This window comes from Choloepus didactylus, chromosome X (genome assembly GCF_015220235.1).
Source record: "Choloepus didactylus isolate mChoDid1 chromosome X, mChoDid1.pri, whole genome shotgun sequence".
NCBI lineage: Eukaryota > Metazoa > Chordata > Mammalia > Pilosa > Megalonychidae > Choloepus > Choloepus didactylus.
In genome coordinates this window covers 54,011,861-54,083,949 of record NC_051334.1, presented here as the reverse complement: position 1 = coordinate 54,083,949, position 72,089 = coordinate 54,011,861, and the positions used below count along the sequence as shown (strand labels likewise).

The window sequence follows — 72,089 nt, the reverse complement described above, 5'->3', positions numbered from 1 at the left end:
CAAGTTAGAAAAAAATGCTGCCCTGTCCATGATGGATATAGTCCAATGTAATCAAACTGCCACCAGGTAGCAAGTTGGTCACCTTGGGGAATGATACCATATCAGAGACTGAGTGTTGATCTGTGCTGCTGGCAGATTTGGCATTCAGCAATTGATATTGCCAGGTTGGTTTTGGTGAGTGGAAGTCTATATTGCTGAGTTCATGATAACCTCCATCATTATTACCAATATTTCCACTTTGTACATGAGTCCATTGGGCAATGACAGGTGTGGCTGTGGAAAGAGGATATATAATATAGAATGGGTCATCTTATCCACTTGATTATTAAATAATCCTCTGCTGCAGTCACCTTCTAGTGAGCATTTATTTGGGACACAAATATCTTCATGTTTTTTCCCACAGAGAATGGTCTAGCCACATACATCTTCTGCAGACTACTTTGTGACCAATTTTCCAATCATGTACCTTCCAAGTTCCTGACCAACCAGCCAAACCACTGGCAACAGCCCACAAATCATTATACAAATGCATCTCCAGCCATTTCTCTTTTCAACCAAAATGAAAAATCAGGTGACTGCTTGAAGTTCCACTCACTAGGACCATTTTCCCTCACCACTATCCTTCAGGGATGTCCCAGAAAGGGGCTGTCATGCTGGAGCTGTCCACTTTGGGGTAGTACCTGTATATCATGCAGAACCATCTGTAAAGCAGGCCTGAGTTTTCTCTTTTGCCATCAGCTGATCACAGGGGCCTCCCAAGAAGCCACAGCTGTGGACTGTGAAAGAGAAGGGAAAGTGGCAGGAGTGGGAGCCATAGACATTTGGACCACTTCCTAGTGTAAATTATGTGTGCCTTCAGGAATCCCTCAAGCCCTATCTCATATATACCATTTCCATCTTATGAAAGAGTGCTGCTGTACATGCCCAACTTTATGGCTTGGTGGATCACACAACACCCAGTTCATGGTAGGCAACTCAGGCCTCTTAGTTTGTGGCCCATGGTTAAGTATTTGGTCTCTACTAAGGCCCTGCGGCAAGTCAAAAGTTTTTTCTCAAAAGGAGAGTAGTTATCTGCAAAGGATGACAATACTCTGCTCTAAAATCCTAAAGCTTTGAATTGTGATTCTCTTATGGCAGCCTGCCAAAGGCCCCAAACAGCATCTTTATTTGCCACTCATACTTCCAGCATTATATGATCTGCCCATTTGGCAAAGTGGCTTGCCCAGTAGCCTGTACCTGTTGCAGGGCCTTCACTTGTTCTGGTCCCCACTCAAAACTAACATCTTTTTGGGTCACTCAGTGTGCCAGTTTGAATGTATTAAGTCCCCCAAAATGCCATTATCTTTGATGCAGTCTTGTATGGGCAGACATATTAGTGTTGTTTAGATTATAATTCTTTGATTGAGTGTTTCCATGGAGATGTGACCAACCCAACTGTAGGTGATAACTCTGATTACATAATTTCCATGGAGGTGTGGCCCTGCCCATTCAGCATGGGCCTTGATTAGTTTACTGGAGCACTACATAAGCTCAGACAGAAGGAGCGAGCTTGCTACAGTCAAGAGGGACACTTTGAAGAATGCACAGGAGCTGAGAGAGGTGCTGCAGCTTACAGACACATTTCAGAGATGGCCTTTGAAAGCAGACTTTTGCTCCAGAGAAGCTAAGAGAGGACAAACACCCCAAGAACAACTAAGAATGACATTTTTGAGGAGCTGCAGCCTAGAGAGAAATATGCTGGGAGAAAGCCATTTTGAAACCAGAACTCTGCAGCAGTCACCAACCACATGATCCCCAGCTGACAGAGGTTTTCCAGATGCTATTGGTCATCCCCCAGTGAAGGTACCTGATTGTTGATGACTTAGCTTGAACACTTTATGGCCTTAAGACTGTAACTTTGTAACCAAAAAAAAAAAAAAAACCCTTTATAAAAGTCAATGCATTTCTGGTGTTTTGTGGAAAGGCAGCATTAGCAAACTGGAATACTCGGTAAATTGTTTGGAATAGCACATCCAAATGAAGAATATGCTGTCTCCAAAATCCAAAGAGGCCAACTAGGCATTGTACCACTTTTTTGGTCATGGGGGGGCCAGATGCAATAGCTTATCCTTCACCTTAGAAGGGATATCTTGACATGCCCCACATCAGTGGACACCTAGAAATTTCACTGTATTTTTGTTGGATTTATCTCTCATTCTCTGACACAGAAATGCCTTACCAATAAATCTAGGATAGTTACTACTTCTTGCTCCCTAGGTCCAATCAACATGATATCATCAATATAATGCTCCACTGTGATGTCTTGTGGGAGGGAAAGATGATAAATATTCCTGCTGAGTATATTATGACATAGGACAGGAGAGTTGATATAACCCTGAGTTTGGATAGTGAAAGTGTATTGCTGGCCTTGACAGCTGAAGGCAAACTCTTTCTGGTGATCTTTAGTAGCAGCAATTGAGAATAAAGCATTTTCCAGATCAATACCTGCATACCAGTTACTAGGGGATGTCTTGATTTGCTCAAGCAATGATACCATATCTGGAACAGCAGCTGCAATTGGAGTCACAACCTGGTTAATCCATTGCCATCCACAAGATCCATCTGTTTTTCCCACAAGCCAAATAGGAGAGTTAAATGGGGATGTGGTGGGAATCAACATCCCTGCATCCTTCAAATCCTTTATGGTGGCAGTAATCTCTGAAAATCCTCCAGGAATGCAGTATTGCTTTTAATTTAGAGTTTTTCTAGGTACAAGCAGTTCTGGTAGCTTCCAATTGGCTTTTCCTGCCATAATAGTCCTCACTCCACAAATCAGAAAACCAATGTGGGGATTCTGCCAGATGTTGAGTAAGTCTATTTTGAGTATGCATTCTGTAACTTGGCAAATAACCACAGAATGTGTCCTAGGCAACTCCATTGGTCACCTGACTTCCACAGGCCCTGTGCCAGTTTGGATGTATTATGTCTCCCCAAACACCATGCTCTTTGATGCAATCTTGTGGGGGCAGATGTATTCATGTTGATTAGGGTGGGACTTATTGATTGAGTGTTTCCATGGAGAAGTGACTCAATCAACTGTGGGCAAGACCTTTGTTTGGATAATTTCCATGGAGGTGTTACCCCACCCATTCAGGGTGGCTCTGAATTAAATCACTGGAGCCATATAAAAGAGCTTACAAACAGAAGGAACTCAGAGCAGCTGTGAGTGACATTTTGGAGAGCAGCCAAGATTGCCATTTTGGAGAGAGCTGTAGCTAAGAGAGGACAAAATTCCCCAAAAGCAACATTTTGGAGAGCACCATTTTGAAACACAACCTGGGAGCAAACAGATGCCAGCCACATGCCTTCCCAGCTAGCAGAGGTTTTCCAGACATCATTGGCCATCCTCCAGTGAAGGCACCCAGTTGTTGATGCATTACCTTGGACACTTTATGGCCTTAAGACTATAACTGTGTAACCAGATAAACCCCCTTCTATAAAAGCCAATCCATTTCTGGTGTTTTGCCTTCTGGCAGCATTAGCAAACTAGAACAGATGGATTGCATGGTGTGTGAATATATCTCAATCAAATTTCATTTTAAAAAGTAATGATAAATCTATAGTGTTGTATATATAATATACAATGATATAAGTGATAACCAGTACCAAAATAGGGTTATGGTGGGATATAGGAAAAGTGTATGTGTATGCTATTGAAATTGAGTTGGTATCAAACCAAACATGATTGTTATATATTTAGGATGTTAAAACTTTAACTTCATGGTAACTACAAAGAAAATATTTGAAAATATACCAAGAGAAAAGAGAAGGCACTCAATATGGTACCTCATAAAAAATCAAATAATTATAAAAGTAGGTATTAACAGAAGAATTTAGAGACAAAAAGAGGATGAGTTACAGAAGCTAAATAGCAAAATGGTAGAAGAAAATCTTACATTGACAGTAGTAACTTTAAATGTAAATGGATTAAACACTCCAGTCAAAAGGCAGAGATTGGTAAAATGAATAAAAAAGCAAAAGGACTGAAATATATATATATCTCCTATGCAAGTACTAACCAAAAGAGAACTAGGGTAGTTATACTAATATCAGATAAAATAGACTTCATGTCAAAAATATTTACAAGAAAAGTATGAAAAGATGCTCAACTTCACTAGTTATTAGGGAAACACAAATCAAAACCTCAATGAGGTACCATTTTACACCTACTAGAATGGCCATTTTGAAAAAAATAGAAAACTATAAGTGCTGGAGAGGATGTGGAGAAATAGATACACTTATTCATGTTGATGGGAATATAAAATGATGCAACTGCTCTGGAAGTCAGTTTGGTTGTTCCTCAGGAAGCTAAGTATAGAAATGTCATATGATCCAGCAATCCTGTTACTAGGTATATACTCAGAAGAACTGAAATTAGGGACAAAAATAGACAGTTTCACACCAAGATTTATAGCAGCATTATTTGCAATTGCCAAAAGATGGAAGCAGCCCAAATATCCATCAACTGATGAATTGATAAACACACTGTGGTATACACATAAAATGGAATATTATGTAAGAAAGAATGAAATCATGATGCCTGCAAAATGAGGTTGAATCTTGAGGACATTATGTTGAGTGAAGTAAGCCAGAAACAATAGGACAAATATTGTATGATCTCACTAATAAGAATTACTTATAATGAGCAAACTCTTGGAGTTAAATCCAAGTTCATAGGATATCAGAAGATAGAAAGAGGGTAGATATTGGGCAATTGATGCTTATGAAGTATAGAATATTTAATAAGGTTGATTGTAAAAGTTCAGAAATGGATAGCATACTGTGTGATGGTGGCACAATATTGTAACTATAATGAACAAAGCTGAGTGTGAGTATGGTTGAAAAAGGAAGGCTAAGGTTGTGTATGTTACCAGAAGGAAAACTAGAGGATAAAAACTGGGACTGTATTACTTAGCAAAACCTAGAGTGAACAATGACAGTGGTTAATTGTATAAATATAAGACAGTTTTTACATGAACTGGAACAAATTTACGTCACTATTACATGGTGTTAATTGGGTAGTATATGGGAAATATACAATTAAATAAGGTCTATATTTAATGTTAACATTGTAATATTCTTTCACTAATTGTAGCAAAGGCACTATACCAAAGCTAAATGTCAATAATATGGGGATATAAGGGAAGAGTATGGGATATTTTTTCAGAAGAAATGGGCATGTTCTCATATAGATTGTGGTGGTGAATGAATAACTATGTGATTCTACCAGGAATCTTAAGATGGATTGTATGATGTATGAATAAAACTGTTAAAATATTTATGAAGGACAAAGGTCATTATATACTGATAAAGGGGACAATTCAAGAAGGAAATGTAATAATTATAAATATACATATATCTAACAGCTATATGAACCAAATACTGGCAGATTGTAAGGGGAGAAACTGATGGTTCAAAATTTTTAGTAGGAGAATTTAATATAGCATTTTCAATAATGGATAGAACATCTAATCAGAAGACCAGTAAGGAAATACATGACTTGAACAATGCTCTAAAACCACCAGACCTAATAGACAGATATTGAAAATTTCATGCAAAAACAACAGAATACACATTATTCTCGAGTGTACATAGATCGTTCTACAGGATAGACAATATCTTAGGTCATAGAACAAGTCTCAATAAATTCCAAAAGATTGAAATCATACAATGTATCATCTATGGCCACAGCAGAATGATGCTAGAAAACAATAGCAGAGGGAGGAATGAAAAATCCACAAATATGTGGAAATTAAACAACATACTCTTAAACAACTAATGGGTTAAAGAGGAAATCACAAAGGAAATTAGGAAATATCTTGAGGTGAATGAAAATGAAAATACAACATACCAAAACGTATTGGATACAGCAAAGGCAGTGCAGAGAGACAAATTTATAGCTCTAAATGCTTACATTCAAAAGGAAGAAAGACTTCAAATTAGAGACCTATCCTCAAATCCAGAAGAACTAGAGAAAGAGGAGCAATCTAAACTTGAAGCAGGCAGAAGGATGGAAATAGCAAAGATTAGAGTGCAGCTAAATGAAATAGAGAACAAAAAATCAATAGAGAGAACCAACAAAACAAAAAGGTGTTTCTTTGAAAAGATCAATAAATTTGAATACCCTTTAGCTAAACTGACAAAGAAAAAAAGAGAGAGTACACAAATAACAAAAATCAGAAATGAAAAGGGAACATTATTACTGACCCTGCTGAAATAAAAATTACTATAAGAGGGTACTATAAACAACTGTATGCCAATAAATTAGACAACCTAGATTAAATGGACAAATTCTTACAAACACATAAACTACCTACACTGACTCAAGAAGAAAGAGATATCAACAGAAAACTTTTGAAGAGATTGAATTAGTAATCAAAAATCTCCCAAATAGAAAAGTCCAGGAGCAGATGCCTTCATTGGGGAAAAATACCAAACATTCCAAGAAGACATGATGCCAATCCTGCTCAAATTTTTCCAAAAAATTGAAGAGGAGCACTCATCTATTCATTCTATAAGAGCAACATTACCCCAATACCAAATACAGAGTCAAAATATGGAAGCAACCCAAGTTCCTTCAACTGATGAGTGGATAAATAAAATGTGTATGTACATACAATGAAATATTCAGCTGCAAAAAGGAGTGAAGTCCTGATCCATGCAACAAAATGGGTGAACCTGGAAGACATCATGTTGAGTGAAATAAGACACACACAAAATGACAAATATTGTCTGATCTCACTGATATGAAATAATTAGAATAAGCAAAATCATTGAATCAGTCACTGAACTTGGATATTTAAACACAGTGGGAATGATCAGATGCTGGGTTGGCAAAAGCCAAGTGGCAGCACTTAAATGGACAAAGACAAGTTGGGCATGGCTACCATATTGGACAGCAGATTCAAAGCAGTAATCAAAATAGGCTGACTCACAGAAACCAATGGCAATGGCCAGTATATAGTGAGGTACCTAGAAATAAAATAGTTGGACAATCTACTAAATTCTTACATGATCTCTGGAAGCAGAAGAGTTCTAGGTCTAACTTGAATTACTAAAACAGAGTCATGGCTTCTAAATCAATTCTCAGATTTGAGATAGTTTGAAGACCCAAAGCTCCTTGAATGAAGGGCAGTCCAAAGTCCAAGTCACTTGGGGAAGGACCCTGCTACACTGCCAAAATTTTATTCTGTTATCTTACTCCTAGCCTTCCCCAAATAGACCTATGGCCTTTAACCACAGTAACTGTGCATTGCAGGAAAGGAAATGATCAGATATTTCTGAGATTATTAGACACTGGCTCAGAAGTGACATTAATTCCAGGAGACCAAAAATGTCACTGTGGCCCACAGAGTAGGGGCTTGTTCCAGTTTGTTAATGCTGCCATTTTGCAAAACACCAGAAATGGATTGGCTTTTAGAAAGGGGTTTTATTTGGTTACACAGTTAGTCTTAAGACAATAAAGTGTCCAAGGTAAGACATCAACAATAGGGTACCTTCACTGAAGGATGGCCAATGGCATCTGGAAAACCTCTGTTAGCTGGGAAGGCACATGGCTGGCATCTGCTTGCTCCCAGGTTGCTTTTCATTATTGTGTTCTTTGTTGGTGTTTTCTGGATTTTATCCTCTTCCTGTGGTTTGACTGTTATTTTCAGTTTCTTTGTTTGACTTGTACTCTTTTGTTGCTCACTGTACATTTTAATATTTCAGAAAGTTTAATCTGGGATTTAATCCCTGACATGTCTGTTTCTTGATTTTATTGTCAGCTTGTGATAGGACAGAAATATTCTTGAGCTTCAGTCCTCCTACTAGGAATGACTGCCAAATGCAAATACAATATATGGGTTCTTCACTGTCTTTTCTGGGCTTGTGCTTTTTAGTTGTTTTGGAGTTTCCCTGTTTACAGGGGCTTGAATACTCCATCTATATCCCAGGAGACAGACCTCTTTTCCCTGTTGTTTAAAGCAGACAAGATTTTCTCCAGGTTTTCGCCTCTATCATTCTTTTCATTGTCTCAAGCTGAAGAGCAAATTCTGGGAGGGGGGACACACTAGAAAGAAGTTTCCCAAATTAGTCTTTCCCAGCTGAAACAGGGCATGAAGTGGATGCACACTGTCTCCAAGGTGCCCTGCATTGGGAATTGGGAAGTACAATAGGAGCTTCTCCTACAGCTCCTCAAATCTGAGCTTTCTTGACTGCCAAGCAAATGCAGCCCTGGAACTTGTCCCCTGCATCCATGAAAAAGCATACCATCTGTATGTCTTCTCTTCCACCACCTTTGCATGGGGCAGGTTGGAACAATGGTCACTCTCAGCGTCAGGCCCCCAACTATCTGAAGTCACTAAACAAAAGCCATGATCAGCAATTGGCCAAGTCCACCTCTAGTCTTGGGAAAGAGGATTTTTATTTATCTTTCTGTCACCAGAAAGCTAGGCAGGGGCTGGACCCTATTATGGCCTGCCATGAGAGTGGATGATGGAGTCAATAATAGCCATGTGGTGAGAACAATTTTTTTTGTCTTTAATGTAATTTGCTAGCCTCTTCCTCCAATTCCTCCCAGATGCTGTATAGTGTTTTGCTGGCCCTCAGAGTTTCAAAATAGTGATTTCATACAGTTACTGCCTGTTTAACAATTGTTCTGGTGGAAGTACTGAACACCGGAGTTAGGTACTCTGCATCTGTCCATGACTCTTACTGTTTTTAAAGGTGCATTTTCTTGATTAAGCACCCACCCATTTACCACAAACCTGTTACTCTTTTCTGGAGTTTTGACAAAGATGGCTCTGCCATTTTTTACTAGTTGCTCAAATATTCTATGAGAAAATATCACCCTGGAATGTCTTACAACACCATCTTGATTGGCCAGAAGTGCCAATTGATTTTTCACAAGTAATCAAGTTCATTCAATGAGGGAAAGAACAGTCTCTTCAACAAATGGTGCTGGGAAAATGGATATCCACATGAAAAGAAGAAAATTTGGTCAAAATCTCACACCATATTAAAAATTAGCTAAAAATATATCAACAACAAAAATTATAAAAATTTTGGAAGAAAAATAGGGACCTATCTTCAGTTGCCTTGTATTAGGCAATGGATTCTTTGACTTTATAATAAAAGCAAGTGTAACAACATAAAAAATGGATACATTGGACTACATCAAAATTAAAAACATGTGTGCCTCTATGAACATTATCAAGAAGGTGAAAAGAAAACCAACAAAATGAGAAGAAATATTTGGAAATGAAATATTTGATAGACATTTAATAAAGAAGAGCTACAATTGAACAATAAAAGACAAATAATCCAACTGAAAAATGGGCAAAGGATGTGAATAGACATTACTCCACGAGATATACAAATGGCCAATAAGCACTTGAAAATGTTCACCATTATTAGCCATTAGGGAAATGCAAATGAAAACCACAATGGAATACAACCTCACTCCCACAAGAATGACTACTATTTTTAAAATGAAAAATAAAAATGCTGACAAGGATGCAGAGTTATAGGAATCATGGTTCATTTTTGGTGGAAATATAGAATAGTGCAGACACTTTGGAAAATAGTTTGATAGTTCCTCAGAAAGTTAAACATAGAGCTACTATATGACCTGGACTTTCCACATCTAAGCTATGCAATGGAATTGAAAGCAGAGACTCAAACAGCTATTTGTACACTCAGGTTCATAACAGCATTATTCCCCAAAGTCCAGTGGTGGAAGCAACCCAAATGTCCACCATTTGATTAACGGATAAATAAAATGTGGTATATAGATACAATGGAATATTACATAGCTGTGCCAGTTTGAAGCTGTTATGGACCCCAGAAGACCCATGATCTTTTTTTAATTGAGATTATTCACAAACCATATAAGTATCTAAAGATCCAAAGTGTACAATAAATTGCTCACAGTGCGATCATACAGCAGTGCACCCATCACCACAATTCACTTTTTTTTCAATTTTTAGAACATTTTCATTACTGCATAAAGGAAATAAAGACAAAAGAAGGACACGCAAATCCTCTCATACAGCTAACCACCCCCCCTCCATTATTGATTCATAGTATTGGTAAAGTACATTTGTTACTGTTGAAGAAAGAATGTTAAAATACTACTAACTGTAGTGTATAGTTTGCAATAGGTATATTTTTTCCTATATGTCCCTCTATTATTAACATCTAGTTATAGTGTCTTACATTTGCTCTAGTTCATGAGAAAGAGTTCTAATATTTGTACAGTTAATCATGGACACTGTCCACCACAAGATTCACTGTTTTATACATTCCCATCTTTTAACCTCCAACTTCCCTTCTGTGACATACGTTAGTTTGAGCTTACCCTTTCCACCACATTCACAGACCATTCTGCACTGTTAGTCATTCTCACAGTGTGCTACCATCACCTCTGTGCACTTCCAAACGTTAAAGTTCACCCTAGTTGAACATTCTGATCATAATAAGCAACTGCTCCCCATTCTTTAGCCTCATTCTATATCCTGGTAACTTATATTCCCTGTCTATGAGTTTACATATTATAACTACTTCATATCAGTGAGACCATGAAATATTTGTCTTCATGTGTCTGTCTAATTTCACTCAATATAGGGCTCTCAAGGTTTCTTCATCAATCCATTTTTAAGATGGTTTTGTTCACACATCATATATTCTGTTGTAAGTAAACAATCAATGGTTCCCTCTATAGTCACACATTTATGTATTCACCACCTGTGCCACTGTCTACATAAGGATATCCCCATTTCTTCCACAAAGGCGGAAGAGTCAAAGAATGTAGAGAAAAAAAGAGAAAAAAGAAAGAGAAAAAATAAAAAAACATGACAGCTAGGAAGTGATAAAAGGAAAGAGAGCATTAAACCAAAGTAGAATAAAGAGTCAGACAACATCCCCAATTCCAAGAGTCCCATACCTATCACCTATGTCCCCCCACCATATGCATTTAGCTTTGGTATGTTGCCTTTGTTACATTACAGCAAGCATAGTACAATGTTTCTGTTAATTATAGTATCTAGTTTGCATTGATTGCATTTTCCCCCCAATCCCACCCTATTTTTAACACCTTGCGATGTTGACATTCATTTGTTCTCCCTCATGTTAAAACATATTTGTACCTTTTATCACAATCATTGAGCACCCTAGATTCCACTGAGTTATGCAACCCCCATCTTTATCTTTCATCTTTCATTCTGGTGTCCCACACAGTCTTAACCTTTGTCTTTCTACCATACTCGCAGTCATCTTTGTTCAGTGTACTTACATTTCTGTGCTACTATTTCCCAAAATTGTGTTCTAAACCTCTCACTCCTATCTTTTGCTTTCTGTCTGTAATGCTTCCTTTAGTGTTTCCTGCAGAGCAGGTATTTTGTTCACAAACTCTGTCACTGTCTGTTTGTCAGAGAATATTTTAAGCTCTCCCTCATATTTGAAGGACAGTGTTTCCAGATATAGGATTCTTGGTTGGTGTTTTTTTCTCTTTCAATATCTTAAATATATCACACCACTTCCTTCTTACCTCCATGGTTTCTATTGGGAAATCCACACATAGTCTTATCAAGCTGCCTTTGTATGTAATGGATCGCTTTTCTCTTGCTGCTTTCAGGATTCTCTCTTTATGTTTGAATTTAAAAATCTGATTATTAAGTGTCTTAGTGTAGGCCTATTCAGATCTATTCTTCTGGGGTATGGTGCACTTTTGGATCTATAATTATATGTCTTTCATAAGAGATGGGAAATTTTCATTGATTATTTCCTCTATTATTGCTTCTGCCCCTTTTCCCTTCTCTTCTCCATCTGGGACACCCATGACATGTACATTCCTGCATTTAATGTTATTATTCAATTCCTGGAGATGCTGTTTGTATCTTTCCATTCTTTTCTCTATCTGTTCTTTTGTGTGTAGGCTTTCAGAAATTTCACTCTCCAGTTCCTGAGAGTTTTCTTCTGCCTTTTGAGATATGCTGTTGTATGTTTACATTGTGTCTTTCATCTCTTGTGTTATGCCTTTCATTTCCATAGATTCTGCCGGTTGTTTTATCAAATTTTTGATTTCTACCTCATGTACGCCCAGTGTTTTCATTATACACTTCATCACTTTTGCCTTATCTTCCCTAAGCTTTTTGAATTGATTTAGCATTAGTTGTGTAAATTCTTGTATCTCAGTTGAAGTGTGAGTTTGTTCCTTTGACTGGGCCATAACTTCATTTTTCTTAGTGTAGGTTGTAGTTTTCTGTTGTCTAGGCATCTGATTTCCTTGGTTACCCCAATCAGGTTTTCCCAGACCAGAACAAGCTCATGTCTCAGCAAGAGGCAATAGTATCATGTCTCCCTGAGGGTGAGCCTTAGAAGATTGTTACACCCTTTGAGTCCTCAAGCTACTGTGATTTTCTGCCCAGCAGGTAGTGCCTGTCATCCTGTAGCTCCAGACTGTTGTAAGGAGGTGTGTCCTGTGGCTGTTTTCCCCCAGGCTCTGGGATCTTGTTCTGAATTGAAGGCAGGTACTAGAGCTTGGCACCACCTCTTTCTCTTAGGGAAAATACACCCCCTGGGGAGATACCATTTGCATTCAAATAGTCTCTCTGCCTCTGGTATCTCCACCCTTGTGTGGGTCAGAGTGCTGGGAACTGAAAATGGCTGAGGCTTTCTCCAATGAGCCAAAAAAGGGACAGAAATCCCCCCTTCAGGGCCAGTCCACAACCACCCTCACTTTCACCTGCTGGCCAGAGACAGCACCCAGTCCTCTGGGATCCCCCTCCCTCCCAGAGAGGTCCTCGGGCTCTCCAAGGTCAGTCATCATCAAAAGCCTCTCTCTGCTTGTTGGGGATTCATAGCTTTATTGCACAGTCAACACTTGTTAATTAAAACCTCAGATGGAGCTGGGCTGAGTTATATTCACTTGTGCAAGAGTGCTGCTCTCTCACACAGTGAAGCTTTGCAGTTTGGGCTGCCATGGGGAAGGGGGTCTTGGTTTGGGTCAACAGTTTTTACTTACAGATTTTATGCTGCGATCTCAGGCATTCCTCCCAATCCAGGCTGGTGTATGATGTGTGGACAGTCACGTTTGTACCCCTGCAGTTATTCCAGATTATTTACTTGTTGTTCCTGGTTGTTTATTAGTTGTTCCAGGGGCACAAACTAGCTTCCACTCTTCTCTATGCTGCCAATGTTCATAGCAACATTATTCACCATTGCCAAAAGATGGAAGCACCCCAGGTGTCCATTAACCAATGAATGGATAAACAAAATGTGGTGTATACATATGATGGAATATTACGCAGCTGCAAGAAGAAATGAAGTCCTGATGCATGTGACAACATGGATGAAACTTGAGGACATAATGTTGAGAGAAATAAGTCAGACACAAAAGGACAAATACTGTATGATCTCACTAATATGAACTAAATACAATGAGCAAACTCATGGATTTCATGTCTAGAAAATAGGTTACTAGAAGGTAGAATGAGGGTAGAGAATGGGAAACTGATCCTTAATTTGTGCAGAATTTTTAAGAAGGTGGTTTGTAAACGTTTGGAAATGGATAGAGGTGATGGTAATTAACAGCACTGAATCATGCATGTGACTGTGGTTGAAAGGGGAAGTTTTGGGTCATGTATGTCACTAGAAGGAAAGATAGAGGATGAAACATGGGACTGTATAACATAGTGAACCTTGTGGATGATGAAGGGTTAATAGTACAAATATAAGACTGTTCTTCCATGAACTAGAATAAATGTATGTCACTATTATAAGGTGTTAGTAATAGGGTGGTATATAGGAAAAATATACACCTAAGGCAAACTATGGACTATAGTTATCAATAATGTTATAATATTTTCCATCAGTTGTGTCAAAGTTACCACACCAATGCTAAGTGTTAATAATAGTGCTATAAAAGGTATGGGATTTTTCTTTGTGGAGCAACAAAATGTTATAAAATTGAAAAGAAAGTAGAGGAGAAAGGACAGAAAGGAGAAGGAAAGACTGAGTAGAAAAAAACAAGTTGGAGGACTGAAAAGGGAGGGAAAGGTAGAGAGTTCACAGCATTAGAGTGAGCAGGCAGGGGAGATGTGAAAGAGATGAAAGAGAGACAGGAAGTAGCACTGCTTGGTGACAAGCAGAAAGCCGGGAAGGGGGAGAAAGAAAAGAAACATCTCTCCCCAGTGACACACCTTACTGTACAATGATCAAAATACTGAATTCCAGGAAGTTCCTCTTTTCTTTATATCACCATCAATATCAGCAACAGTGGCCATGAAAAATTACAGCTGTTTGTAAAATTTAAGTCAGCAAAGATCCCACTTTAGCCGTTGCTTTTGTTGAATAGCTAATAGCTGAGAGCTCATCAATGGAAAAGGAAACAATGATGGTGACAAGATGTCACTTCTCAATATGAAACAAGATGCTCTCATGCGGCTGTGTGGGAGACAAATACTGTGAAGGTAATAGACTGATACATGCATTGTTGGTAAAGAAAGGAAAGGAAAATATATTATCAAGTCTTTTGGATAATATGTGATTCATGATATACATTTAAGCTCCCATTATGGGGCACTGGAATGAAATTGAATCCTCTCAGGGGCAAAACAAGAAATTTTAGATGAACGTGGCCCTTCTGCTGGTATAGGGAATTCATTATATTGGACCTATAAATTGATACAAAGAATTTAATATTCCAAGCCACAAAAATGTTGGAACCATGATCATATGATCCCAAGGACATTTTTGAAAGTGGTATTAGAATAGTGAAATTTGGTTGAAAAAAACGGCATTTTAGCATTCACACACTAATGTTTCCCAAGCTCTATGATGTGCTATAGTTCACCATGAGCCTGTATTGTTACCATAATACAGATTATAGGCAACTTTTTGACTATTAATGAACTAAAATGGAGTTCTTCCCATATTGAAACCACTGTAACACAGTGATCCTATAAGCACTTCCCCTTCTCTCTCTTGAACAATAAGGTGGGGAAAAGTTTACCAGGATCCCACCCATGTGGGTAACTTTGAGTAATGGTGATATGTGGTATGGATGTGGCTTCACAGAGGGATTTATTTGGGGATGACAGGAAAGCAAGCCTCATGAGAGATCATGGCAGTGCATCATTGGTTTTCCAATGGTAAGCAACAGCCTTAAGGCAGTTAAAACATGCCTAACCAAGAGACTGATATACTAGCATGCTTGGGAGCCTATTCAGAGAGTGGTCACCAAGTAAAAATTTATCTGCAGAAAAATATTTTTTGCTCAATCCTTGTTTTAGGGATGTGGAGCAGTGATTGGCTAGGTACACGGCAGAGTCAACAAAAATTGTGAAAAATATTTTCAATGTACTTAGTGATAGCTGAAAGGCATGTTTCAAAAAGGCAGTAGAGATATGTCCTTTTAATTTCAAGGCAATTGTGAATTGTGAGGTACATAAAATAACAATGTGTGCAAAGAAAGTCAATAATTCATTGGAAATGTGGGAAAAGTTACTAAAAATTAACTGAAGGGTCCAAGTCTAACTGCAAGAGAGTTCTTTTGGTGGGAGGGTAAATCCAGTTCCTGACATACATTTAAACCCCCATTGTGGGGCACTGTAATGAAATTGAATCCTCTCAGGGGCAAAACAAGAAATTTTAGATGAACGTGGCCCTTCTGCTGGTATAGGGAATTCATTATATTGGAGAAAGAGTACAAGCCAGTGACAGTCCAGGACCTGTTTGCCAATATAGACTGTCTAGATATCAAGGTCAAGCTTCTGAGAGATGAAATGAGGCCAAAATAAGGGCAATTTGCTTACAAGAAGACCAGTTTAATATCCAGAAAACTGGTTTCATGGTACCCAAGGATGGTTCAAGAGCTCTTGAGGGAAAAGACTGATGTAGGGAACCATTAGAATTCAGGTCTTGACCAGTCCTGCCACCAGCAAATAGCCACACCTGCTTGTGTATGAGTATGAAATCATGGAAAGCAGAAGAGTAGGTTGACATCTAACATGAACCCAGAGAATCAGAGCAGGTGACATAAAGGTCAAGAATAGACCACCACCCCCCAAAGAATGAATGTGGAAAAAGCATCTCCATCACCCTGCCAGCCCTTGTACAAGCCAGAATTATTTCTCAGTATGACAGACACAGCATCCTAACTGGTTTCTCTGTTTCTACTCTTACTCTTACTACCATCCTTCACAGAGAGATCCATAAAAAATATTTCTCCAGAGACATCCATTAACAAATGACCATAAAATTGAACGTAACACTCACTAGTTAAAAAAAACTCTGACTTTCTATGTGGCTTTTAAATTGCCACATGGAAAAAGTGTCTATCCTCCCTGGGAATGCAGATAGTTAAAATTTCATGAAATGTGCAAGGGTTACCTGTGCCTAGCTACTTGAACCCATCTTAGATGTGTGCACAGCAATGTAGATACATCTTAAAAGCATAGGGAATCAGTAAAAATTTAGGAAACATGATGGATACTTATTATTTCCAGTCACAATGGATTAACAGGAGCTGGGTTTATCCTCCCACCAAAAGAACTAGTAAACCAGGAAAAAAATATGGGTTTAAGTCATGGCAACACCAGCTATACAAGGCAGTGAACCCTGACAGAAAGGAAACTATGGAGGTGAGATCGCTGATTGCTTGATTGCCCCAGCTTTATGCTGGGGTAGTTTCCAGGCTGAAAAATGGGGAGATGGAACACAGACTCCAATGGACAACCTGAGTGAAGGAGAGAGGGTTGAGAATTCAGGGGGAGGGGGGCAATGTGACTAGAATTCGCAGAGAATACTGGAGAGGAGAGAGCTGCACAGAGTGGTAGCTCTGGATCTCTCCAAAGGTTTACACTGGAGTGCAGAGTATGAGAGAGGGGGAGTGGTAGAAGATGACTTCTAGTTTTTGGAGTAATTGTGTGGATAAGAGTGCCATTTACTGAGATGGTGAAGATGGAAGGAGAGAGTGGGGGAGAGAGAGAGATGTCAGAAGATCATCTTTTTATACTTCAAACCTATGCTCTCCATTAGAAAAGTCCTGATTCATATCAGGTCATGACTCAGTCAGTTTGCGCTTCATCAAGTAGCCTCCCACTTAATTAAGAGTATAGGGACAAGTAAAAAGGCAGCCTACACAATGGGAGACAATATTTGCAAATGACATATCAGATAAGGGTTTAATATCCTGACTATATGAAGCAATCCTACAACTCAACAACAGAAAGACAAACAACCCAATTAAAAAATGGGCAAAAGACATGGACATACACTTTTCTGAAGAAGAAATACAAATGGCTCAAAAACATATGAAAAAATGCTCAACTTCACTGGTTCTTATGGAAATGCAAGTCAAAACCACAATGAGATATCACCTCACACCTACCAGAATAGCCATTATCCTAAAAACAGAATATTACAAGTGCTGAAGAGGATGTGGAGAAAGAGGCACAGTTATTCACTGTTGGGAATAGACTGGTGCAATCACTCTGGAAGACACTGTGGAGGTTCCTCAGGAATCTAAGTATAGATTTGCCATATGACCTGGCTATTCCATTGCTAGGTATATACTCAGAGGAGCTGAAAGTTAAGACAGGGACAGACATTTGTAAACTGATGTTTCTTGCAGCATTATTCATGATTGCCAAGAGATGGAAACAGCCCAAATGTCCATCAACAGATGAGTGGATAAACAAATTGTGGTATATACAGACAATGGAATATTATGCAGCTGTAAGAACAAAGACATGGAACATATAATAACATGGATGAACCTTGAGGACATTTTGTTTAGTGATGTTAGCCAGAAACAAAAGGATAAATACTGTATGGTCTAACTAATATGAACTGACATTAATGAGCAAACTTTGAGAGTTAAAAGCTGATAACACAGGCTACCAGGAGATAGTAAGAGGGTAGAGATCGGGGATTTGATGCTGAAGGACTACAGAATGTTCAAGCAGGATTTATTGCATAGATTCAGAATAGACAGCATAATAATTTGTGATGGTAGCACAATATTGTAAGTACACCGAAGAAAGATGTCTGTGAGTAAAGCTCAAAGAGGTGGGATAGGGGAATGTATGACACCAGAGGTAAAGATAGATGATGAGGACTGGGACTGTTTAACTTGGCAAAAATTGGTGCATCCAATGACTGATACTAAATGTACAAATATAAAAATGTTCTCACATGTGGGAGAAAAAATGAGTGTCAACCATGCAGAGTGCTGGAAAAGGGATGGTATTTGGGAAAAATATTTAATCAAAGCAAACTGGAGTCTATCGTCAACAGTAACATTGTAATATGCTTCCATTAAATGTAACAAAGGCAATATATCAAAGCTAAATGTGTATGAGAGGGGGATATAAGGGAGGGATATGGGATTCTGGGTAGTGGTGTTGTTGCCTGATCTTACTATTATATCGTATTGTATGATATTTTATTTTTCTTTTTATTATCTTTTTTATTATTCATTTAAAAAAACTTTTTTTGTCGTAGTAATCAATATGTTCAAGTGCTGGCTGTGGTGATATATGCACAACTATATGATGATACCTTGAACAACTGCTTATACACTGTGCATAATTGTATGGTATGTGAATATATCTCTAAAAAATTGTAGGAAAAAATATACATAGGGGTAAAAGTGCTGGAGAAACATAGAGAGAGGGATGTACCTATTTACTGTTGGTGAGGAGGCAGAATGGTATAGCCTTTCTGGAGGACAGTGTGGGGGCTCCACAAGAAGCTAAGTATGTGGGTGCCATAAGGTCCTGCAACCCCATTATGGGATATATACTTGGAAGATCTGAGAGCAGAGACATGAATGGACATTTGCACACTGGTGTTTATGGAAGCAGTATTGATGATTTGCAGTTGGTGGAGGTGGCTTAAGGGTACATCAACTGAGGAACAGAATGGTGAACTGGGTGTATGCATACAATGAAATATTGAGCAACTACGAGGAGTGAAGCTGTGAGACATGCAACAAGGTGAATGCATCCTGTAGACAGCATTTTGAGAGAAGTATACCAGAAACAAAGGCACACAGTATAATGCCTCACCAATATGGACTAACTATAATGTGTAAACTCAGAATTGAATCTTAGAACACAGCTTAACAAGGGAATGATTATTGCAATGATCCCTAGATTATAAGTTCTTACAGCAGTCACAACTATTCCTGAATTGCAATGGCTATCTCCAAATTCTGAGATGCTGATTCCTTTGTGTACAACCTGATCAGTTTCTGGAACTTTGGGTATCTGTGTGACACCTGAAACTCAGAGCTAGAGCTCGGCAGATATGAATGTTAGTATTAGTGCATATAGCAACTGTTAAAAAAGCTGAAAAAGAGTCCAGACTTCAATTGGAGATATAAATGAAGCAGATCTGGTTAGGGCTAGGGTAAATCGGGCCAAAAGGTAAAGGTCAATACTGAGTGTTTTAAAACTTCAACTTCCATGTGAGACCAGGGGAAGAGATGTTTATTTGGTGGAGGATTTTATAGGTTAGTGTGAAATAGCGACACATTCCAAAGTAATTTGGGCAGAGAACAAAAATGTATATGCAGGGCTCCCCTGGGGAGCTGGGGGAAAATGTGGAAGTGTTGGACTTCCTCACCTGGATTGTTGCTGATGTTCTCACAAACATTGAGGACTGGCAGTTTGATGTGCTGAGCCCTCTATCTTGGGGCTTGACCTTATGAAGCTTGTTACTGCAAAGGAAAGGCTAAACCTGCTTACAGCTGTACCTGAGTCTCCCCCAAGTACCTCTTTGTTGCTCAGATGTGGCCCTCTCTCTCTAGCTAGGCCAGCTTGGCGGGTGAACTCGCTGCCCTCCCCCCTACTTGGGACATGACTCCCAGGGCTGTGAATCTCCCTGGCATCGCAGGATATGACTCCCAGGGAGGAATCTGGACCCAGCATCATGGGATTGAGAACATCTTCTTAACCAAAAGGGGGATGAGAAATGCATTTCACTGACTGAGAGATTTCAAATGGAGTCGAGAGGTCACTCTGGTGGACATTCTTATGCACTATATAGATAACCATTTTTAGGTTTTAGTAAATACCTGAAACTATCAAACTCCATCCCAGTAACCTTGACTCTTGAAGACAATTGTATAACAATGTAGCTTACATGGGGTGACAGTATGATTATGAAAACCTTGTGGATCACACTCCCTTTATCCAGTGTATGGATGGATGAGTAGAAGAATGGGGACAAAAACTAAATGAAAAATAGGGTGAGATGGGGGGAATGATTTGGGAGTTCTTTTCTACTTTTATTTTTTATTCTTATTCTTATTCTTTCTGGTGTAAGGAAAGTATTCAAAAATAGATTGGGGTGATGAATGCACAACTATATGAAAATACTGTGAACAGTTGATTGTACACCATGGATGATTGTATGGTATGTAAATATATCTCGATAAAACTGTATTTTAAAAAGTGTATAGGGACAGAAAATAGCTTAAAAGTAAAGAGCACTCAAACAAGAATTCAACTTCAACACATTTTTACTAAAGGAGCAGTTAAGGCAAAAGGAACAAGTTTACAGTGCAAAAATTAATTGATACATTACCAAGCCTGGGAGCCCCTGCTCCTCCAGATGCAGTTGGACATGAGATCAGAGAGCTCCCCTTGTCTGAGTTACAGAGTATTTATACGATTTTTTATTTGCATTCAATAAAATCATATTCTATTTTTACATTTGAACCATAAGTGGTAAATGAAGCATTGTGAACAATGAGTGATTTGCAAAGCATCTTGATCTACGACTGGTTCAAGATCAAAGGAGGGTATCCACAGCATTATCAGAGACATAGCCTTGAATGTTCACAAAACTCTACTGATAATATTCCTACTAATTAAGCTATGACTTCTTTAAGAGCAATATAACATACTTTTCACTTACATAAAATTTAAAAATTAGGAGATTACTACTACTTATCTCTAAATTGTTAATATAGTTTTCTTACTTCATTCTATGATTAGTTTAGCCATTACATCATGTTGATAAATATACATTTGATTAAAACCGTATTCAGCCTTGCTACATTACTTATGACTTATCTATGATTAAAGTAACAGCTGCAGCCCTATCCTGTTTTCTTTTTACATAAAGGTCCAGATGTTTACATGTTATCTAAATCTAAGAAAGTTGAAAGTGCCTTTATGCTTTCTTGAAAATATTAACAGTTTTTTTTTAAGTTTAGCTTTTCCTTCAGTAAAATCTTCTAATATAGGACTCAAAGGATATGAATCATCTGTCCAAATTATTATAGTAAGGCCTTTCCACTTTTTATCATTTGGAAAGTGTACTTGAGTGCTTTTAGGTAAAAGTTCTGTTAAATATGTTTCTATATCAGAAGGAATAACAACTGGTTCTTTACTATCAGAACAGAAAACATCAGGTGGTATGAGAGCAGCACCAGAGAAGGAGTCAGCATCCTCATTGTCAGATTCCTCAGTAGAGCTATTATCCTGCAATAGAGAGGGAGGGAGGAAAGGAGGGAGGGAGGGAGGAGGAGAGGGAGAGGGAAAGGGAGAGGGAGAGAGAGAGAGACAGAGAGAGATTCGGACAGAGGAAGGGAGAGATGGGAGTGTGTGGGATGAGTGGATAATACCAAGTGACGAATTTTGGACAGGCTAACTATGAGGAGCCCACGAAACATCCAAATGGAAATGTCATGTATACAGATGAATGTATGGATTTAGCCCTCAAAGACAAACTTCAAACTGGGCTTATAGATTTTGGATTTATTGGCATATAGCAGATGGTCAAAGCTTTTGTTTCTAGGGTCTGGTCATGCCCCACAGAGGACATGTTACAGAGGAAGGGCTGAAGAGTCACACGTAGCTGACAGGGGAGGTTGGTGTGTGTCAGATGATGAAAGTCATCCTGTCAGGCAGAATTGATATTGGTCACTGGAGAGTAATAGCTTCCATTCATACACAGAGGTCCTGGCAGAGGCTGATATAAAAACAAATATGAAAATCCTCTATGGATTTTGTAAAATGTACATGTTCAACTTGAGATGAGCACATACCATTTTCTGCCTTTTTGAGTTCCTCCAGTCGTCCTGGAAACAGTGACACGTGTGTCCTTGGGTAGGATCCCAGTAGGTGATCCTTTACAAATTGAAAAACTGGGGTTCAGAGAAGTTGAGTGCCCTGAGTGGGCTCACACAACTAGTGACAGACAGGCCCTGCAGTTCATCCCCAAAATTCTGAGGCTCAGCTCATCTTCTTTGCACCACAGCTGTCCCAGGCTCCAGCCCTGGAAGGAACCAGAGCAAACATTTACTCTGCACCAGAGCTTACCATGGCTCAGACTCACAAGTGTCTGATTGTCCTCTCTGCTCCAGTGGCACAGGAAGCCTCAAAGGCAGTGTGTTTGAGCCACTCATAACAAAAAGGCCTGACAGTAGGATCAGGGAGTAGAAGCCAAAGAGCAATCCTTACACCTGGATGGACCCCCACAGAGCAGGCAGGTGAGGATGTGTTGATATTGGGGAGGAGGGTCTGTCACCCCTACCTGAGGAAGGAAGGGTGCCTCAGCCCCCAGGCAACACTAGTGGAACATGGGTTTGGAGACAGAAAGACCAGGGTTTGTATCTTTTGTTTACTGGCTCTGTGGCTTGTTTAGTTCAGGCAATGTGTCTGTGCCTCAGTTTCCTGATCAGTAAATTGGGGATGCTGACATCCACCTCGCAGTGCTGCTGTGAGAGGAAGACAAGCACCAGCAAACATTCTGCTGTAACATACAAGATTCCTAAAAGGGTAGCTGAGGAAGCTGATGCTCCCAGTGTGTCTGCGGGCCATAGAGATGGATAATGGAGAACACAAAGGAAACTGCTATCTTCAGGCCATTTTATTTCCTGGGTCCCGGGTTGAGGGGTTGAGGATTTGCACTTCGTGGCACTTAGAAACCCAGCTAGAGACCTCTTTGTGATCAAAGGATCACCCTGTGGAAGTGTGGCATGGTATATCTTGGATAAGGTTGGAGGAGCTTTTTTGGCGGGGGGGGGGGGGGGGGGGGTGGGGGGGTGGGTGGGTGGGGTGGCTGAAAAGAACTGCGCAAAAGAGAAGGGGAGATTGAGATAGATGAAAGGGAAGGGGAGATTGAGGTAGATGATTCAGTGGGATGAAAGTAAAGTGGGAGGAGGGGGTGAGACGAATCTGGCCAGAAGGAGAAAATGCAGCCCGCCCAAACACAGAGCGCAACCGCATGCGCACTGGGGTACTGGTGGAAAGGGCTTTTGTTGGGAAAGTGGACTGGCCAGAGGAATGGTCCGCACATGCGCATGGGTGGCCACCAGGGGCTGTGGGTTGGGAGCGCGGGTAAAAGGAGCCCGGTGGTCTGAGCTGCTGTGCTGGCAGCGGTAGGTCTCAGCACAGCTACGGGTTTCCTGGTGCTGGAGACTGACGCCATTGGAGCCCCAGGGAAGGTAAGGATCCAGCTTCAGTGAGGACCGGGGGAGGGCGAGAGATATCCGACACGCTGCGCTTCCCCTCCCCTCAGGATCCGAACAAAACCCAAGCACACAGAACCCGAACCCCGTTAGATAGGAGCGCCACTCCACACCACCCAGAACCTGGCGCCCGGATCCGAGCCCTACTCACGCCGGAGCCCATGGTCCGAGCCGGTTCAAGCAGACCCGAGTGCCCCGAGCTGAGCTTCCTTAGAACGGAGACCCCACCCCCACGCCTACCACTTCTAGATAACTCCAACCTCACTGACCTCTTAACCCTGCCTGGAGTGACCAATCCTTGGATTTGAGACCTCCAGCGCTCCAATTCGAACCTCACCTAGGTCGGAGGCTCGCACCCCGTCTGTCCCTAGGGCTCTTGTATGAGCGCTGCCTAGTCCGGTATCAGCAGAATCTCTCCAGCCTGACCAAACCAAACAGGGTCCCTCGGATTCGGTTTCTGAGAGCGTTCCACTCTCCCTGTTGTCTGAGCCCTCCCATCTGTCCCCCCTTCATCCTGGTCCCCTGCTCCCTCCCTCAAGTTAAAACCCTTTGTTTCTCCCTCTCTCGAAGAGGCCCTTTGGGACTCTTCAGACCCATCTCCTCAAGCTCGCCCCCACTACTCAAATCTACCCACTGGGATGGGGAGGGAGCCTGCCCATCCTAAAGTCCCCTTTCAGTTCGGGAGCCTCCTCCAACCTCCTCTATCCCTTTCCTGGGTTTCTGGCCCTGACTGGGTCTACCCCAGTCTACCTCCCCCAACCCCTTGTACTGCCTAGTGACTGGTGATTATGGCCCCCACCTTCTGCGATATCCCCCACTCGCAAACACACTGGATCCTGTCCCCTCCCCCTGAAGCGCCTCAACCTCCCTCTCAGGCTAAGCTCTCTTCTCTTTGGGACAGCAGCATGGCTGAGGGAAGCTACAGCATGGAATCGGAAAGCTTCACGGCTGAAGACATGGATGAAGGTAGCAATGAAGTCAGGGAGGAAGACATGGTTGAAGGAAACGACTGTGAAGAATTTGGTGCTTTTGGTGGCTACGGCACCCTCACCAGCTTTGACATCCGTATCCTCAGAACTTTTGGGAGCTTGGGTCCAGGCCTTCGCATCTTGTCGGTGAGGCCCCTTCTTGGCCACCTGTTTGCCCTGGGCCCACATGCCTCTGACCTACACACTCCCACTCTGGGCCAGGTTTTGGTTTTCCTCCCCTGTGAGGAAGAGGAGGAGTGGAGTAGGGGGTGGGTGAAAGAAAGGTGTTGAGTGGGGAAGGTCTGCCCGGCTTCCCCCAAACTCCCTCTCCTGCTCAGAGGAAGGAGATTTGGGAAGGGTTTGGGGTGGTCAGGGCTGGCCCCTGGGAGGAGGCTGGCCAGCACAGGGAAGCAAGATGCAAGTGTGTAGAGTTCTCTCACGTCCCTTACCCTCCTCTATGGCCTTGCAGAATGAGCCCTGGGAACTGGAAAACCCCGTGCTGGCCCAGACCCTGATGGATGCATTGCAGCTGGATCCGGAAACACTTGCCAATGAGGTGGCCACCCGTGCTGCCAATGTAGCCCGTGCCGCTGCCTCCAACCATGCTGCTCGGGCCGCTGCTGCTGCCGCCCGTATTGCCTCTAACAATCAGGTGGCCATTAACCACCTGGTGGACACAGATCAGGCCTCAGGAGATGACACTCAGCCCATGACATATGCTGAGTCTCAGGGGGCCACCCCTGAGACAGCCCCTGCTTCTCCACAGGTCTCCCAGATGCTAGTCAACAGTGTGACGGCTGCCCCTGGGGCTTCAGCAGCCCCCTCCCACAGCCCCAGACAGCCTCCCAGGTCCAGGAGGCTGCTATCGAGGGCACTAGTACCACCTGTGCTTCCTCTCAGGCTCCATGTGCCAGTGAGATGGATGCCACCCAGCCCAAGACAGTCTTCCTGGGTCAGAATGATGTCTTTGATTTCACCCAGCCAGCAGGTATCAGTGGCATGGCTTTCCCACGCCCCAGGAGACCTGCCCCAGCCCAAGAGGCTGCCACAGAGGGCCCCAGTGCTGCCTCTGGTGTGCTTCAGGTAGCATCTGCCAGGGAGGTGGCAACCACCCGGCCCAAGATGACCAAGTCTGGGAAAGCTCTTGCTAAGACTCGGTGGGTGGAGCCTCAGAATGTTGCGTCAGCAGCTGCTGCCAAAGCCAAGATGGCCACAAGCATCTCTGAGACTGGGGGTGCTGCTGCCACTGTTCAGCACAGTGCTGAGCCTTGGGCCAGGACGGGAGGCAAGAGGACAAAGAAGGTAAGACCTCCCTGCTATCTCCACACCCCGTCTCTCCTCCACTTCCCTCCTCTCTTGACCCTGTTCCTCCAACACGGGTTTGCTGAGCATTTTTTTTTTTACTCCGTGTAGTTCCTACCATCAGGGAGCTCACAGACTGGTGGGAGAAGAGGTTGGCTCAGTGTCTGGCACTTCGTAAGCACTGAGCGCATGTCAGCTGCTGCTCACACTACCCTATTTACCCAATACCTTCTGTGGGTAAGGTGTGCTAGGCACTTTCACACAGGGAGCCTGGTAACCCTTGGTCTCTTCTCTCCCGGATGAAACAGTCCAAGCACCTGGATGATGAATATGAGAGCAGCGAGGAGGAGAGAGAGCCTTCTACAGTCCCACCAACCTGGAGAACATCACAGGCCCCATTGACGGCACGGGCTCAGATGACCCCTCGGCCCCCGATGGCCCTGACGTCCCAGATACCCTCAAGGCACGTACTGTGCTTGCCACCCCGCAGTGTGACCCTTCTGCAAGAGAGGGTAAGAAGTCTGCCTTCTCCCCTACTCTCCCTCCACTCCTCCTTTACTGGCCAGTTCTTGGCAGTCACCCATGCCTTGATCTCCCCCTGTATTCCTCCTTCTCCAGGCAAATAAGTTGGTGAAATACCTGATGATTAAGGACTACAAGAAGATCCCTATTAAGCGCTCGGGTAGGCAACCTGTGCCCCCTCCCTGAGCTCTACCCTTCCCCTTCCCCACCTGTACTCTGTGGGCATCCCTTCACTTACATGTCCCTGCCCCCTCAGGCCATGGCTGCTTCTCCATTTCCATAGCATAGGGCCCTGGTTGTGCTTCCCTCAGCAGGGCTGACCCAAGGGGCTGCAGCTCTGTGGCCCCTGCTCAGCCCAGGTGCTCGTCCCAACTCTCCCCTCCTGCAGACATGCTGAAGGATGTCATCCGAGAATACGATGAGCATTTCCCAGAAATCATTGAACGAGCGACATACATTCTGGAAAAGGTGGGTGCGGGGAAGGGGAGCAGCCATGTAGGATAAGAGCAGTGGGAAGGCCTGGAGCCCTGCATCCCTTTAAGGCCCAATTTCAGTACTGCCTGCTCTGGAAACCTTCCCTAGCCCCTCCACCTTTGAGCGTCCAGTGCCCTAGCAGTTTCACACATACTTCCTTCCCTTGGTTCCACTCTCCTGTGCTCTCTGAGTGTCTCGTTGACTTGTGAAGTGAGTCTCATCGCCTAGGCCCATGCCAGAGGTCCCACAGTGAAGGTCCTACATGCCTTCTCTTCTTCTACCTTCCCCCACAGGTGGGATTCTCTGCTCACGAAAAGTTCTAACAGGGAATTGAGTGACTGCCTGCAGGATGCCCAGGCTGCATTTTTGATCTCTCACTCTGTTTTCTCCTCCATGTAGAAGTTTGGGATCCACCTGAAGGAAATTGACAAGGAAGAACACCTGTATATTCTTGTCTGCACACGGGATTCTTCAGCTCGCCTCCTTGGAAAGTAAGAAGGGGAGGGAAGGTTGTGGCCTTCCTCAGTGCTATCCCTTCCCTCACAACCTACCACATCCTCTCAGAGGAACAGAGGAAAACAGAGCTGGAGTACCTAGCACAACTCCCACATGTAGGCCATGATGCCTGGGGATAACTAGATGAAAGGGATAGTGGCCTGGGTGGGGCATTACTGCTGTCAGGGTTTCATGTCCACCACCTGAAGCTCCCCAGGAAAACAGGCTTGTTGTTGTTTGCGTCTTCCTACTGGGTGTCTGGCCAGGAATTGGCAGAGTGGTCCCCAAGGGAGAGCTTACTGTTGAGGGTAGATCCTGATGCTTGAAAGACAGGAAAGTCTGCATATACATTTGCCAAGCATTTGTTCCCTGCCAAACCCTGTCCTCTGCAGAACTCTAGGAAGGAAGTACTAGTGTCCACATACTACAGATGAAGTGATTAAGTCTCGGCAGTGTAATGATTTGTCCACGACCAAGTAGCAAGCTATGCGTAGAGCTGGGGAGAAGTCCCCTCTAGCCAAGAAATCTGGGACAGGCTAGTTGGGTGAGCCATCTTTAGTCACTCTTGCAAATGGCTGCTGGACAAGGTCCCTCTTTCTACACCTGTAGGACCAAGGACACTCCCAGACTGAGTCTCCTCTTAGTGATTCTGGGAGTCATCTTCATGAACGGCAACCGCGCCAGCGAGGGTGAGTGGCTGGACCCACAGCTGTGGTGTTGCCCACGGTCTCATTTTCCTGTGCTAATTTCTTGCACCTCATCTCCCCTTGCAGCTGTCCTCTGGGAGGCACTACGTAAGATGGGACTGCGCCCTGGGTATGATTGGCCTCTCTCAGCTCCTGCCCTCAGTGTTGTCCTTTGGCAAAGAGGTCCCAGGATTGCAATTGCCTGGTGGTCTGGTACCAGGAAATGGGGAGCCCTGGACTAGCTAGAGAGCAAAGGGCCTCACCAGGTTGAATGGGGAAACAGTCTTGAAGTCTCAGCCCCCTCTCTGCTCTCTCTCCCGTACCTGCCCCCAGGTAAGATCTAAGCTAGACCTCAGGGTTAGGGGCCCCATCAAACTCCTACCTTGGGCATCCTTGAAGAGTAATCATCCGGTCTCTGCTGCATGCCCAGGCCTCCACGCAGACACCTGCTGGGCTGGGGAGCTCTTAACCACACAAGGAAGTGCTCCTGCCCACATCAGGGCACTGCCACCATCTGTAATCATGGGTTCCTTTCCTTGCTGTCAGGGTGAGTCACCCATTTCTTGGCGATCTGAAGAAGCTCATTACGGATGACTTTGTGAAGCAGAAGTAAGCATTGACTAGGTTAACTTTGTCTCAGGCTCATGTTTTCCTTGTGTGTGCTGATCTGGCTGAAAAAGCCATTCTCCATCCCATACCTTACGTTACATGGATGGGTGCCTCAATATTGTGGGAGCAGATGGGGGTATATGAGTGTGTGGGCTGTAGAACTCTGGGGCAGGGGGTATGCAATGCCTGAGAACATGGTGCAGGGTTGTGTTACAATCACCATCTCATTTAGCACCTGCCCTATAGGCTGTTAGGAGAATTCCCCCTGTTGTACATGTAGAAAATCTGGGGCTCAGGGAGGGAAGTCTCCGAGCATGGCCCACTGCTGGCAAGGGCCTAGAGCCAAGTTCTCCTGACTTTCCGGCCAGGGACCACCCTATCCTTGGTCCTCGGATAACTTGCATACACTACACAGACACCACACACACACACACACACACACACACACACACGGTCAGTAGTAGCGTAAGAGCGTGCATGGATCACACTGCTCTTGGTTGGCTCTTTCCTCCCTTCACAGTCATCTACTATGCCTTTCCAGAGCTCAGTCAGGCCACTGACAAGGCCTTTGCGATGGGGTGTGCTCAGAGCAGGGGGCCTGAAGAATGGCTCTTCTGTTTACAACACACCCAATAGGAATCCAGGTTCATTGTGACAAGGGGCACAAAACTTGTGTGGCCTTCCTATGAGCAAATGCCCTACACATGTCTCCCTTCCGTACCTCCAAGGAGCTTCTGGGCAAGACCGATGACATAAGGCTTTGAAGGCCTCGGTGTTGGAGGCAGCCCTGCGAGAGATTCAAGGGCTGGAGGGGCAGGGAAATCCTCTTCTGGGAGCTGAGCTGCACCATTAGGGTTGAGGAGGTGCCATCTGGAACCCGTTGGTTGAACAACAAGTCTGCTGGGCCTGAAGCAAAAGTTTCCTTTCCTCTTTCACTAAGGTACTTGGAATACAAGAAGATCCCCAATCGCAGCCCACCCAAGTATGAATTCCTCTGGGGCCTGCGAGCCCGCCATGAGACCAGCAAGATGAGGGTCCTGAGATTCATCGCCCAGGTAAAGAGAACCTCTGTTAGGTGCCATGCACTGGGGTAGGCACTTTCCATACCTTTTTCTCTATTGTTCACAGCTTCCTTCTTGCTATCCTATATTTCCAGTGAGGATACAGAAGCTCAGAAAGGTGTCTAAGCACTTTATAAAAGGTCACAGAAATGCTAAGTGTGAGGGATGGGGTGAAATCCCAGGTCTGGCACAGAATAGTAGGAGCCTGATTCCAGCAGTCTTTATTTTTATGATCATGATGCAGAGCACACAGTACAGCGCCTAGCAGGAAGCAGATGATCAGTGACTGTGGTAGCTCTTACATTATGGTTGCTGTTATTTCATCTCAGAATCAGAACCGAGACCCCCGGGAATGGAAAGCTCATTTCTTGGAGGCTGTGGATGATGCTTTCAAAACTATGGATGTTGATATGGCTGAGGAACATGCCAGGGCCCAGATGAGGGCCCAGATGAATATCGGGGATGAAGCTCTGATTGGACGGTGGAGCTGGGACGACATTCAGGTGGAGCTGCTGACCCGGGATGAGGATGGAGATTTCGGTGACGGATCCCGTTTGCTTTTTGGGCCAGATACCATCAGTACGTTCTGAATAGCAACCGTGCTAACAGGAGAGCCATGTGGAGAGCTGGTATCAGCAGTGGCACCAATGGTGGGGCCAGCACCAGCATCCTAGATGGCCCTAGCACGAGCTCTACCATTCGGACCAGAAATGCCTCCAGAGCTGGTGCCAACTTCTCCTGGATCCAGTAAGATTTTCAGTAGATCAGTTAGACTCTGAAGGAAGGGGTGTGGAGGAGCTGTTGAGATGTCAGGCGAAGGCCTGGGGTAGGGTGGAGTGGGGGAACTGATGAGAGGGTGGAAAAGCACTGTTTTTGTTATCTATATCCATCACTGTTTAAAATATTTAAATTTATGTTTTCACTTTTGTTTCTCATGCTTACAGACACCGCTGATGAACTGCAGCAATCCTACCCACCAGGCCAGAGTGCCTCCTCAGATTCCTTCTTAATTTAGCACTCTGGACAGTATGTACCCATCCTTTGAAGAGAGCGTGCAAGATGAAGCTTCCTTTGCTCTTCCTGCTTTTGTTGTTTGCTTTTTCTTGTACTTTCATGTTTTGGGTAACAATGTTACATTAAAATTGTTAAATTAATCCGGATGTTTCCTCCTTTCCTGTGCACATGCTGCTATAAGTGGCACTATAAGTGCTCATAGGACAGGAAGGAAACTTTCATGGGCTGTCTGGGACAGGTGGGTCTGCCTAATGGGTGGGTAGGTATGGGCAGGATGTTGGGAAGTGTTGAGGTTCCAGCTGAGTGTGGATACCGTGAGTTTTTAGAGGTCCCAGTCCACATGGTGATGTGATTTCCAGCAAGGGTTTTTCAGCAGCTCCAGTTAGATGCCAAGAGGAGGCAGGAGAAGGGATCAAATGGAGGACTCTGGTGTGTTGCCAACTGTCCTTCCCACCAAGGAACAGGACCCACAGGTACTCGCCAGGACCCACCTCATCCTCCCCTGTCTTTGGAGATGCTGTCCCAGAACCTTTCCCTCAGCATCCACACAATTTCAGGACCTCATCCCTGGGATGGGGTCTTAAAGACAATGAGGTGGGCCTCACAAGGACATTCTCACCCATCCAGCCAGTAGAATGAGGAGCCATTATTCCTCCAAGATTTAAGAAAAAAGAGAGTAAGATTTAAGAAAAAGTTCCAAGCATAGCTAGACAGCTTATTCCTGTGACTGTGAACAGAGACCTGTTTGGGAGTTCTGAAGGCTCTCCTCGTGTTGCCAAGGTCAGGCCTAAGGCTTGGTGTGCTCAATGGCTGGGTGATAGCTGGGCAGGGGGAGGCAGGGCTGCACGCCTCCAAGTGAAAGACAGTGAGGGCAAAGACAGTTTGAACTCCTGGGAAAGGCTAAGTAGTGGGCAGGGACATGTCAGGGCTTTCTCGGGTTACCTGGTGATGTCCACTACTTTGGAGGACAGGGCCCCAGATAAAAGGGAAAAGAGCAGTGCAAGGGCCCTTGCCCCTCTCTTGCCTCTTTTCCCCCAGAAGAGGGTCCTCTCTCCCGGCCAGACCTGCATCCTGACCCAGGACTGGTTATGTAACTTGTAAGGTCCAGTGCAAAATGAAAGTGCATAGCCCCTTGTTCAAAAGTTATTAAGCAGTTCAAGACGGCGACAGCAGAGCATTCAACCAAGCATGGGGCCCTTCTGAGCGCAGGGCTTGTGGAACTGCACAGGAACGACGCTAGGATGCTGTCTCTGTCCTGGCCCCTCCCTCCAGACAGGCTTGGAGTGAGTCTCGACCTTGTTGGCCGATGCTGTGATTTCTACCTTTGTGGGTGGTGTGTCAGTGGTTGACCGCAGTCACATTCTGTGATTCTGAACAGAAATCGGGTCCCCTTCGCTTTATGTCTCCAGGATTATGCTCGAGGCCACTGGAGAGGCAAAGGATAGCTGAGACCCCTGCCCTAGGGTGAGGAATTATGCATAATGTGGCTGGAGCCCTCACCCTGGGAACTTCCCAGGACTCTGCTTTGCACACATTAGGCACCCGCCCTTGCTTGATGAGCTGAGAGCACTCACCATGAGTCACAGGTGTGAATTTGAGCACAGTGTGCAGAGGGCACTTGGGATATGGCAGCTCATCTGAAAAGGAGGAAAAAGCAGCCATCAGAGATGGGCAGTGCTGAGGAGGGCACGTCCACCCCAGGCCTGTGGGCTTTCAGGGCTTTTCCCCTTTTTCTTCCCCTTCCCCCAGGGCTGCCTCCCCGCACCAGGGGCTGGCTGTCCCGCACTCTGCATGGGCCAGTGCTGACAGCAGGTAGGGCAGAGAGGAAGAGGGCAGAGAGGGAAGGACCGGGAAGGAAGGAGGGCCCTTGGAAATGTGGACAGATTGTGGGTCCCGCAGGGGAGTCAGGCTGGCCATCTCGGTGACAGGCTGCCTCCTCACTAACAGGGCAAACATGAGGCCAAGGCAGGCCTCTCTCCTGCCCACAGCCCCAGGCCTTCTGCTGGCTCCCCCATCACAAAGGCCCACAGTTCATCTTAGCAAGTGTTTCCTGCGACCCTACTATGTGCCTGGCCCCTGAATGAGGTGTGCATGGCACTTGACAGCTTCCAGAGCTTTCTCCCCAGGCCAGGCCTGCTCTGACTCCTCAAAGGAGAGGAGAGGAGGGGATGATTAGGCCTTTCTGTGGATGAGGAAACTGAGAGCTACAAGGGGGTAAGATACTTGCCTGAAGTCACAAAGACAGGAAGAGGCAGAATCGGGACTTGAACCCAGGGCTCTCAGAGGCCGTGATGCGTGCTCTGCCCACTGCAGTCTGCTGCCGCTGCCCACGAGGGCCTCAGGGTGTCCTGGGAGTGACACACCCACCTGCTCCCCTCCTCTACTGACACCCACCCACCCACCCAGGCTGCATGTATCACTCCCTGTCTCCTGTCCTTTAGCCGAAACACCACCCCTACAGCTTTCCTTTCCCTTAGGTTCATCCTAGCTTTCAAGACCTGCCCCATTCTTCCACCTTCCCAGCCTCCTGGGACATCAGGTTTGGTGTTTCCCTGGGCAGCCATCTGGCTTCTCATCCTCCTCCTCATCAGGCCCTGTGCCAAAGACTTCAAGGGCACTGTCCCATGCCATCCTCACTGACACTCTGAGGGATTTGCTGTCGCCCCTTGTAAGATGAGGAAACAGACTCAGAGAAGGGAAGCAACTTGCCCGAGGTCTCTGACTCAGCTCTGCCACTGCTCAACAAGTGACCTCTCCTCTGTCTTGCCCTCAATGTCCCCACCTTTCATAACACAGGATTAGACTAGAGGTGCTCTGAGGGTGCCCCCAGCTCTGAAGTTCTGTGGGTCTGCAGTCTTTGTCACATCATCTTTCTGAGCCTCAGCTTCCTCACCTGAATAATAGGACTAAATAAGAACATCTGTCTTGCCCTGCTCAAATACCAGGGCAATTTTGAGCAACTGGTGTCACCCTGTGCGTCAGCATATGCAGGAAACAGATAAAGCAGTGTGCAGACAGGAGGCACACCCCCCCCCCAACCACACACACACACACACACACACACACACACACACACACTCCATGCATATCTGAGAGGGGCGGGCCTCTGGAATACACCTGGGATCAACTCCTGTCAGTTTGAGTCCTCTGACCTTGGCAAGTCACTCTGAGCCCCCATTTCCTCAGCCGGAAAATGGGGGTTATTATGCTTGCCTCAGTCTCAAAAGATAGCATCAAACAGCAGAGCTGTGAGCAGTACCAGAAATCTAGCAGCTCAGGAACCCCTAACCCATCTTCCATCTCCTTTTACCAGAGAGGAAATTGAGGAGCAGGCAGAAGAAACGACTTGTCCAATGTCAATTTCCCAAGTTTCCATGAGTTCCAATTCTGGATGACTCCTCATTGCCCACACTCTTTGTTTTGAAGCAAGCATTGTAGAAAAGATCCAAGTTTATAAGACATTGCAGACTTCAAATATCACTTTCCATTGTCCACATGCACCATCAAAATAACCTGGAAATGCTGTCACTTCAGCATGCACATTATAAATGAAACAGGCCACATGCCCTAGTTTGCGGTTCAGCCTATGCAAGCAATTTTATTTGGGAATAATTAATACACCCATGGGGCACAAACTTTGAAAAATGAAAGCAGCTATACATTCCCAATACTCATGTGGCAGTTTAAAATTTTAAAGACTGAGGGTACTAAGTGTCGATGGGCATGTGGAGCAAAGGGAACTCTCAGACGCTGTCAATGGAATTAACATTTTCCACAACGCCTTTTGAAAACATTAGGAAATTAGAGCCAGTTGAATATTTCATGCAGCCTTCAGGGAGGGGGGATCAGAGACAAGGTCCAGGCAAATGTAAGCCTCCTGAAAGCAGCAGCTAGGGAGCAAGTGGGGAAAGATGTACCTTTGTTAAGAGTTGTCCATTTCCTTTAGCCAGGGATCTGAGACAGCTGAGGGCCAGATTACTTTATGCCTTGCGGGATGACAGCAGCTACAAATTATGCTTGTTTCTGAAGTAGTCTAGGAAAATGTGGGCTCCTTGCCATTGAAATGGGGATGCTGGGGAGTAGCCCTAGGATCCGTCCACCCTGTCAGAGATCCTTCTCTCCATTCCTTCCCTGCAAACTGCCCCTCCTCCCCCCAAAAGGCACAAGACACGAATTTGGGATGCATTGGGGATAAGGGGAAAGGAAAGAGCAAGAACCAGTGCAGAAGGACATTCATCATGAGATAGAGTCCAACCTCCATCATCCTCCAGCTGTATTTTCAAATGTTTGCCCTGAGGAACGAATTGTTAACCTGTTATGGGCAGAATGTGGATGGGGTGGGCGGAGGCTGGCTAGAGTCCCCAGTGTGGTGCTCACAAGTAGAAACCTTGAATGACTTACCTGGCCCTGGACTTTTGTATTATCAGAGATCTAGATTTGACTGTTCATCATAAGCAAATAGAGTCCGTCAACATTTTTCTGATAGGCAATGGTTGTCTTTTTTTCTTTCTTATCAGCTTTACTGATGCTTAATTTACATACAATACTGTACCCATTTTAAGTGTAGAGATCCATAAGTTTTGAAAATGCAAGCATCCGTGTAACTACCACCACAGTGGAGAAATTGAATATTACCATCACGCAATAAAGTTCCTTTGTGCCCCTTTCCAGGGGTATTCACCATCCACACCCAGTCTTAGGCTTACTATCATTTATATTAGAGTTTTATTTCCTAGAATTTCGTATACATGTTAACATACCGTATGTAAATCTTTAGTGTCTGGCTTCCAACTCTCAGTATGAACGCTTTGAGATTCATCCATGTTGTGGCATGAATCAGTGGATAGCACCATTTTATTGTTGAGCATTATTCCATTTTATAAATGCACCACAATCTGTTTATCCATTCACTTGTTAATGGGCAAGCATTTATTCATTTTCTTGTTTTCATTTACTGACTATAATGATTAAAGTTGTTCTGAATATTTTTGTGCTATTTGTTGTGTGGATGTGTGCCAGTTTGGATGTATTATGGCCCCCAAAACACTGTTATCTTTGATGCAATCTTGTGGGGGCAGATTGGTTAATCTTTTTGATTAAGGTGTGACATTTTGATTGGATGTTTCCATGGGGATATGACCCACCCAACTGTCAATGATGACTGATTGTATAATTTCCATGGAGGTGTGGCCCCACCCATTCAGTGTGGGCCTTGATTAGTTTACTGGAGCACTATATAAGCTCAGACAGAAGGAGTGAGCTTGCTACAGCCAAGAGGGACACTTTGAAGAATGCACGTAAGCCGAGAGAGGAGCTGAAGCTTACAGAGACATTTTGGAGATGGCCTTTGAAAGCAGACTTTTGCTCCGGAGAAGCTAAGAGAAGACAAATGCCCCAAGAGCAACTGAGAGTGACATTTTGGAGAGAAGCTGAAGCCTAGAGAGGAATGTCCCAGGAGAAAGCCATTTGGAAACCACAACTCCAGAGCAGACACCAGGCACGTGCCTTCCCAGCTAAGAGAGGTTTTCTGGATGCCATTGGCCATTCTCCAGTGAAGGTACCTGTACTGGTTAGGGTTCTCTAGGGAAACAGAATCAATGAGAGGTGATTATGACTATAAAATTCATAAAAGTGACTCACGCAACTGTTGGTATGCACAAGTTCAAATTCAGTAGGGAAGTCAGCAAACTGTCAACTCCAAGGAAGATGTCCAATGAACTCCTCAGGAAATGAACCGGCAACTTCGATGAACTCCTCAGGAAATGAACTGGGATCTTCAACAAACGTGTTCGATGAACTCCTCAGGAAATTATCTGGCAACTTCAACGAACTCCTCAGGAAATGCTTTGCTGGGCAGCTGAAGAAGTGAAGGTCCTCTGTCTTGCTTATAAGTCTTCAAATCATTAATTGGACTAAATCCAGCCAATTGCATTCTCTCATTGTGGAAGACATGCCCTTCGGTGAGTCATCAGTCAGCACTGCAGTCAATTGACTGATTAGTTAATAAACCAGGCTGTTGGTTTATTAACCAGCCACAAACATCCTCACAGCAATTGTTAGGCCAGTGCCTGCTTGACCAGACAGCTGGGCACCATCACCTGGCCAAGTTGACACATGAACCCAACCATCACAGGCCAACCCTTGTGAACTTGGCAGTTATACACATCACCTAAAACCGTACTTTATCTCTAAGTAGATAACAATAAAAGACATATTTTGCCTAACAATACTCTGCTATGCAGCATACAACTGGAAACACACTAAATCTCTCCAGAATAGGATGCAAGTCCTTGGGTGACATTAGCTCTTAAAATCGATTTCCTTTAGCTTAAATAGAGCAAAATGAAAAGTACAGGTTATGCCATATGATAAGGGGATAAGACAGAGAAGAAAGCAAAGATATTTGCTTTACAGACAATACAAACATAATCATAACAAAACAAGGAGGAAATATTCATGCCATCATAGTCCTCATTTCCATAACTGGTCACGTGGCCATAGTTTGTATTTATCATTACCTTCTTCCGCTACCCATTCCATCTTCCCTTTTTCCTCAGTAAGCACTACAGCTGGCCGTAGTTCTTTGCCTGGTGGGGTGACCCAAACCTTCATTCCTGAAGTTTCTTGGCCATTGGTAGTCCTGTCTGGATTGGGTTGTTGCAGTTTTCCATTGATTTTAATCACAGGGCATAGTACTAAGAGACGCCCTAGGGGATCTCCTGTATTCCAGGAAAACTCTTCTTTACTTCCATTGTGTAGTTGCAGTGCTATTTCCCCTTGATAGTCAGGATCAATCACCCCAGCCAGTACAGTAATCCCCTTACTTGCCTGTTGATTCAGAGGCATAAGAAGCCCAAAGTGGCCAGGTGGCAGTCTTAACTTCCAGTTCAATGGGATTATTCTTGTGTTTCCTGGTGGAAGCACTCCTCCTTTGGAACCAAGACCTGTAGACCAGCAGAGCTTAAGCTTGCAGGGACAGGAAGTGAAAATTTACTTAGTGGATCACTAGGAGTGATAGTGAGTGGTGCCACTCCTGTTTCCATCCCTTGATTCCTGGACCCATGAATCCCGGCTATGGGAGAAAGAGCACCACAGAGTGGATGCTGATTCAGAGCATACACAGTCTCCTGGGAAACACTGTCCGAACCCTGCAAGGTATTGCTACCTAGTTGGCACTGTAATTGAGTCTTCAACAGGCCATTCCACCGTTCTATCAACCCAGCTGCCTCTGGATGATGGGGAACATGGTAAGACCACAGAATTCCATGAGCATGTGCCCATTCTCTCACTTCATTTGCTGTGAAGTGGGTTCCTTGGTTAGAAGCAATGCTGTGTGGAATACCATGAGGGTGGATAAGGCATTCTGTAAGTCCACAGATGGTAGTTTTGGCAGAAGCATGTCATGCAGGGAAGGCAAGCCCATATCCGGAGTATGTGTCTATTCCAGTAAGAACAAATCGCTGCCCCTTCCATGATGGAAGTGGTCCAGTGTAATCCACCTGCCACCAGGTAGTAGGCTGATCACTTCGGGGAATGGTGCCATATCAGGGACTGAGTGTGGGTCTCTGCTGCTGCCAGATTTGGCACTCAGCAATGGCTGTGGCCAGGTCAGCCTTGGTGATTGGAAGTCCATGTTGCTAAGCCCATGCATAATCTCCATCCCTACCACCATGACCACTTTGTTCATGAGCCCATAGGGCACTGACAGGAGTTGCTGGGGAAAGAGGCTGATTGGTGTCCACCAAACTGGTCATTTTATCCACTTGGTTATTAAAATCTTCTTCTGCTGAAGTCACCCTCTGGTGAGCATTCACATGGGACACAAACATCTTCATACTTTTTGCCCACTCAGAAAGGTCTATCCACATACCCCTTCCCCAGACTTCTTTGTCACCAATCTTCCAATCATGTTCCTTCTAAGTCCCTGACCATCCAGCCAAACCATTAGCAACAGCCCAGGAATCAGTATACAGACGCACCTCTGGCCAGTTCTCCTTCCAAGCAAAGTGAACAACTAGGTGCACTGCTCGACGTTCTGCCCAATGGGAGGATTTTCCCTCACCACTGTCCTTCAGGGACATCCCAGAAAGGGGCTGCAGTGCTACAGCTGTCCACTTTTGGGTGGTGCCTGCATATTGTGCAGAACCATTTGTAAACCAGGCCCGAGTTTTCTCTTCCTCAGTCAACTGATTGTAAGGAACTCCCCAAGATGCCATAGCTGTGGGCTGGGAAAGAGAAGGTAAGGTGGAAGGAGTGGGGGCCACGGGCAATTGGGCCACTTCCCCATGTAACTTACTTGTACCTTCAGGACCTGCTCTAGCTCTATCTCATATATACCATTTCCATTTTATGATGGAGTGCTGCTGTGCACACCCAACTTTATGGCTTGGTGGGTCAGACAACACCCAGCTCATGATATGTAACTCAGGTCTCATGGTAACTTGATGGCCCATGGTTAAGTGTTCTGTCTCTACTAAGGCCCAGTAGCAGGCCAACAGCTGTTTCTCAAATGCAGAGTAGTTATCTGCAGAGGATGGTAAAGCTTTACTCCAAAATCCTAAGGGCCTGCATTGTCATTCTCCTATAGGAGCCTGCCAAAGACTCCAAACAGCATCTCTATTTGCCACTGACACTTCCAGCACCATTGGGTCAGCTGGATCATATGGTCCAAGTGGCAGAGCAGCTTGCACAGCAGCCTGGACCTGTCACAAAGCCTCATCTTGTTCCAGTCCCCACTCAAGACTAGAAGCTTTTCTGGTCACTCGGTAAATGGACCGGAGTAGCACACCTAAATGAGGAATATGTTGTCTCCAAAATCCAAAGAGCCAACTAAGCATTGTGCTTCTTTTTTGGTTGTAGGAGGGGCCAGATGTAACAGCTTATCCTTTACCTTAGAAGGACTATCTCGACAGGCCCCACACCACTGGACACTTAGAAATTTTACTGAGGTGGAAGGCCCCTGTATTTTTATTGGATTTATCTCCCATCCTCTGCCACGCAAATACCTTACCAACAAATCTAGAGTAGTCACTACTTCTTTCTCACTAGGTCCAATCAACATGATATCATCAATATAATGGACCAGTGTGATGTCTTGTGGGAGGGAGAAACGATCAAGATTACTGCAGACAATATTATGACATAGGGCTGGAGAGTTGATATAACCCTGAGGTGGCACGCTGAATGTAAACTGCTGGCCTTGCCAGCTGAATGCAAACTGTTTCTGGTTGTCCTTACTGACAGCAATTGAGAGAAAAGCATTTGCCAGATCAATAGCTGCATACCAGGTACCAGGGGATGTGGTGATTTGCTCAAGCAATGATACCACATCTGGAACAGCAGCTGCAATTTGAGTCACCACCTGGTTAAGCTTATAATAATCCACTGTCATCTTCCAAGACCCATCTGTTTTCTGCACAGGCCAAATAGGAGAGTTGAATGGGGATGTGGTGGGAATCACCAACCCTGCATCCTTCAAGTCCTTATGAGTGGCATTAATCTCTGCAATCTCTCCAGGAATCCAGTATTGCTTCTGGTTTACTATTTTGCTAGGCAGGGGCAGTTCTAGTGGCTTTCACTTGGCCTTTTCCACCATAATAGCCCTCACTCCATGATTCAGGGAACCCATGTGAGGACTCTGCCAGTTGCTGGGTATGTCTATTCCAATTATGCATTCTGGCACTGGGGAAATAACCACAGAATGGGTCAGGGACCCACTGGACTCACTGTGAGACAGACCTGAGCTAAAACTCCATCAATCATCTGACCTCCACAAGCCCAACTCTGACTGGTGGACTGCAGTGATGTTTTGGTTCTCCGGGAATTAATGTCACTTCTGAGCCAGTGTCTAATAATCCCTCAAATATCTGATCATTTCCTTTTCCCCAATGCACAGTTACCCTGGTAAAAGGCCATAGGTCCCCCTGGGGAAGGCTGGGAGGAAGATTAACAGTATAAATTTTTGGCAGTGTAACAGGGTCCTTCCCCAAGGTTACCTGGCCTTCCCTTCATTCAAGGGCTCTGGATCTGTAAACTCTCTCAAGACTGGGAATTGATTAAAGGGCCGTGACTCTCTGTTTTTGTAATTCTAGGGAGACTTTTGTTCACATGACCTAGAATTCTTCTGCCTATATAGTTCAAACAAGAATTTAGTCAATTGCCCATCTATTTTACTACTTGGTACTTCATGATCCACTAGCCAATGCCATAAGTCTCTGCGAGCCATATTATTTTGATTGCTGCTTTGAGCCTGTTTTCCATTATGGTAGCCATGTCCACCTCATCTGTGTAGATTAACTGCAGCCACTTGGCTGCTGCCGAGTCAGGACCCAACTATCCCCATTGTGTTTAAGGATTCCAGCTCAGTGACAGCAGTTCCTACAGTAATATCTGACCTACAGAGAAGGGCAACTACAGAGCTCTTCAGGGATGATGGAGCTAGTCTCACAAATTTATTCCTTACAGTCCTGGTAAAAGGTGTGTCCTCTGGACATTCCAGGGGTGTGTGAGCAGGTCTTCCATGATAAATCCACTCTAACATTCCAATTTCTCTAATCCTTTGAATCACCTCCTCCACATGGTACCAGGGCAGTTCTGGCATTTCAACCTCTGGTAATGCCAGCCACCTTTTGATCCATGTTTCAGCCAACCACCCAAACAGACTGTTAATGCCCTTTCTAACCCCTCAAGCTACAATATTGAATACAGAATCTCTGCTTAGTGGGCCCATATCAGTAAATTCAGCCTGATCCAACCTTATATTCCTTCCTCAATTATCCCAAACCCTTAATATCCATTCCCACACATATTCCCCTGGTTTCTGTCTGTATAAGTTGGAAAAATCATACAGTTCTTTTGGAGTATAGTGTACTTCTTCATGGGTCACACTTTGTACCTCACCCTTTGGGGTTTGTTTGGACTTTAGTTATAGGTCTTGAAGCAAAAACTGGTGGTGGGGGTGGGTCATGAAAAGAGTTAGAATTATCCCTCAAGCCATTTACCTCAGGACATTCTGCTGCATTTTCATCTCTTGAAACTGGATTAATCTCTCTAGACAGAGGAGTGAGAGCTGCTTCCTCAGGGGAGGTGATTACAGGATTAGCAGGCACTGAAGGGTTAATCTCTTTAGGTGGGGGTTGGGTGGCAGGTTCCTTAGGGCAGACTGGAGGTGGGGAAGCTGTTTCCTCAGGACAGCCCTCTACAGGTAAATCTAACAATGACTCAGCAGAATCCAGGGTTCCAATATCCTCAGTGCCATTATTATCAATCCATATGTCCCCATCCCAAGTTTCAGGATCCCATTCTTTTCCAATCAATGCCTTTACTTTAACAGCAGACACCCTGAGAGGTTGAGATTTTAGTTTACATTGTAAATCTGCTACTCGCACAATGAGAGTCTGCATCTGGTTTTCAGAAACTTCCAGTCTGCAGGCACAGGAAATAAGATTTTCTTTCAGGGCATACATAGAAACCTTTACATCTGTCATACAGCATTTAAATGTTGAATTTGAAGCCTTTAGCTTATCCCTTTCTCTCACAACTTTATCCAAAGTATCTAAGAGCAGCCAGCCAACAACATTATACCTCATAATTCTGCAAAACTCTGTGAAGGTGTCAAAAACACTGTCACCCAGAGCCTTGCTTCATACTAGAGTATGATTAGGAGGATCAAATTGTGCTATTTTGCATATCTCCTTTGCCAACTCATGCCATGGACTGTCAGTGCCCTCTTGATTATTGGAAATACAGTCATTAGTGTCTTTGAATCTAATCAGAGTAGAAAACAAATTGTAAAAGTCAATTTTAAGATTCTGTTTCTCAAGAATCACTCCCGGTACAAAGTTGTATTGGTTCGGATTCTCTAGGGAAACAGAATCAGTGAGAGGTATCTATGAGTATAAAATTCATAAAAGTGACTCACACAACTGTGGGTATGCACAACTCCAAATTCTGTAGGGCAGTCAGCAAACTGTCAACTCCAAGGAAGATGTCTGATGAACTCCTCAGGAAATGAACTGGCAACTTCGATGAACTCCTCAGGAAACACTTCACTGGGCAGCCACAGAAGAAGTGAAGTTCCTCTGTCTTGCTTATAAGTCTTCAACTGATTTATTGGATTAAATCCAGCCAATTGTATTCTCTCATTGTGGAAGACATGCCCTTTGGTGAATCATCAGTCACAGCTGCAGTCAACTGACTGATGAGTTAATAAACCAGGCTGTTGGTTTGTTAACCAGACACAAACATCCTTGCAGCAATTGTTAAGCCAGTGACTGTTTGACCAGACAGCTGGGCACCATCACCTGGCCAAGTTGACACATGAACCCAACCATCACAGTACCCGATTGTCAGTGTATTACCTTGGACACTTTATGGCCTTAAGATTGTAACTGTGTAACCAAATAAACCCCCTTTATAAAAGCCAATCCATTTCTGGTGTTTTGCATTCTAGCAGCACTAGCAAACTAGTACAGGGTGTATGTTTCTTTTTTTCTATGTTAGAGAAGTTGTAGTTTTTACAGAACAATCATGCATAAAATACCAGATTCCCATATAGCACCCTAATATTTACACATTGCATTAGTGTTTAACTGTTGTTACAATTGTTGAAAGCACATTATAATTGTACTGTCACCTGTAGTACATAGTTTAACTTAGGATTCACTGTGTAGTGTACTTCCTCAGATGTCTTTTAAAATGTTTATTCTGTTACCATATATGCCACCTAACATTTTCCCTTTTAGCCACATTCATATATATATTGTTATTGTTAATTACATTCTCAATTTTGTGCTACCATCCCCACCATTTATTATCAAACCTTTTCCGTCATTCAAACCTTAACTTACCATTCCTTATCCCTACCCCAATTTTGTTATCATACATTCTAGATTTTGACTCCATGTGTTGGCTTGTTGTAATTACATCAAGTCATTGAGGTTGTACAATATTTGTCCTTTTGCATCTGGCTTATTTCACTAAAAAAGACACTTTCCAGGTTCATCCATGTTGTTTCATGTATCAGTACTTTATTCCTTTTTACAGCTGAATAATATTCCATTGTATATATACACCACATTTTATTTTTCTATTCATTGGTTAATGGACACTTGGGTTGTTTCCATCTTTGGCAATTGTGAATTGGAACAATGACTTCCCTCAGAAATGGGCCCCAAGCAATCTGAAGTTGCTAATCAAAAGCCCTGATATGTGATCAGCCGTGCCCACCACTATTCTTGGGGAAGAGGATTTTTATGTCCCTTTCTGTCACGAGTGAACTAGCTAGGAGTGGATCCCACAGTGGCCTGCTGTGGGAGTGGGGGTTTCTGACTATCACCACCCTGGGCAGAGAGAACAATTTGCTGTTCTTTACCATAATTTACCAGCCTCTTCCTCCTCCTCTCCCCTGGCTGCTGTACAGTATTCTGGCCTCCAGAGTTTCAAAATAGTTGTTTCAGACAGTTCTTTACTGTTTAATAGTTGTTCTGGTGGAAAGACTGAATCCTGGTTCTCCCTACTTTGCCATCTTCCCACAGTCCTCTTCAGTGTATGTTTTTATTTATATTGGGCAAATACTTATGAGAAAAATTACATAATTAAACATTTATGAAATGGAATATCCAATATTGTTAGGGTGTCAAATCTTTCCAAAATTGTATATGTGTAAATGCATCAAAAACTGGCAAAATATTTTCCAAAGTGGTCATGCCTTTATACATTCCCATAAGCAGTGTATGGGAGTTCCAGTTGGTCCACACCTTGTCAGCAGTTGATATTTTCAGTCTTTTAAATTTTAGCCTTTCTAGTGGCTTTGTCATGGTATCTCTTTGTCATTTTTATTTGAATTTGCCTGATGACTAATGATGTAGAAAATTGTTGCATGAGCTTATCGGCAAATTGTGTTTCTTTTGTTTGCATGCATGTGCAACTCTATTCAAATTTTTGCCCTTTAATTTTTGGGTTGTCTTCTTATTGATTTGTAGGAATTCTTTACATATTTTGGTTACTTCTCCTTTGTCAGGTATATGCATTGCAAATATTTTCTCAGAGTCTCTGACTTGTCTTTTTATTTTTACATTTGATGATTTCCAGTTAATTTTTTAATGGCTATTACTTTCTGTGTGCTATATAAGAATCCTTTTCTTACTCCAAGATCATCCTCACTTTATCCTGTATTCTCTTCTAGAAGTTTTATAATTTTAGCTTTTTTTGGTTTAGATCTAGGATCCAATCAAAGTTAATTTCTGTGTGAAAGGATGGAAGTTGACTTTTTTTCCACATAGAAATCCAGTTGTTCTGGCAAAATTTGTTGAAAACACTATACTTTCCCCCTTTTGAATTACTTCAGCTCCTTTTTAGAAAATCAGCTGACCATTTATGTGTGGTTCTATTACCATGCTATCTATTCCATTCCATTGATATACGTGTACACCTTAAATTAGGTAGTGTGAGTACTGCAATGTGGTTCTTCCTCAGCAGCAACGTTTTAGCTGGTTTAGGTTCTTTGCATTTCCGTATAAATTTTGGTATATGCTTGTTGATTTCAACAATATATCCTTCTGGTATTTATTTGGGATTACCTTGAAATTGTAGATCAATTTAGAAAGATTTGATATCCTAACAATATTGGATATTCCACTTCAGAAATGTTTATCTATGTCCACTTTCATTTCCATCATTTGTTTTGTAGCTTTTGTCTATAGGTCTTGCACATATTTTTTTAAATTTATCCCTAAGTATTTCATGTTGTTTGATGCTACTGTGAATGTTGTTTATTTAATTCATATTTCCAATTTTTCATTCCTGGTATTTGGATATATAATTCCTTTGATATTGTATGTCATGATCCTACTGAATGCACACATTAAATCTGGTCAGAATTTTGTAGATTCCCAAGATTTTTTTGACAATACTCTTGGGTAAATGAAAGCAATGATACTTCTTCCTTTCAAGTTCACAGTACATACTTTTCTCCATTTTCTTGTTTATCCCAGTGGAAGGTAGGGCTTCCAGTACAATATTGAATAGAAGTAGTAAGAGTGGACATTTTTGCTTTGTATATGTTCTCAGAGAGAAAGTCTACAAGCTTGTGAATTTCACCTGCTGGTTTTGTGTTGATCCTTTATCAGACTGGATGAACTTCAAACATATTAAGATTTTTAAAAAAATCATGAATGTGTTAAATTTTATGAAATGCTCATTCTGCATCTACTTACATCCTCATACATTTGTTACTTTACGCTGTTAATTTCATAGATTATATTGATTGATTTTGGAATGTTAAATCAAATTTGCATCTCTGGCATAAACTACTTTGTTATGGCGTATTACTCTTTTTATAGATTTTCTGTGACTGGATTCTATTATTTTGTTAGGGATTTTTGCATCAAGTTTCATGTTAGACTATCATTTGCCTTTCTTGTACTGTCTTGGTCTGCTATAGGTATCAATGTAATGATGACCTCATAAAGTGAGAGTTTTGAAATATTTTATATTCTCAGAAAGGCTGTGGGTAGGATTTTAGCATTGTTCCATAAATTTATTGGTAAAGGTATATGGGTCTGGAATTTTCTTTGCTGTTTAAAGTTTTTATTTCCAAATTCAATTTTCTTTTGAGAAATAGGGCTATTCAGATTTTCTATTTCTTCTTGAGCCCATTTTGGTAACTTGCCTTTTTGGAGTAATTTGTCCATTTCCATTCAGTTGTTAAGTTTATTAACATATATACATTTGCCTATAGAGAGTAAAGGTTTGGTTTTCCCTCATTGATAGAACTTACATTGTCCATCCCTTGGGGATCCTCTTCAGGACAAGTCATCCTCCCCCACTACCCCCACCCCTGGCTCATGGAGGCAGATGTTAAAGAATGACACATATTAAAGAGAGGCTTGGAGAGGTATTGACAGATTATATAGGAGAAGAGGTTTGTTAATAGCCCCCACTCCCTTCCACAAGCACACACATACACACACTGAAGCCACCTGATATTTGGCTGCTTAGAATCAACTCTACTCAGTCCCTACACTTCCTATCCCTTCTCCTTAATGGACCGTGCCCCAATTGGATTTAATCACCTCACTCTACCTGTGATTCTGAGGAATACTGAAAGTCGATTTTCTCCTTCCAGAGGCACTTGTTTTGCTGAACATGGAGGGGTGTGTATACTTGAGATCCACCCACCCCCTGGATTTCTAGGAAAATTTAGTCCCTACCCAGATTAACTGTACCAAGCATATCATATTATTTAACTCTAGGATTCGTGGCAGTGGTAGTGATATTCATAACAGTGGTGGTGGTTTCACTGGGTAAACCCCCAGATTTATACTCCTGAATTTCCCCCATAGGACACCTCCTCCCAGATATTCTTAACTCAGTACCGAGGCACAGATTTTACAGTACATACTAGATGGTCTGATGAATGTGGATCACCATCATATGAGCACCTTTGTTCCTTGGGCCACAGCATGTAGGTTTGGACATCTCTTTGTGTGTGAATGCATTCAACTGAATGTATATGAGTTGTGCAGCTTGGAGTGTGCACAGGTGAATGTGCTTGTAAGCTTGTGTGGAGGTGACTGTTCATGAGATATATGCATATAATCAGAATGTTTCTAACAGTGTGTTCATAGATATCTGTTTATGAAATGTGTCAGCCATGTATTTGTATGTATTCAAAAGCAGATCTGAAGTTGGGTCTAATTTATGTGTAATGAACAACTAAATGTGTATGTTTCTGCAGATACACCCATATGATTCTTAAAATCAATTTTATTGAGATATAATCACACACCATATATTCCATCCAAAGTATGCAATCAGTGGCTGACAGTATCATCATACAGTTGTCACCACAGTCAATTTTAGAACATTTTCATTATTCCAAAATAAAAAAAGTAAAAAAGAACACCAAACCATCCCATACCCCTTATCTCCCTTATCATTTATATAATTTTTGTCATTATTTTATTACTCATCTGCCAACACATTGGGTAAAGGGAGGGTTAGTCACCAGGTTTTCACTATAACAAGGTCACATGGTAAAAGCTATATGGCTATACAATTATCATCAAGAATCAAGTCTACTGCATTGCAGTTAAACAGATTCAGGTATTTCCTTCTAGCCATTCTAATACACCAGAAACTAAAAAATGGGATATCTATATAATGCATAAGGATAACTTCCAGATTGACTTCTTGAGTCTATTTGAGATCTCTTCAGCCACTAAAGCCTTAGTTTGTCTCATTTCTTTTCTCCCTTTTGGGCAAGATGACATTTTAAACCCCATGATGCCAGGGTCAGGCTCATCCCTGGGAGTCCAGTCCCTCATTTCCAGGGATACTTACACCCCTGGGAGTCATGTCCCATTTAGGGGAGAGTACCATGAGTGTACCCGCTGAGTTGGCTGAGAGAGAGAAGCCACATCTGAGCCACAAAATAGGCTCTCTGTGGATATCTCCTAGGCACAATTATAAGTAGGCATAGCTTCTCCTTTCAGGAATACATTTCATAAGGGCAAGCCCAAAGATCAAGGGCTTGACCTATTAAATTGGTAGTCCCCAATGCTTGTGAGAATATCAGGAATTCCTCATTTGGGGAGATTTAATGTTTCCACATATTTCCCCAATCCATCAAGGGAGCTTGACAAGTACATTTTTATTCTTGGCCCAAATTACTCGGGGATGTATCAGGGCATCACACTAACCTGAAAGAAAAAAAAAAAAACAAGTTCTCACTCCATACTCAAGTTTCCATGTAATTACTGTGTTCAAATAATCTTACCATACAAATTAAATTCATGTGCTACAGAAAATATAAATTGTTCACCAAGTAAAACAACTTCCTTTGGTCTCACACAGAAATTGAAGTTTTAAAATACAGTCAATATAATTCTTTACACTGTAGTCTGATTTGCCTTAGTCCTAACCAGATCAGCTTCATTCAAGTCTGATCTCTTTTTCAGCTTTTAAAAACAGTTGCTGTATGGGATAATGCTGACTTTCTTAGCTACAGAACATTAGCTCTGAGTCTCGGGTATCATTCCTGTTAAAATCTAGTAACCCTTACAATGAGCCTTCCCCTGATAATCTATGCTCTCAAATTCAATTCTCAGTAAGAGAATTTCATAATAATGAGGTGTCATAATATTTTTATTTTCATTTCTGGCTTATATTACTCAACATACTGTCCTCAAGATTCATTCACCTAGTTGCATGCCTCTCAACTTCATTCCTTCCTGCAGCTGCTCAACATTGCATTATATGCATTTACCACCATTCACCTTCCATTCATCAGTCAATGTATCCTTCGACCACCTCCATCTATTGTAAATTGTGAATTCTGCTGTCACAAATACTACTGTGAAAATGTCCATTTGTGTCTCTGCTTTGAGTTTTTCTAAGTATATGCCTAATAACAGGTTGCACCATCATATGGCAAACTTATACTTGGCCTCCTCTGGAGCCACCACACTATCCTCCAGTTTGGCTGCACCATTCTACTTCCCTACCAACAGTGAATAGGTACATGCACATATTCACATTTTCTCCAGCACTTGAATCTTTCTGTTTATTTTTTAAAGAGTTTTACTTATGCACCATACAACTGATCCTAATAAACTATCAGTGGTTTCAGGTGTAATCACATAGTGAAGCATTCACCACCAAAATCTATAAGAGGATATTTCCATTTATTTCACAAAGAAAGGAGAAAAGGGAAAATGTAGAAAAATAATGAAAAATAAGAAAATTAAAAATAATATAAAAAGAAGACACAGAGAGGGCAAGATGGTGGAGTGGTGAGGTGTGGGTTTTAGTTACTCTTCTGGGGCAGTTGGTAGAAAGCCAGGAACTGCATGGACTGGAAAACCACAGAGGAATTTGAGTTTGACCATACTTTACATAACACTCACAAATGCATGGAGCAGCTGAGATCAGTGAAATCTGTAAGTTCTTATGACCAGAGGACACAAGCCCCTCCCTGCCAGGCACAATCCTGAGGGAGGAGGGGCCATCAGTGCTGGAAACCAAGAGGGAGAACTGCAGTTGCAGCACTGATTAACAAACTCAGACTCCTGAACAAAAACTACAACCATAGATAAACTGAGACCAGACACTAGAGAATCTGGGAGCAGTCAGCCCAGCAGAGAGGAGAGAGATAGAGCTAGCAAAAACAAACAAACAAACAAAAACAAAACAAACACAACAAAACCAAAACCAAAAACAGAGACTTTCTGGAGTTCAGGTGAACATAATACAGAGAAAGGCAGGGGTCAAACAGAATCAGGCACATATGCAAATCCAGGGGGCAAGAGCCCTTTTCTGAAAAGCTGGTTTCTCTGCTTTTGGGATTGTTTCCTAATCACCCTCAACTCCTTGTCTTTTAGCATTTCAATAGCCCATTAGATCTGCAAGGACTATAAATAGTCCATACTGAGCCCTTCTATTTCTTTTTTTCTTAACTTTTTCTCTTTTTTAAAAAATAATTATTCTATGAAGCCCATTACAGAAAGACTCAAAGAATTGCAATTTGGACCCAGGCAAGAGCAGAGCTAAGATAGCTCTGAGAGACAAAGCAATAAGTCTGGTGGCAGAGAAAATTCACTATAACACCATAATTCCCAAGAAAAGGGGGGCATGGCCAAGCTCCAGTGGCAGACTTCCTTTTGGGAACTCAGAACCCAGGGACTGGAATACAGAAACCATCTTCAGTCAGCCATGCCCCTAAGGAGGTCAGGGTCACCAGGAGAACTAAAGGCTCCATGCCTCCTTACACTCATGGGGGAACTGTGGGATGGCAAGCACAACCTGCTGGACAGCAAAGGAGAAATACAGAGTCTAAAGGCCTCATGGGAGGATCTCAATCTCAAGGAAACTCCATACCCTCCTCCTGAGACCTGGGCCTCTCTGGACTGGGAAAAGCTGACTGGAGTTGACCATATCTGAGGAGATCATCACACAAGAAGGCTACATAGATGCAGGGCAAGAAACAGAAAAACAAGAGGTGAAAAACTGATCAACTAAAAAGAATCTAAGTTAAAGTTCTATAATACGCTGAACTGAACACCAAAGGTCAGAGAACAAAGCCAACCAACAAGAAAATCCTATGTAAAAGAGTGAAAACAAGCTCCAGAATAAACTAAACAATAAAGTCAGATGCCTAGACAGCTTAAGATAATGAGCCATACTAGGAAACATGAAAACATGGACCAGCCAAAGGAACAAACTAATATTCAACCAAGATACAAGAGTTGAAGCAATTATTGATAAATGAATTCAATGAAATGAAGGAAAAACAAATTGGAGACATCCAAACAAATCCAAATCAATTCAAAAATGAAGTCAATAAACTGAGGAAAGACACACCAAAAGAGATGAAGGATATAAGGAGGACACTGAATGACCATAAGGAAGAATTCATAAACTTGAAAAAACAAATGGCAGAACTTATGGCAATGAAGGGCATAATGGAGGAGATGAAAAAGACAATGGAGGGACGCAACAGTAGATTTGAACAGGAAGAAGAAAGGATCAGTGAATGGAAGACCAGACATCTGAATTCACACACACAAAAGAACAGATGGTGAAAAGAATGGAAAACTGTGAGCAGGGTCTCAGGGAGCTGAGTGACAACATGAAATGCACAAATTTACATGTCATGGGTGTCCCAGAGGGAGAGAAGAAGGGAAAAGGGGCAGAAAGAATAATAAAAGAAATAATCACTGAAAATTTCCAAACTCTTATGAAAGAGAGAAAGTTAGAGATTCAAGAAATACAATGCACTGCATACAGAATAGACCCCAATAGACCTACTCAAAGACATTTACTGATCAGATTGTCCAATGTCAAAGACAAAGAGAGAATTCTGAAAGCAGCAAGAGAAAAGCACTCCATCACATACAAGGGAAGCTCCATAATACTATGTACAGATTTCTCCGTAGAAACCATGGAGGTGAGAAGACAGTGGTATGATATATTTAAGATACTGAAACAGAAGAACTGTCAAGCAAGAATTCTATATCCAGCAAAACTGTCCTTCAAAAATGAGGGAGAGATAAAAATATTTTCAGACAAACATACACTGAGAGACTTTGTGAATAAGAGACTGGCATTACAAGAAATACTAAAGGGAGTACTATAGACTGATAGGAAAAACAGGAATAAGAGGTTTGGAGAAGAATGTAGAAATGAAGAGTATCAGGAAGGGTAAAAAGAGAGAGAGGAAAAAATAAGACATGACATATAAAATCCAAAAGACAAAATGATAGAAGAAAATACTGCCCTTACAGTAATAGCACTAAATGTTATTGGATTAAATTCCCCAATAAAAAGACACAGACTGGCAGAATGGATTAAAAAACAGGACCTATCTACAAGAAACTCACTTTAGACACAAGAACAAAAATAAGCTGAAAGTGAAAGGTTGGAAAAAGATATTTCATGCAAACAGCAACCAGACAAAAGCAGGAGTAGCTATATTAATATCAGGCAAAGTAGACTTCAAAAGTAAAACAATTAATAGAGACAAAGAAGGACACTACATTTTAATAAAAGGGTCAACACATCAAGAAAACATAACAATCATAAATTTTTATGCATCAGGCCAGACTGCCCCCAAATTCATGAGGCAAACACAGAACACTGAAAGGAGAAGTAGATAACTCCACAGTAATAGTTGGAGACTTCAGTACACTGCTCTCATCAATGGATAGAACATCTAGACAGAGGATTAACAAGGAAACAGAGATGTTGAATTCTATGATAAATGAATGAGACTTGACAGACATTTATAGAACACCACACTGCACAGCAGCAGCATACATGTTTTTCTCAAATGCTCATGGAACATTCTCTAGGAGAGACCACATGCTGGTTCACAAAGCAAGTCTCAACAAATTTAAAAATATTGATATTATAAAAAACACTATCTAAGATTATAACAGAATGAAGTTTGAAATAAATAACAGGCAGAGGAGGCGGGGCAAGATGGAGGACTGGTGAGCTGTAAGTTTTAGTTACTCCTCCAGGAAAGTAGGTAAAAAGCCAGGAACTGCGTGGACTGGACACCACAGAGCAATCTGTCTTTGGGCATACTTCATACAACACTCATGAAAATGTCGAACTGCTGAGATCAGCGAAATCTGTAAGTTTTCGCGGCCAGGGAACCTGCGCCCCTCCCTGCCAGGCTCAGCCCCGTGGGAGGAGGGGCTGCCAGCTCCGGGAAGGAGAAGGGAGAACTGCAGTGGCAGCCCTTCTCGGAAACTCATTCTACTGATCCATACTCCAACCATAGATAGACTGAGACCAGACACCAGAGAATCTGAGAGCTGCCAGCCCAGCAGAGAGGAGACAGGCATAGAAAAAAAAAATAACACGAAAAACTCCAAAATAAAAGCAGAGGATTTTTGGAGTTCTGGTGAACACAGAAAGGGGAAGGGCGGAGCTCAGGCCTTGAGGCGCATATGCAAATCCCGAAGAAAAGCTGATCTCTCTGCCCTGTGGACCTTTCCTTAATGGCCCTGGTTGCTTTGTCTATTAGCATTTCAATAACACATTAGATCTCTGAGGAGGGCCCTCTTTTTTTTTTTTTTTTTTTTAATCCTTTTTTCTTTTTCTAAAACAATTACTCTAAGAAGCCCAATACAGAAAGCTTCAAAGAATTGCAATTTGGGCACGTCAAGTCAAGAGCAGAACTAAGAGAGCTCTGAGACAAAAGGCAATAATCCAGTGGCTGAGAAAATTCACTAAACACCACAACTTCGCAAGAAAAGGGGGGTGTCCGCTCACAGCCACCATCCTGGTGGACAGGAAACACTCCTGCCCATCGCCAGCCCCATAGCCCAGAGCTGCCCCAGACAACCCAGTGTGACGGAAGTGCTTCAAATAACAGGCACACACCACAAAACTGGGCGTGGACATTAGCCTTCCCTGCAACCTCAGCTGATTGTCCCAGAGCTGGGAAGGTGGAGCAGTGTGAATTAACAAAGCCCCATTCAGCCATCATTTGAGCAGACTGGGAGCCTCCCTACACAGCCCAGCAGCCCAGAACTGCCCTGGGGTGACGGCACTCACCTGTGACATAGCACAGTCATCCCTCAACAGAGGACCCGGGGTACACAGCCTGGAAGAGGGGCCCACTTGCAAGTCTCAGGAGCCATACGCCAATACCAAAGACTTGTGGGTCAGTGGCAGAGACAAACTGTGGCAGGACTGAACTGAAGGATTAGACTATTGCAGCAGCTTTAAAACTCTAGGATCATCAGGGAGATTTGATTGTTAGGGCCACCCCCCCTCCCCGACTGCCCAGAAACACGCCCCACATACAGGGCAGGCAACACCAACTACACACGCAAGCTTGGTACACCAATTGGTCCCCACAAGACTCACTCCCCCACTCACCAAAAAGGCTAAGCAGGGGAGAACTGGCTCGTGGAGAACAGGTGGCTCGTGGACGCCACCTGCTGGTTAGTTAGAGAAAGTGTACTCCACGAAGCTGTAGATCTGATAAATTAGAGATAAGGACTTCAATAGGTCTACAAACCCTAAAAGAACCCTATCAAGTTCAGCAAATGCCACGAGGCCAAAAACAACAGAAAATTATAAAGCATATGAAAAAACCAGACGATATGGATAACCCAAGCCCAAGCACCCAAATCAAAAGACCAGAAGAGACACAGCACCTAGAGCAGCTACTCAAAGAACTAAAGATGAACAATGAGACCATAGTATGGGATATGAAGGAAATCAAGAAGACTCTAGAAGAGCATAAAGAAGACATTGCAAGACTAAATAAAAAAATGGATGATCTTATGGAAATTAAAGAAACTGTTGACCAAATTAAAAAGATTCTGGACACTCATAGTACAAGACTAGAGGAAGTTGAACAACGAATCAGTGACCTGGAAGATGACAGAATGGAAAATGAAAGCATAAAAGAAAGAATGGGGAAAAAAATTGAAAAAATCGAAATGGACATCAGGGATATGATAGATAATATGAAACGTCCAAATATAAGACTCTTTGGTGTCCCAGAAGGGGAAGAAAAGGGTAAAGGTCTAGGAAGAGTATTCAAAGAAATTGTTGGGGAAAACTTCCCAAATCTCCTAAACAACATAAATACACAAATCATAAATGCTCAGCGAACACCAAATAGAATAAATCCAAATAAACCCACTCCGAGACATATACTGATCACAGTGTCAAACATAGAAGAGAAGGAGCAAGTTCTGAAAGCAGCAAGAGAAAAGCAATTCACCACATACAAAGGAAACAGCATAAGACTAAGTAGTGACTACTCAGCAGCCACCATGGAGGCAAGAAGGCAGTGGCATGATATATTTAAAATTCTGAGTGAGAAAAATTTCCAGCCAAGAATACTTTATCCAGCAAAGCTCTCCTTCAAATTTGAGGGAGAGCTTAAATTTTTCACAGACAAACAAATGCTGAGAGAATTTGCTAACAAGAGACCTGCCCTACTGGAGATACTCAAGGGAGCCCTACAGACAGAGACACAAAGACAGGACAGAGAGACTTGGAGAAAGGTTCAGTACTAAAGAGATTCGGTATGGGTACAATAAACGATATTAATAGAGAGAGGGAAAAATCTGGCAAACATAAACCAAAGGATAAGATGGCCGATTCAAGAAATGCCTTCACGGTTTTAACGTTGAATGTAAATGGATTAAACTCCCCAATTAAAAGATATAGATTCGCAGAATGGATCAAAAAAAATGAACCATCAATATGTTGCATACAAGAGACTCATCTTAGACACAGGGACACAAAGAAACTGAAAGTGAAAGGATGGAGAAAAATATTTCATGCAAGCTACAGCCAAAAGAAAGCAGGTGTAGCAATATTAATCTCAGATAAAATAGACTTCAAATGCAGGGATGTTTTGAGAGACAAAGAAGGCCACTACATACTAATAAAAGGGGCAATTCAGCAAGAAGAAATAACAATCGTAAATGTCTATGCACCCAATCAAGGTGCCACCAAATACATGAGAGAAACACTGGCAAAACTAAAGGAAGCAATTGATGTTTCCACAATAATTGTGGGAGACTTCAACACATCACTCTCTCCTATAGATAGATCAACCAGACAGAAGACCAATAAGGAAATTAAAAACCTAAACAATCTGATAAATGAATTAGATTTAACAGACATATACAGGACATTACATCCCAAATCACCAGGATACACATACTTTTCTAGTGCTCACGGAAATTTCTCCAGAATAGATCATATGCTGGGACATAAAACAAGCCTCAATAAATTTAAAAAGATTGAAATTATTCAAACCACATTCTCTGACCACAATGGAATACAATTAGAAGTCAATAAACATCAGAGACTTAGAAAATTCACAAATACCTGGAGGTTAAACAACACACTCCTAAACAATCAGTGGGTTAAAGAAGAAATAGCAAGAGAAATTGCTAAATATATAGAGACGAATGAAAATGAGAACACAACATACCAAAACCTATGGGATGCAGCAAAAGCAGTGCTAAGGGGGAAATTTATAGCACTAAACGCATATATTAAAAAGGAAGAAAGAGCCAAAATCAAAAAACTAATGGATCAAATGAAGAAGCTAGAAAATGAACAGCAAACCAATCCTAAACCAAATACAAGAAAAGAAATAACAAGGATTAAAGCAGAAATAAATGACATAGAGAATAAAAAAACAATAGAGAGGGTAAATATCACCAAAAGTTGGTTCTTTGAGAAGATCAACAAGATTGACAAGCCCCTAGCTAGACTGACAAAATCAAAAAGAGAGAAGACCCATATAAACAAAATAATGAATGAAAAAGGTGACATAACTGCAGATCCTGAAGAAATTAAAAAAATTATAAGAGGATACTATGAACAACTGTGTGGCAACAAACTGGATAATGTAGAGGAAATGGACAATTTCCTGGAAACATATGAACAAACTAGACTGACCAGAGAAGAAATAGAAGACCTCAATCAACCCATCACAAGCAAAGAGATCCAATCAGTCATCAAAAATCTTCCCACAAATAAATGCCCAGGGCCAGATGGCTTCACGGGGGAATTCTACCAAACTTTCCAGAAAGAACTGACACCAATCTTACTCAAAGTGTTCAAAACATTGAAGAAAATGGAACCCTACCTAACTCATTTTATGAAGCTAACATCAATCTAATACCAAAACCAGGCAAAGATGCTACAAAAAAGGAAAACTACCGGCCAATCTCCCTAAGGAATATAGATGCAAAAATCCTCAACAAAATACTTGCAAATTGATTCCAAAGACACATTAAAAAAATCATACACCATGACCAAGTGGGGTTCATTCCAAGCATGCAAGGATGGTTCAACACAAGAAAAACAATCAATGTATTACAACACATTAAAAACTCGAAAGGGAAAAATCAATTGATCATCTCAATAGATGCTGAAAAAGCATTTGACAAAATCCAACATCCCTTTTTGATAAAAACACTTCAAAAGGTAGGAATTGAAGGAAACTTCCTCAACATGATAAAGAGCATATATGAAAAACCCACAGCCAGCATAGTACTCAATGGTGAGAGACTGAAAGCCTTCCCTCTAAGATCAGGAACAAGACAAGGATGCCCGCTGTCACCACTGTTATTCAACATTGTGCTGGAAGTGCTAGCCAGGGCAATCCGGCAAGACAAAGAAATAAAAGGCATCCAAATTGGAAAAGAAGAAGTAAAACTGTCATTGTTTGCAGATGATATGATCTTATATCTAGAAAACCCTGAGAAATCAACGATACACCTACTAGAGCTAATAAACAAATTTAGCAAAGTAGCGGGATACAAGATTAATGCACATAAGTCAGTAATGTTTCTATATGCTAGAAATGAACAAACTGAAGAGACACTCAAGAAAAAGATACCATTTTCAATAGCAACTAAAAAAATCAAGTACCTAGGAATAAACTTAACCAAAGATGTAAAAGACCTATACAAAGAAAACTACATAACTCTACTAAAAGAACTAGAAGGGTAACTTAAAAGATGGAAAAATATTCCATGTTCATGGATAGGAAGGCTAAATGTCATTAAGATGTCAATTCTACCCAAACTCATCTACAGATTCAATGCAATCCCAATCAAAATTCCAACAACCTACTTTGCAGACTTGCAAAAGCTAGTTATCAAATTTATTTGGAAAGGGAAGATGCTTCGAATTGCTAAAGACACTCTAAAAAAGAAAAACGAAGTGGGAGGACTTACACTCCCTGGCTTTGAAGCTTATTATAAAGCCACAGTTGCCAAAACAGCATGGTACTGGCACAAAGATAGACATATAGATCAATGGAATCGAATTGAGAATTCAGAGATAGACCCTCAGATCTATGGCCAACTGATCTTTGATAAGGCCCCCAAAGTCACTGAACTGAGCCATAATGGTCTTTTCAAGAAATGGGGCTGGGAGAGTTGGATATCCATATCCAAAAGAATGAAAGAGGACCCCTTCCTCACCCCCTACACAAAAATTAACTCAAAATGGACCAAAGATCTCAATATAAAAGAAAGTACCATAAAACTCCTAGAAGATAATGTAGGAAAACATCTTCAAGACCTTGTATTAGGCGGCCACTTCCTAGACTTTACACCCAAAGCACAAGCAACAAAAGAGAAAATAGATAAATGGGAACTCCTCAAGCTTAGAAGTTTCTGCACCTCAAAGGAATTTCTCAAAAAGGTAAAGAGGCAGCCAACTCAATGGGAAAAAATTTTTGGAAACCATGTATCTGACAAAAGACTGATATCTTGCATATACAAAGAAATTCTACAACTCAATGACAATAGTACAGACAGCCCAATTATAAAATGGGCAAAAGATATGAAAAGACAGTTCTCTGAAGAGGAAATACAAATGGCCAAGAAACACATGAAAAAATGTTCAGCTTCACTAGCTATTAGAGAGATGCAAATTAAGACCACAATGAGATACCATCTAACACCGGTTAGAATGGCTGCCATTAAACAAACAGGAAACTACAAATGCTGGAGGGGATGTGGAGAAATTGGAACTCTTATTCATTGTTGGTGGGACTGTATAATGGTTCAGCCACTCTGGAAGTCAGTCTGGCAGTTCCTTAGAAAACTAGATATAGAGCTACCATTCGATCCAGCGATTGCACTTCTCGGTATTCACCCGGAAGATCGGAAAGCAGTGACACGAACAGATATCTGCACGCCAATGTTCATAGCAGCATTATTCACAATTGCCAAGAGATGGAAACAACCCAAATGTCCTTCAACAGATGAGTGGATAAATAAAATGTGGTATATACACACGATGGAATAGTACGCGGCAGTAAGAAGGAACGATCTCGTGAAACATATGACAACATGGATGAACCTTGAAGACATAATGCTGAGCGAAATAAGCCAGGCACAAAAAGAGAAATATTATATGCTACCACTAATGTGAACTTTGAAAAATGTAAAACAAATGGTTTATAATGTAGAATGTAGGGGAACTAGCAGTAGAGAGCAATTAAGGAAGGGGGAACAATAATCCAAGAAGAACAGATAAGCTATTTAACGTTCTGGGGATGCCCAGAAATGACTATGGTCTGTTAATTTCTGATGGATATAGTAGGAACAAGTTCACAGAAATGTTGCTATATTATGTAACTTTCTTGGGGTAAAGTAGGAACATGTTGGAAGCTAAGCAGGTATCTTAGGTTAGTTGTCTTTTTCTTACTCCCTTGTTATGGTCTCTTTGAAATGTTCTTTTATTGTATGTTTGTTTTCTTTTTAACTTTTTTTTTCATACAGTTGATTTAAAAAAGAAGGGAAAGTTAAAAAAAAAAGAAAAACAAGGAAAAAAAAAAGATGTGGTGCCCCCTTGAGGAACCTGTGGAGAGTGCAGGGGTATTCGCCTGCCCCACCTCGATGGTTGCTGGCATGACCGCAGACATAGGGGACTGGTGGTTGGATGGGTTGAGCCCTCTACCATAAGTTTTACCCTTGGGAAGACGGTTGCTGCAAAGGAGAGGCTAGGCCTCCCTATATTTGTGCCTAAGAGTCTCCTCCTGAATGCCTCTTTGTTGCTCAGATGTGGCCCTCTCTCTCTGGCTAAGCCAACTTGAAAGGTGAAATCACTGCCCTCCCCCCTACGTGGGATCAGACACCCAGGGGAGTGAATCTCCCTGGCAACGTGGAATATGACTCCCGCGGAGGAATGTAGACCCGACATCGTGGGACGGAGAACATCTTCTTGACCAAAAGGGGGATGTGAAAGGAAATGAAGTAAGCTTCAGTGGCAGAGAGATTCCTAAACGAGCCGAGAGATCACTCTGGTGGGCACTCTTACGCACACTTTAGACAACCCTTTTTAGGTTCTAAAGAATTGGGGTAGCTGGTGGTGGATACCTGAAACTATCAAACTACAACCCAGAACCCATGAATCTCGAAGACAGTTGTATAAAAATGTAGCTTATGAGGGGTGACAATGGGATTGGGAAAGCCATAAGGACCAAACTCCACTTTGTCTAGTTTATGGATGGATGTGTAGAAAAGTAGGGGAAGGAAACAAACAGACAAAGGTACCCAGTGTTCTTTTTTACTTCAATTGCTCTTTTTCACTCTAATTATTATTCTTGTTATTTTTGTGTGTGTGCTAATGAAGGTGTCAGGGATTGATTTAGGTGATGAATGTACAACTATGTAATGGTACTGTAAACTATCGAAAGTACAATTTGTTTTGTATGACTGCGTGGTATGTGAATATATCTCAATAAAATGATGATTAAAAAAAAAATTCAACACAGGCAAGTAATAAATCAATACTTCTGAATTCCTAAAAAAAAAAAAAAAATAACAGGCAGAAGGTTGTAAAATTCACATATATATGGAGACTAAACAACACATTCTTAGAAAACCACTGGGTAAAGGAAGAAATTACAAGAGAAATTAGTAAATACATTGAAGCAAATAACAATGAAAACACAACATATCAAAACTTATGGAATGCAGCAAAGGCAGTGCTGAAAGGGAAGTTTATTGCCCTAAATACCTATATTAAAATAGAAGAGAGAGCAAAAGTTGAGGAATTAACTGTCCACCTGGAGGAACTAGAGAAAGAACAGCAAACTTACCCCAATGCAAATAGAAAGAAAGAAATAACAAAGAGTAGAGCAGAAATGAAAGAAACAGAGAACAGAAAAACAATAGAGAGAATCAACAAAACCAGAAGATGGTTCTTAGAGAAAATCAACAAAATTGATGGACCCCTAGATAGGCTAACAAAAACAAAAAAAAAAGAGAGAGCAGATGCAAATAAATGCATTCAGAAACAGGAAAGGAAACATAACTACTGACACTGTAGAATTAAAGGGGATAATGAGAAGACAATATGAGCAACTATATGCTAATAAACTGGACAACTTACCTGAAATGGACAACATCTTAGGAAAGCATAAACAACCAGCCTTGACCCGAGAAGAAATAGACAACCTCAACAAATCAATCAGGAGTAAAGGGATTGAGTCAGTCATCAAAAACCTCCCCAGAAGGAAAGCCCGGGACCAGATGGCTTCATCTGTGAATTCTACCAAGTATTCAAGAAAGAATTAATACCAATCCTGCTCAAATTCCTCAAAAAAATTGAAGACAGGGGAAAGCTACCCATCTCATTCTATGAAGCCAATATCATGCTAATACCAAAATCAGACAAAGATACTACAAAAAAAGAAAATTAGAGACCAATCCCTTTAATGAATATAGATGCAAAAATCCTAAACAAAATACTCACAAATCAAATTCAGCAGCACATTAAAAGAATTATACACCAAGACCAAGTGGGGTTTATTCCAGGTATGCAAGGCTGGTTCAACACAAGAAAATCAATTAATGTAATACACCATATCAATAAATCAAAGCATAAAACCACAGGTTCATCTCAATTGATGCAGAAAAGGCATTTGACAAAATTCAACATCCTTTCTTGGTGAAAACACTTCAAAGGATAGGAATAGAAGGGAATATTCTCAATATGATAAAGGCAATATATGAAAAACCCACAGCTAACATCATAGTCAATGGGGAGAATCAGAAAGCTTTCCCTCTAAGATCTGGAACAATACAGGGATGCCCACCATCATCATTGTTATTCAACCTTGTGCTGGAAGTTCTAGCCGGAACAATTAGGCAAGAAAAAGAAATAAAAGGCATCCAAATTAGAGAGGAAGAAGTAAAACTTTCACTGTTTGCAGATGACCTGATTCTATATGCAGAAAATCCTGAAAAATCTATAGCAAAGCTATTAGAGCTAATCAATGAATACAGAAAAGTGGCAGGCTGCAAGAACAAGCAAAAATCTATAGTGTTCTTACACACAAGTAATGTGCAACAAGAGGAAGAAATAAAAAAATTCCATTTACAATAGCAACCCAAAGAATAAAGTATTCAGGAATAAACTTAACGAAGGCCACAAAAGATGTATTTAAAGAAATCTGCAAGAAACTGCTAAAAGAAATCGAACAGGACCTAACAGAATGGAAGAACATACTGTGTTTATGGATTGGAAGACTAAATATAATTAAGATGTCAACTCTACCTAAACTGATCTATAGATTCAATGCAATACCAAGTAAAGTCCCAACAACTTACTTTGCAGAAATAGGAAAACCAATAACCAAATTTATTTGGAAGGGCAAAGTGCCCTGAATAGCCAAAAATATCTTGAGAAAGAGGAACAAAGTGGAAGGCCTCACATTACCTGACTTTGAAGCATATTACAAAGCTACAGGGCTCAAAACAGCAAGGTACTGGCATAAGGACAGAGATGCCAACCAATGGAATCAAATTGAGTGTTCAGAAATAGACTCTCACATATACAGACAATTGATCTTTGATAAGGCAGCCAAGTCAAAGCAACTGGGACAGAGCAGCATCTTCAGTAGATGGTGTTTGGAGACCTGGATGTCCATTTCCAAAAGAATGCAAGAGGACTCCTACCTCGCACCTTATACAAAAATTAACTCCTATTGTATCAAAGACCTAAACATAAGTGCTAAGACAATAAGACTCTTAGAAGAAAATGTAGGGCAATATCTTAAGGATCTTGGTTTCCTAGACCTTACACCCAAAGTGTGAGCAGTCAAAGAACAAATAGACAAATGGGATTTCCTGAAAATCAACACTTTTGTACATAAAAGAACTTTGTTAGAAAAGTCATTAGGCAGTCTATACAATGGGAGACAATATTTGGAAACCATATTTCAGATAAGGGTTTAATATCCCAAATATATATAAAGTGATCTTATTGAATGCACAACTGTATAATGGTACTGTAAACAATTGAATGTACACTCTGTTTTGTATGACTGCATGGTATGTGAATATATCTCAACAAAATGAATAAAAAAATAAAGTGATCTTACAACTCAACAACAGAAAGAAAAACAACCCAATTAGAAAAAAAGGCAAAAGACATGCACATACACTTTTCTGAAAAGGAAATACAAATTGTTCAAAAACATATGAAAAAATGCACAACTTCACTGGTTATTAGGGAAATGCAAGTCAAAACCACAATGACATATCATCTCACACCTACCAGAATGGCCATTTTCCAAAAAACAGTAAATTACAAGTGCTGGAGAGGATGTGGAGAAAGAAGCACACTTCCCTGTTGGTGGGAAGGTAGAATGGTGCAATCACTCTGGAAGACAGTACGGAGATTCCTCAAGAAGTTAAGTATAGATCTGCCATATGACCCAGCTATTCCATTAGTAGGCATATACTCAAAGGAACTGAAAGTTAAGACACAAACGGACATTTGGAAACTGATGTTTATTCACGATTGCCAAGAGATGGAAGCAGCCCAAGTGTCCATCAATGGATGAGTGGATAAACAAACTGCAGTATACACACATGATGGAATATTATGCAGCTGTAAGACAGAACAAAGACATGGAACATATAATAACATAGATGAAACTTGAGAATATTATGTTGAGTGAAGTTAGCCAGAAACAAAAGGACCAATACTGTATGGTCGCACTAATATGGACTAACATTAATGAGCAAACTTTAAGAGTTAAAAGCTGATAACACAGGCTACCAGGAGATAGAAAGACAGCAGTGATTGGACAGTGGATGCTGAAGGACTATAGAATGTTTAGCAGGATTGATTGTATAGATCCAGAAATAGATAGCATAATACTGTGTGATGGTAGCACAATATTGTAAGTACACTGAAGAAAGATGTCTGTGAGTAAGGCTGAAAGAGGTGGGATAAGAGAATGTATGACACCAGAGGTAAAGATAGATGATGAAGACTGGGCCTGTATAACTTGGCAAAACCTGGAGTTGCCAATGACTGTTAATATATGTACAAACATAAAAATGTGCTCCCTTGTGGGAGAACAAATGAATGTCAACCATGCAGAGTGTTGAAAAAGGGATGGTATTTGGGAAAAAAACATAATCAAAGCAAACTGGAGACTATGGTCAACAGCACCATTATAATATGCTTCCATCAAATGTAACAAAGGCAATATACCAAAGTTAAGTGTGTATGAGAGGAGGATATAAGGGAGGGATATGGGATTCTTTGTAGTGTTGTTATTTTCTGTACTTACTATTATATTGTATTGTATGACATTTTATTTTCCTTTTTGTTATCTTTTTTATTATTCACCAAAAACCCCACACTTTTCATAGTAATCAATATGTTCAAGTGCTAACTGTGGTGATAAATGTACAACTGATGGTACACTGTGAATAATTGTAAGGTATGCAAATATATCTCATAAACTTGCAAGAAAAATTATAAATATGGGTAAAAGTGCTGGAGAAAACATGGAGAGAGGGTTGCACCCATTTATTGCTGATAAGAAGGCAGAATGGTGTAGCCTTTCTGGAGGTCAGTGTGGTGGTTCCACAAAAGCTAAGTATGTGGGGGCCATAAGGTCCTGCAACCTCATTATGGGGTATGTACTTAGAAGAACTGAGAGCAGAGACATTAATGGACATTTTGCACACTGGTGTTTATGGAGGCAGTATTCATGATTTGCAGTAGGTGTAGGTAGCCTAAGGTACACTGACTGAGGAGCAGAATGGTGAACTGTGGTGTATGCATACAATGGAATATTGAACAACTACAAGAAGGAGAGAAGCTGTGAGACACACAATGAAGTGAATGGATCCTGTGGATAGCATTTTGATTGAAGTATGCCAGAAACCAAGGCAAACACTATAATGCCTCACCAACATGGACTAACTGCAATGTGTAAACTCAGAATTGAATCTTAGAGCACAGCCAACAGGGAAATGATTGTTGCAATCATCCCTGGATTGTAAGCTCTTAAAGCAGTCAAATCTAGTCCTGAATTCTAATGGCTATCTCCCAACTCTGAGATGTTGATCCCTTGGTGTATAACCTGATTGGTCTCTGGAACATTGGGTATCTGTGTGACATTTGAAACTCAGAGCTAGAGCTTGGCAGATATGAATGTCAGTATTAATACATACAGCAACTGTTAAAAAAATCTGAAAAATAGCCCAAACTTCAATTAGTGATATGAATGAAGCAGATCTGGTTAAGTCTAAGGCAAATTGGGCCAAAGGGTAAAGGTTGAAACTGACTGTGTGTTAAAACTTCAGCTTCCATGTGAGACCAAGGGAAGAGATATTTATTTGGTGTGGGATCTATAGTTTCTAAGCAATATTAACTTCTACACTCATTTTGTTCAAACACCACAATTACATGGAACTTTGAGTAGGAAGTGAGATATGGTAGGTTTGTATAGGTTAGAGTGAAATAGCAACACATCCCGAAGTAATTTGTGCAGTGAATAAAAATATATATGCAGGGCCCCCTGAGGAGCTGGAGGAAAATGTGGAAGGATTGGACATTCTCACCTGGATTGTTACTGATGTTCTCACTACATTGAGGACTGATGGCTTGGTATGCCAGGCCGTCTGTCTTGGGGATTGCCCTTATGAAGCTTGTTACTGCAAAGGAGAGGCTAAACTTGCTTATAATTGTGTCTAAGAGTCTCCCCCTGAGTGCCTCTTTGTTGCTCAGATGTGGCCCTCTGTGGCTAAGCCATTCTGGTGGGTGATCTTGCTGCCCTCCCCCCTACATGGGACCTCACTCCCAGGGGCATAAATTTCCCTGCCAATGCAGGATGTTACTCCCAGGGATAAATCTGGACTTGGCCTCATGTAATTGAGAACAGTTTCTTGACCAAAAGGGCAATGTGAAATGAAACAAAATAAAGTGACTGAGAGATTTCAAATAGATTCAAGAGGTCACTCTGGTGGACACTCTTACATACTATATATATAACCCTTTTTTAGGTTTTAATGTATTAGAATAGCTAGAAGTAAGTACCTGAAATTATCAAACTCCAACCTACTAGCCTTGACTTTCGAAGATGGTTGTATAACAGTGTAGCTTACAAGGGGTGATGGTGTGATTGTGAAAACCTTATGGATTGCACTCCCTTTATCCAGTGTATGGGTGGATGAGTAGAAGAATGGGGACAAAGACCAAATGGAAAATAGGGTGGGATGGGGGATGATTTGGGTGTTCTTTACTACTTTTATTTCTTATTCTTATGCTGATTATTTCTGGTGTAAGGAAAGTGGTCAAAAATAGATTGGGGTGATGAAGGAATAACTATATGATGGTATTGAGAAAGGTTGATTGTATACCATAGATGATTGTATAGCATGTGTATATATCTTAATAAAACTGAATTTAATTTAAAACATAAATCAACAATGGGGGAGGATGGAAATGGTATGCTCTGGATGTTCTTTTTTTTTTTTTTTATCATCATTTTATTGAGATATATTCACATACCACGCAGTCATACAAAACAAATTGTACTTTCGATTGTTTACACTACCATTACATAGTTGTACATTCATCACCTAAATCAATCCCTGACACCTTCATTAGCATACACACAAAAATAACAAGAATAATAATTAGAGTGAAAAAGAGCAATTGAAGTAAAAAAGAACACTGGGTACCTTTGTCTGTTTGTTTCCTTCCCCTACTTTTCTACACATCCATCCATAAACTAGACAAAGTGGAGTTTGGTCCTTATGGCTTTCCCAATCCCATTGTCACCCCTCATAAGCTACATTTTTATACAACTGTCTTCGAGATTCATGGGTTCTGGGTTGTAGTTTGATAGTTTCAGGTATCCACCACCAGCTACCCCAATTCTTTAGAACCTAAAAAGGGTTGTCTAAAGTGTGCGTAAGAGTGCCCACCAGAGTGATCTCTCGGCTCGTTTAGGAATCTCTCTGCCACTGAAGCTTATTTCATTTCCTTTCACATCCCCCTTTTGGTCAAGAAGATGTTCTCCGTCCCACGATGTCGGGTCTACATTCCTCCGCGGGAGTCATATTCCACGTTGCCAGGGAGATTCACTCCCCTGGGTGTCTGATCCCACGTAGGGGGGAGGGCAGTGATTTCACCTTTCAAGTTGGCTTAGCCAGAGAGAGAGGGCCACATCTGAGCAACAAAGAGGCATTCAGGAGGAGACTCTTAGGCACAAATATAGGGAGGCCTAGCCTCTCCTTTGCAGCAACCGTCTTCCCAAGGGTAAAACTTATGGTAGAGGGCTCAACCCATCAAACCACCAGTCCCCTATGTCTGTGGTCATGTTAGCAACCATGGAGGTGGGGTAGGCGAATACCCCTGCATTCTCCACAGGCTCCTCAAGGGGACACTACATCTTTTTTTTTTTTCCTTGTTTTTCTTTTTTTTTTTTTTTTAACTTTCCCTTCTTTTTTAAATCAACTGTATGAAAAAAAAAGTTAAAAAGAAAACAAACATACAATAAAAGAACATTTCAAAGAGACCATAACAAGGGGGTAAGAAAAAGACAACTAACCTAAGATAACTGCTTAACTTCCAACATGTTCCTACTTTACCCCAAGAAACTTACCTAATATAGCAACATTTCTGTGAACTTGTTCCTACTATATCCATCAGAAATTAACAGACCATAGTCATTTCTGGGCATCCCCAGAACGTTAAATAGCTTATCTGTTCTTCTTGGATTATTGTTCCTCCTTCCTTAATTGCTCTCTACTGTTAGTTCCCCTACATTCTACATTATAAACCATTTGTTTTACATTTTTCAAAGTTCACATTAGTGGTAGCATATAATATTTCTCTTTTTGTGCCTGGCTTATTTCGCTCAGCATTATGTCTTCAAGGTTCATCCATGTTGTCATATGTTTCACGAGATCGTTCCTTCTTACTGCCGCGTAGTATTCCATCGTGTGTATATACCACATTTTATTTATCCACTCATCTGTTGAAGGACATTTGGGTTGTTTCCATCTCTTGGCAATTGTGAATAATGCTGCTATGAACATTGGCGTGCAGATATCTGTTCGTGTCACTGCTTTCCGATCTTCCGGGTATATACCGAGAAGTGCAATCGCTGGATCGAATGGTAGCTCTATATCTAGTTTTCTAAGGAACTGCCAGACTGACTTCCAGAGTGGCTGAACCATTATACAGTCCCACCAACAATGAATAAGAGTTCCAATTTCTCCACATCCCCTCCAGCATTTGTAGTTTCCTGTTTGTTTAATGGCAGCCATTCTAACCGGTGTTAGATGGTATCTCATTGTGGTCTTAATTTGCATCTCTCTAATAGCTAGTGAAGCTGAACATTTTTTCATGTGTTTCTTGGCCATTTGTATTTCCTCTTCAGAGAACTGTCTTTTCATATCTTTTGCCCATCTTATAATTGGGCTGTCTGTACTATTGTCATTGAGTTGTAGGATTTCTTTGTATATGCAAGATATCAGTCTTTTGTCAGATACATGGTTTCCAAAAATTTTTTCCCATTGAGTTGGCTGCCTCTTTACCTTTTTGAGAAATTCCTTTGAGGTGCAGAAACTTCTAAGCTTGAGGAGTTCCCATTTATCTATTTTCTCTTTTGTTGCTTGTGCTTTCGGTGTAAAGTCTAGGAAGTGGCCGCCTAATACAAGGTCTTGAAGATGTTTTCCTACATTATCTTCTAGGAGTTTTATGGTACTTTCTTTTATATTGAGATCTTTGGTCCATTTTGAGTTAATTTTTGTGTAGGGGGTGAGGTAGGGGTCCTCTTTCATTCTTTTGGATATGGATATCCAACTCTCCCAGCCCCATTTGTTGAAAAGACCATTATGGCTCAGTTCAGTGACTTTGGGGGCCTTATCAAAGATCAGTCGGCCATAGATCTGAGGGTCTATCTCTGAATTCTCAATTCGATTCCATTGATCTATATGTCTATCTTTGTGCCAGTACCATGCTGTTTTGGCAACTGTGGCTTTATAATAAGCTTCAAAGTCAGGGAGTGTAAGTCCTCCCACTTCTTTTTTCTTTTTAGAGTGTCTTTAGCAATTCAAGGCATCTTCCCTTTCCAAATAAATTTGATAACTAGCTTTTCCAAGTCTGCAAAGTAGGTTGTTGGAATTTTGATTGGGATTGCATTGAATCTGTAGATGAGTTTGGGTAGAATTGACATCTTAATGACATTTAGCCTTCCTATCCATGAACATGGAATATTTTTCCATCTTTTAAGGTCCCCTTCTATTTCTTTTAGTAGAGTTATGTAGTTTTCTTTGTATAGGTCTTTTACATCTTTGGTTAAGTTTATTCCTAGGTACTTGATTTTTTTAGTTGCTATTGAAAATGGTATCTTTTTCTTGAGTGTCTCTTCAGTTTGTTCATTTCTAGCATATAGAAACATTACTGACTTATGTGCATTAACCTTGTATCCCGCTACTTTGCTAAATTTGTTTATTAGCTCTAGTAGGTGTATCGTTGATCTCTCAGGGTTTTCTAGATATAAGATCATATCATCTGCAAACAATGACAGTTTTACTTCTTCTTTTCCAATTTGGATGCCTTTTATTTCTTTGTCTTGCCGGATTGCCCTGGCTAGCACTTCCAGCACAATGTTGAATAACAGTGGTGACAGCGGGCATCCTTGTCTTGTTCCTGATCTTAGAGGGAAGGCTTTCAGTCTCTCACCATTGAGTACTATGCTGGCTGTGGGTTTTTCATATATGCTCTTTATCATGTTGAGGAAGTTTCCTTCAATTCCTACCTTTTGAAGTGTTTTTATCAAAAAGGGATGTTGGATTTTGTCAAATGCTTTTTCAGCATCTATTGAGATGATCAATTGATTTTTCCCTTTCGAGTTTTTAATGTGTTGTAATACATTGATTGTTTTTCTTCTGTTGAACCATCCTTGCATGCCTGGAATGAACCCCACTTGGTCATGGTGTATGATTTTTTTAATGTGTCTTTGGATTCGATTTGCAAGTATTTTGTTGAGGATTTTTGCATCTATATTCATTAGGGAGATTGGCCGGTAGTTTTCCTTTTTTGTAGCATCTTTGCCTGGTTTTGGTATTAGATTGATGTTAGCTTCATAAAATGAGTTAGGTAGTGTTCCATTTTTTTCAATGTTTTGAAAGAGTTTGAGTAAGATTGGTGTCAGTTCTTTCTGGAAAGTTTGGTAGAATTCCCCTGTGAAGCCATCTGGCCCTGGGCATTTATTTGTGGGAAGATTTTTGATGACTGATTGGATCTCTTTGCTTGTGATGGGTTGGTTGAGGTCTTCTATTTCTTCTCTGGTCAGTCTAGGTTGTTCATATGTTTCCAGGAAATTGCCCATTTCTTCTACATTATCCAGTTTGTTGCCATACAGTTGTTCATAATATCCTGTTATAATTTTTTTAATTTCTTCAGGATCTGCAGTTATGTCACCTTTTTCATTCATTATTTTGTTTATGTGGGTCTTCTCTCTTTTTGATTTTGTCAGTCTAGCTAGGGGCTTGTCAATCTTGTTGATCTTCTCAAAGAACCAACTTTTGGTGATATTTATCCTCTCTATTGTTTTTTTGTTCTCTATGTCATTTATTTCTGCTTTAATCCTTGTTATTTCTTTTCTTCTACTTGGTTTAGGATTGGTTTGCTGTTCATTTTCTAGCTTCTTCAGTTGATCCATTAGTTCTTTGATTTTGGCTCTTTCTTCCTTTTTAATATATGCGTTTAGTGCTATAAATTTCCCCCTTAGCACTGCTTTTGCTGCATCCCATAGGTTTTGGTATGTTGTGTTCTCATTTTCATTCGTCTCTATATATTTAGCAATTTCTCTTGCTATTTCTTCTTTAACCCACTGATTGTTTAGGAGTGTGTTGTTTAACCTCCAGGTATTTGTGAATTTTCTAAGTCTCTGATGGTTATTGACTTCTAATTGTATTCCATTGTGGTCAGAGAATGTGCTTTGAATAATTTCAATCTTTTTAAATTTATTGAGGCTTGTTTTATGTCCCAGCATATGATCTATTCTGGAGAAAGTTCCATGAGCACTAGAAAGGTATGTGTATCCTGGTGATTTGGGATGTAATGTCCTGTATATGTCTGTTAAATCTAATTCATTTATCAGATTGTTTAGGTTTTCAATTTCCTTATTGGTCTTCTGTCTGGTTGATCTATCTATAGGAGAGAGTGATGTGTTGAACTCTCCCACAATTATTGTGGAAACATCAATTGCTTCCTTTAGTTTTGCCAGTGTTTCTCTCATGTATTTTATGGCACCTTGATTGGGTGCATAGACATTTACGATTGTTATTTCTTCTTGCTGAATTGCCCCTTTTATTAGTATGTAGTGGCCTTCTTTGTCTCTCAAAACATCCCTGCATTTGAAGTCTATTTTATCTGAGATTAATATTGCTACACCTGCTTTCTTTTGGCTGTGGCTTGCATGAAATATTTTTTTCCATCCTTTCACTTTCAGTTTCTTTGTGTCCCTGTGTCTAAGATGAGTCTCTTGTATGCAACATATTGATGGTTCATTTTTTTTGATCCATTCTGCGAATCTATATCTTTTAATTGGGGAGTTTAATCCATTTACATTCAACGTTAAAACCTTGAAGGCATTTCTTGAATCGGCCATCTTATCCTTTGGTTTATGTTTGCCATATTTTTCCCTCTCTCTATTAATATCCTTTATTGTACCCATACCGAGTCTCTTTAGTACTGAACCTTTCTCCAAGTCTCTCTGTCCTGTCTTTGTTTCTCTGTCTGTAGGGCTCCCTTGAGTATCTCCAGTAGGGCAGGTCTCTTGTTAGCAAATTCTCTCAGCATTTCTTTGTCTGTGAAAAATTTAAGCTCTCCCTCAAATTTGAAGGAGAGCTTTGCTGGATAAAGTATTCTTGGCTGGAAATTTTTCTCACTCAGAATTTTAAATATATCGTGCCACTGCCTTCTTGCCTCCATGGTGGCTGCTGAGTAGTCACTACTTAGTCTTATGCTGTTTCCTTTGTATGTGGTGAATTGCTTTTCTCTTGCTGCTTTCAGAACTTGCTCCTTCTCTTCTGTGTTTGACAGTGTGATCAGTATATGTCTCGGAGTGGGTTTATTTGGATTTATTCTATTTGGTGTTCGCTGAGCA

At 41.6% G+C, this 72,089-nt stretch overlaps 1 protein-coding gene and 1 non-coding gene across 2 annotated transcripts; both read left to right on the top strand.

The window, feature by feature from the left end:
- Positions 1 to 23,346: 23,346 nt before the first annotated feature.
- LOC119522794 (melanoma-associated antigen D4-like) lies at positions 23,347 to 30,739 on the top strand. The gene is given in 15 exon segments (XM_037821438.1): positions 23,347 to 23,482; positions 24,411 to 24,621; positions 24,944 to 25,300; positions 25,303 to 25,776; positions 26,085 to 26,288; positions 26,395 to 26,458; positions 26,687 to 26,766; positions 27,172 to 27,263; positions 27,877 to 27,956; positions 28,041 to 28,083; positions 28,500 to 28,562; positions 29,503 to 29,617; positions 29,953 to 30,166; positions 30,169 to 30,370; positions 30,568 to 30,739. Coding segments are annotated over 14 exon segments (2,208 nt in total). The 5' UTR covers positions 23,347 to 23,482; position 24,411; the 3' UTR covers positions 30,578 to 30,739.
- On the top strand, positions 29,138 to 29,268 carry LOC119523900. Its single transcript, XR_005214704.1, has one exon. It is a non-coding gene; the product is annotated as a small nucleolar RNA SNORA11 (small nucleolar RNA).
- Positions 30,740 to 72,089: the final 41,350 nt, after the last annotated feature.